Consider the following 72,089-nt stretch of genomic DNA (forward strand, 5'->3'; position numbering starts at 1 on the left):
TGGGTACCTGCCCCCTGGGGGGTTTGGTTTTATTCCAGCCTTTTCGCCTCGGGGTCCGTGATACTCTGGTCTCTGGAGATGCTCCGCCATTGCTGGGTCCTCGTTCCATCTCGATCCGGTTGATACGGATCTCCTGAACGGATCAGCGCCGGTGGGGCCATCTCTCTCCGACCTAACCTGTCTAGGTTTAAGGTGGGGTTCCATCTGGTTTGCAAGCTCCCCCCTTCCTGATCTGTACAGCGTTGGTCTCTCGAGAGCTTCAGTTACCACTGAATCCGCTCTCTGTCCCGACCCTTGCTGTCCAGATCTCTCGGGGTGCTCAGCCCTAGTCGGACCTCCCTTCCGCCCTGGCCTTTCCCGGCCTCCGGGTGGCCTCTCTGGTTCTTCGGTACGTCCATAAACTATTCATCTCTCGCCCTGTCTCTGGATCTGGTTGAGGTACTGCCGCTGCGCTTGTTTGGCCGCCTGCGGCGAGTCACGGGGGCTCGCTTCGCATTCCTCTTCCCTCTCGTCCAGTTCCCATAGACTTTGGTATGGGTTGTAGGCGGGAATCGTCTCTGCCGGGAGTCTCTCGACCGGTGCCGCCGTTCTAGCCGGATGCTGCCAACCCTCCGGGTCAACCCCAGATTCCCTTTGACTTGATTGATTAAGTTGTCTGTGTTTTTCGTGTCCGGGTGCCCTATTGCAGCCAGCAGGTAGACCTACTGCTGCGGGCCGTAGGCGTTTCCCTGGTCCTGCCTATAGGGCGTCCCCTGATTTGCTTGCCTCCGCGGACAACTTCTCCTCCGGTGGCCTTTCTGGTTGCACCCCCAGCATCTCGCCATTTCCTTTTTCTTGGCCCCGCTTTCTGGAATAGGCTGCGGTCGATGGATGTATAACTTTAACTTGGCCACTTCTTTGGCTAGGTCTGTCACCGAGTTCAACAACAGCTCGAGGGTATTCGGGGTGGTCCTAGCCACCACAGCCGGCTCTTCGAAGGCCCGTTCTCCTTCGCCCTGTCCTGTCTCATCCGGCTAGACTGCCCTGACGTCCGACCTGAAGGGTTGGGCTTGGTGAGACGCTATACTAGGTCGAACCTGTAAGTACTCGTTCCCTGCTCTCACGGCTGCCTCTGATGTAGGGGTAGGCACCGCTAGCAGATGTCTCTGTAAATAAACATTACCCAGCGAACCACAGAACGTGTCCATGGCCATCTCTTCTTTCAGGCGATCGGACATTTCCTCAAACGCGATGTCGGTCAGCTTCTCTATTTGGGTGGCGTGCTCAAATAGTGTGGCGTGCTGGTCCTTTTTCAGGCCCTGCAGTTTGACTCTGGCTTCTTTGGGCGTCAGTCCAAACCTGGCCCGGAGGTTGTTAAATACGGCGTGTATGGTCTGCCCGTGTCCACAGTCCTTAGCCTGCCCTCGCAGTCTCTCTCGGATGTGTAGCAGCACAGACCCTGGCCCCCAGTCATTTGCAACGGCTACATCGTTGAACTGCCTGATGAAGGCCTCTACATCGCTATTCCCGTCATATTCTGGGGCTCTGAATGTTTCTCTGGGTGCAGGGGGTTCTTGTGTTCCCTGGTTGACGAGCAGTCTTTCCAAGACACCTGTCAGTCGCTCTAAACCTCCTAGTCCCTCCGTTCGGAGAGCTTCCGGTCTTTCCGCGCTGCGAGTCCGTCTGGTCATACCTGCGTCGTCTTTAGTCCCTGTTAGTTGTCCTGTTGTGGGTTCGGCACATCCCACTGCTGCCACCAGTGTAAAGGATCTGACTCCGGTAGCTGAGTCAGCTTTACTTCCTAACAAGGGAGTCGCAACCTGGGCTACTGGCCGGCCTTGTTCGAGGCCTGATTGACCTGCCCGTGGCGGTCAAGTCAGTCCAAGACAAGAACCTAGTAGTCAGGCCTGCTCCGAAACCAAACCCCCAGCCTGCCTCTGGATCTCTATCTCAGGCTAGTCTGGATCCGCTAATGGCTGGTCTTAGGACTGGATCTCTTGTGCCATGGCACACCCGATCGAGTCTAGACAAAGCCGTGGATCACCTCCTAGCCTTCTTAGAGTCACCCTGGCAGTTCCGTCTGATGGTTGCAATGAGCCTGCTTGTACAATCGGTGAGCCAACCAGGCAGGCGTCAATAGAATCAGTTCGTACGAGTATATAGCAGTTTATTAACGATATCTTCAGCACAAGTGTTCACAAGTATGAGTGGGTATCAAGCACACCTTGCCTATTTACTGCGCTGGCTTATATAGCCAGCGCCTATAGTCTAGCTCCGCCTACTGATCTGTTTATAGCACAAAGGATATGCAAGATATAACAGGATTAGTACAAGATAAACGTATGGTTATATAACAAAAAGGGCAGTTCAGGAATGTGGTTATATAATAAAAAGGCAGTTCAAGTATGCGATTATATGACATAAAGGAAGTTTGAGAGGTTCGGGTAAGTGCTAGTGCGGATATATATATAAGTGCAGTAAATGATATACATGTATGTCCCGGTCCTCCACAATACTAAATTATATTTACATGAAAAAAAAACATTCTTTTTTATTACCTTTTTATTAAATAATTTTTTATTGTAATCATAGCTGAATAGATTATATTTAGCCATTACTTGCTAATTATTTCACTTTTACATTTTAAACACATACAGTTTTACTTTTCTTCATAATTTATTTTGACAAAAAACTTCTTTTATTGTGTAATATGAAGTTTAAAAGTTGAACGTAGTCCTTTGAAAAAATCTTGAAAATCTTTACAGTTGTTTTCTTATGTCTCTTCATTCAATCGAACTGCTTAAACAATTTAACATTCTAACTTCTTTCAAGATATGAAATTTAAAAGTTGTAGTTGTTTGAAAAAGCTTAAAAACTTTTACAGTTGTTTTCTTTTTCCTCTTCATTCATTTCAACTGCTTAAAAATATTTTCTCACGATATGAAGTTTAAAAGTTAATATGGTAAAGGTTGCATACTTAGTTATACTACCCGGCGTTGCCCAAGTAATAAAAAGTATTTGGACAGAAAATTTATCTTTATTTAACATACCGAATACAACATTTACCATTTTAACTTTTAAACTTCATATCATGAGAAAATATTTATAAGCAGTTCAAATGAATTAAGAAAAAAAACAACTGTAAAGGGTTTCAAGCTTTTTCATACATCTACAACTTTTAAATTTCATATAATGAAAGAAGTGTTTTGTTGAAATGAATAGGAAGAAACATAAAACTGTAAATGTGTTTAAATGTAAATGTGAAATAATTAGCAAATATTGGCTAAATATAAATTGTTTAGCTATGATTACAATATAAAACTATTTAATAAATGAGGTAATTAAAAGGTCTATTTTATTTTTATATAATTATAATTTAGTATAATTAAGTATAATTTATTTTTATTTAACATATAACAAAATTTGCCACTCTAACAATCAAACTACATATCATAAAAAAAGTGTTTTGTGTAATTAAAATAAATTAAGGGAGAAAATAAAAACAACTGTAAAGGTTTTAAACTTTTTCAAACAACTGTAACTTTCAAACTTCATATCACGACGAAAAGGTTTTGTGCAGGACAACTAAACTAAAAACAAATAAAACGACTGTAAAGTTTTCAAACCACTGTAAATTAAATTTCATTAACTTTCAGCGACTTGTAAAAAAGTTGTTCGAAAACCGAGTTTTATTTTCTCATATGAAGTTTAAACGTTAGAACGGTAAATGTTGAATACGGTATGTTATATAAAAATAGATTTTCTGTCCAAAGACTTTTTTATTAATCGGGCAACGCCGGGTAGTACAGCTAGTCATAGCATATTTATATATTCCTTAGATTTGACTGAACACTTGCAGTAAAGGCTTATATAATATGACTTACGTTGCAGGTAGTACTGTGACTTCACACCAACACAACTTAAGTGACTCCAATAAGTTGAGCTGGCTGACTACTTCTGGTAGACCATGAGAGAAAGGGTTTAATGATAGATCTAGCACTTTCAGCCTAGTTAGAGCCTTTAACCTGCAAGGCATATAATCCCATGATACCTTTATACAAAACAGATCAAGGATTTGTCTCCTCTGGTTTGCTGTCTGTGTGATGGACTGTTGAAATGCTGACAACTACACATTCTAATCACTCAGCATGCAATACATTATTACATTATATGAACATTTATTGTGAGAAATGGATAAGTTTTGCTGATTTCATAGTTTTAGTCTCTAGTAAGAGCCTCTAACCTGCAAATTATATAATCCCATGACATATTCATGTTAAATATCCATTTTCCCACTTGTACACTCTAAATTATGTATTAATTATTACAGTGCACCCACGAGTTACGATGCTCATGTTATAAAATAGTTCTAAAATATCCACAGTAGATATTGTATACGGCATATACAATATATACTGTATACAATATATAATGGCAGCTTCAATATATGTTCAACCTGACAGCTGTCTAGTTGGTGTATTTCCTGTCAGCATATACAGTAGACGCTCCTATAACGTAAGCCACCTATAATGTAAAATGCACATATTGTAAATAATATATTTAAAGTTTTTGCTTCGTAAAAATCAGCAAATTGTCAGGTCGGTGCAAGTTCTCAAAGTTGATTTTAATAATGAGAACATTGTAGTTAGACTGCAAAATATAGCTTTATCTGTCAGCTCAGTTAAGAGAAAACTGATGTACATATGGCGCTATCTCCATTATACATGCATTTACAAGTTCCGTGACAGCCTAGTTTGGCATAATAGACTGACATAATACAGAGGCTAAGTAGCTATACAATTATTCAAATTCACTGTGTGTTCTGAGTGTGTGTTTTAAGTGTGTTCACGGTAATCCATTGCAAGGTCTGGCTTATCGTGGAGTTGGCTGCTCATGAAACTTATAGCCCAATACAAAATGTTTCCTCATCACAGAGCAATGGCTCCACCATTTAAAACAGGTGCAACTACTAATTTAAGTGCTGAATTCACTTGTTACCACTATGAGCATCTGACTTAGACAAGCTAACATTAAACCATTGCAAGTAATTATTGCTATTACAAGGGGTCTGTAGCTGACAATAAAGTTCCTGCCAGTTTCTGGCAGCACTACATGTCTAAAATTACACAGTGATTTGGCAGAGCAGTTAACAACTTTAAACATATAATACTCCATGTGCAATGAATGAGTCAGGTAACATACAGAGTTCCTGCAATAACTGCCAGTAATCAGGGCTGGTTGAAATTATTTGTGCCCGATAATTGACCCATGAGGTGACAACTACTGGTGATTGTAACAATCTAAGTATAGCAAAAAATAAACAAATAAAAAAGAGACCAGTTTGGCCATGGATGGAAATCAAACAGAACTTTTTATCAGAGTCCTTGAGAAAGTTGCTATGAATGGTTTTCTGTAGCCAAGCAGACTATTTATAATATATCTGTACAAAAAGAATATGATTATTAGTCAGTTAAAACATCCATGGACAACTCCAAATAACTTTTATTTACATAAATAGGTAGTACAGTGATAACAATCAAAGTACTTTAAACCATCTAATATTTCTGTAGTAGCATCTATATTCTATCTTCTTCTATATACATAAAATTAATGTGAAAGTATGTCTGACCCTCCAGCTATAGGTCTCAAAATTTGGATATTAAAGTTCTGCTTCCTGATGGCTTCGAACTCTCTACGAATGCAACATCAAAGTTCATTTGCATACGCTCTACCACCGAGCAACCAAGACTTAGTGATTAGTGGGACTATCATATACTACATAATCCATGTGCGTGTTAATTATTTTAACCTTAGGTTTATCACCAAATATTTTAAGATTTGGTCGACTCGGAGCTCGAACATAAATTCGGCTCTCGACCAAACTGGAGCATAAGCATTGCAATTAACAAAGCTCCAGAAACGCATGGAAACATTCGCTAACAAATAGAGAAGCATTTTACGATGCAAAAATCCTTTGCAAAAAGGGAAGAACCATCTGGGACGACGTCTCCCCTACCAAAGAAATTTGCTAGGAAGATAACCCCTCCAGTCGAGTTACCCTAAATTTTTTGGAGAAGAATTATCCTTTAAAAATGTGAAGTAAACGTGCCATTGCTGTTTATATTTTCTTTTTCCTAAGATTTTTGATGTAACTGATCAGTTGCATTTTTTGCTGTTTCATTACAAACTTTTGCATTTTAGTATTGTATCTTAACCTTTAATGTTTTTGATGTTTTAAGAGCCAAACGTACAAAACTTTTACTTTTGTTTTCTATTTCCATCATCATAGAACATCTTTTATTAGAATTAAACACGCTCTAAATCCACCCCTTTCTATTTATAGCAAAGGTGTCCATACTTTTTAAAAAGGGTGCCAGAATTGTTGTGTTTGAAATTTAGGGGACCAACCTTGGCGGACATTTTTTACATTTAACAGCAATTAATTTAGATGAATTTTACCGAGACAATCTGTGTTTCATATTTGCTTTTTCAATTTAATTTCAGCTATCTGAGGAATCTGTTTTGGCTTGTTTGAAATATGCATATGAAAATTGCATTGACATTATAATTGAAATTTCATAATCATTTAACTTCACTTTTTTAACACTAAATTTTTTGTAACAGTTGAACAGAAGAAATTGTACTTTTGTGTACAAATTGCATTCGAAACATAAAGAAATATCTCATCATGGCAGTTTAATATTTATAGAATTTTTAAACACAATTACAGAAAAAAAACTGTTAATAAATAAAACAACTGTAAAGTTTTCAAACCACTGTAAATTAAATTTCATAACTTTCAGCGACTTGTAAGAAAGTTGTTCGAAAACTTAGTTCCATTTTCTCATGATATGAAGTTTAAAAGTTAGAATGGTAAATGTTGTATACAGTATGTTATATAAAAATAAAGTTTCTGTTCAAAAACTTTGTTATTACTCGGGCAACGCCGGGTAGTACAGGTAGTCATAGCATATTTATATATTCCATAGATTTGACTGAGAGCTTGCAGTAAAGGCTCATATAATATGACTTACGTTGCAGGTAGTCCTGAGAGTTCACAGAAATACAAGTTAAGTGACTCCAATAAGTTGAGCTGGCTGACTATTTCTGGTAGACCATCAGAGAAAGGGTTATTTGATAGATTCAGTTCTTTCAGCCTAGTAAGAGCCTTTAACCTGCAAAGCATATAATCCCATGATACCTTTATACAAAACAAATCAAGGATTTGTCTCCCCTGGTTTGCTGTCTGTGTGATGGACTGGTGAAATGCTGACAACTACACATTCTAATCACTCAGCATGCAATACATTATATGAACATTTATTGTGAGAAATTGAAAGGTTTTGCTGTTTTGATAGTTTTAGTTTCTAGTAAGAGCCTTTAACCTGCAAATCATATAATCCCATGACATCTTCATGTTAAACCTTGATTTCTAAGTTTATAATATCTGCTCACTAATCTATATATAAATCTCAAAGTTTGTCATCTTGATTTCATTATATGTCATTCCCAGTCTGTGCAGCCATAGCTATTAATAACTTGGAATGAAAATTTCACTTCATGCTGGATTTGAACTGGCGAGGATTGCAACTACTAGTTTGTAAATACGCACATCTAAACACAAAGCTACACAGTTCTTACCATTTAGTTGCTCTTACTTTATACTGTAAACCCATTTCCCACTTGTACACCCTAAATTATGTATTGATTATTACAGTGCCCCACGAGTTACGATGCACATGTTATAAAATAGTTCTACAATATCCACAGTAGATATTGTATGCGGCATATGCAATATATACTGTATACAATATATAATGACAGCTTCAATATAATTATGTTCAATCTGACAGCCGTCTAGTTGGTGTCTTTCCTGCTAGCATATACATGTACAATAGACGCTCTTATAAAGCAAGCCACCTATAATGTAAAGTCCACATATTGTAAACTAGAAATTCCACTGTCATACAGCCCACGACCAAAGAGATGGCCAGAGATATTGGCAAAAAAATAAAAGGTACTAATGGTTGAGAAATGGAATATTAGCAATCAAATGGCTCTGCAGTGCAATAGGATAACTGCAATGGTAGCTGTAATGTACTGGGTGTGGGTGTTATTATATACAACAATAAGCAATAATGAATGGAAAATATGTTTATATTTTCCCCCTGCAACAGGAGAAATGCAATATTGGCCAATATTAGAAGTAAAATGCACTGATATTCTTAGAATAATCAATTTTATTAATATAGTAATAATAGAAAACCAATACACAATTTTGTTTACATTTCAAAACGTCATAGGTAGCAATATCGAGAAGTTGTGGTATTTATATAGGTTTTTAGAAAATTTATTTAAAAAGTGTTTGGTCATGACAAACAACAACAATGAAAGGAAAATATTACACATTTATATTTCTCCCTTGCAATAGGAGAAATGCAATGTTGGCCAATATTATAAGTAAAATGCACTGATATTATTAAAATAACCAATATTGTTAATATAGTAATACAGCAATAATAGAAAACCTATGAGCGTTAATGCGTCTCGAAGATTTCTGCAAACTGCAGCAAAATAAAAGCTGTTATAAAAGTGTTATAAAGCTGTAGGCCCAATTTACTGTAATGTATGTAATTCAACAACAATAAAGAAATATGTTTATTATAACTCTGAAATGCAAAATTAGAAGTAAAATGGCAAGCTACTGTGTACTATACACAGTTTGAAAGTTGGATGCGTTGAATGTAGAAGGGTTTTGATAAGCGATCTTTAACAGAAAGCGGGTAGGAGCATTCACTCGCATAAAAATGTAGCAAAATAAAAAATGTTCTCGTCATGAAGGGGCGTTGTAGTTCGGCCTTAGCTTGTACGTAAGTTGTAAAGAGTTTCGGCTAACGTTTTAAATAATGAAACCTTCGGTGATTGGACAAAAAACATAGGCTGATAAACGGTGTACCACAATTTCGTACCTGTAAATCGGTCTACGCCTCAAACGGTCTACGTTTATTACAAAAACCTTCGAATAAATTCGATTACAAATAAACAGCACCATAGACTGGTAAAATGAACACGGTTTTCTCGTGAAATACGCACTACTAAATAGTTCTACAATCGGTCGCACGGCTTTATTGGCGTTTCAATTTTCGGTCTTAACTTTTATTAAACCGAGCTTTTCAAGCTTTTTGGGGCAATTTTCGTTCAAATAAATCTGTCTATTTGTGTATAATCCGATCAGATGGGTAAGTTTAAAGATAATACCGATGATCTACAAAGAATTGGTAACATATTTAAATAGGTTTAAATGTGTTCTGTATCGTTATGATACTTTAACGACTTTACATTCCGATGCTTAAATTTCTTGATGAAATTTCTAGCCAAGGGTTCGTCTCATTGTTGATGAATAATTTTCGTAAGTTGTGTGCACATGCATTTATCATAAAAACTCCCACACATCGCTCCGCTCGTTTGCTCGTGGGATCATTTATGAAAAGTTTGTGCTTTGTAAAAACAATGATATACAGCCCCCCAGGGCTGTATATCCCCTACAGGGCTGTATATCATTGGTAAAAATCAGCAAATTGTCAGGTGGGCGCAAGTTCTCAAAGTTGATTTTAATAACGAGAACATTGTAGTTAGCCTGCAAAATATAGCTTTATTATCGGCACAGTTAAGAGAAACCCGATGTACATATAGCGCTATTTCCATTATATGTACAAGTTCCGTGACAGTCTAGTTTGGCATGATAGACCGACATAATACAAAGGCTAAGCAGGTGTGTGATTATTCAAATTTACTGTGTGTTCTAAATGTGTGTTTTAAGTGTGTGCTTTTGTGTTTTTTAAGTGTGTTCACGGTAATCCCTTGCAAGGTCTGGCTTATCGTGGAGTTGGCTGCTCATGAAATTTATAGCCCAAGACAAAATATTTCCTCATCACAGAGCAATGGTTCCACCATTTAAAACAGGCGCAACCACTGATTTAGGTGTTGACTTCACTTTTTACTACTATGAACAGCTGACTTGGACAAGCTAACATCTAACCATTACAAGTAGTTATTGTTAATACTAGAGGACTGTAGCTGACAACAAAGTTGCTGCCAGTTTCTGGCAACGCTACATGTATAAAATTACACAGTGATTTGGCAGAGCAGTTAACAACTTTAAGCATATAGTATTCCATGTGCATGAATGAGTCGGGTACCATCTAGAGTACCTGCAATAACTGCCAGTAATCAGGGCTGGTTGAAATTATTTGTGCCCAATAATTGACCCATGAGGTGACAACTTCTGGTGATTGTAGCTTTTCCTATGAATGGTTTTCTGTAGCCAATCAGATTGTTTATAATGTATCTGTACAAAAATAATAGGATTATTAATAGCCAGTTAAAAGCCCCATAGACAACTCCAAATAACGTTCATTTACATAACTAGGTAGTACAGTGATAACAATCAAAGTATTTTAAACCATCTAATATTTCTGTTGTAGCATCTATATTCTATCTTCTTCTATATACATAACATTAATGTGAAAGTATGTCTGACCCTCCAGCTATAGATCTTAAAATCTGGATATTAAAGTTCTGTTTCCTGATGGCTTTGAACTTTCTACGAATGGATCATCAAAGTTCATTTGCCTACGCTCTACCACCAAGCTACCAAGACTTAGTGATTAGTGGCACTATCATATACCACACCATTGAACTTAAAACCCCTGGAATGGCAAGAGGTCATTCGCGAGTACGGAAATCCGGTCGACGCCATTATCAGTTAATGTTCAAGTTAATTTCATTGCGTTCGATGTGAGAAAGAAATCTAATTTCAGATTTAACAGCTATGGAAGGTCACGAATACACCGCTCAATCAAAGGAACAGACTACTGAGATTGCTACTAATAATTTATGTACGAGAGATAAGGGTGTAGGTGCACAGTGCTATTGCTATTCCATGAACTGCAAAAACCGCAAGAATGGACTTTTAAAGGGAAAGGCATGACATTTCACAAGTGAGTCACTTCTACTACTAGTTCTGTTACTATTGCTCAAGTCTACGACTACTAATAGTTGTGCTACTACTAGTTAGTACTGCCACTAGTTAGTTCTACTACACTAGTCACTGGGTGAGTGAGAGTCGATCAGTGTCACTACTGAGTGTACGAGTTTGACTGTATTTTGTTGGTGACTAGATAAATTTATAAGCTAGTGAGTGAAATGTTCTTCCTTCAGAACGAAGGTTTTTTATTATTTAAATTTTGAATTTTTTTATATTAATATTTTGGAACTACAAACCATTAGGTTATTTCTAAATATTTATATTTGAAGGAAGTGTTTGTCGTGCTTATAATATTATTTATTGTTGTACCTGGATCTAGCTAGCAGTAAGGAGATAAGAGTAATAATACTATTGTTATTACTACTGTTGCTAACTAACTACTACAGTTTCATTTTAATTTTTAGATTTCCAAACAAAGCAACTGAGAACTCTCGTTATTTACAATGGTATCGCAACCGCAGAAGGGTGAATAAGCCTGATCCTTGAGCACTTATCTGCAACGAACATTTCAATGATTCATGTTTTAACAGCAGGTTAAAACGTTCGACTGAAGCCATTTAAAGGTAATATTTTTCAATGTTGAATGATACTTTTCAATGATTAAATTTAAAACCATATTGTCAAGCACAGTGCTGCAAGGTTGCTCAACTTAAAGTAGCTATTATCTAAAAAAAATTTAGAAACCTCAAACAGCACCCAAAACAGTGACAGCTGCCACAGCAAGTGCCTATGAATATGTTTGCAGCTTAGCAGTTGTGTGATCTGTTCTCTGTGATTCTTCATCTTCGTTTCTGGGATTTAATGTCCAACGCATAAATTATGCTGTCCTTTTTATCAAATGTTAACTGTGTAAATGTTTTTTTCATTTCTTAGTTGTTGTAATAAAACTACATAATACTCCGGCAAATCATAAATTCCAAATTGATAGCAATAACTTGCAATTTAGAACACAAAACATCTTTTTGGAACAAAAAAAATTAAAAAAAATCGATTTGAATAAAAAAAAAATCAAATAAAACAATAGAAATCGATTTTTTTGATTTAAAAAAAATTTTTTAATCATTGATTTTTAACAACCCTGCCTACAACACAACAGGGTAAGACATGGTGAATCTTTTCATATCAAATAACGGTAATGTGAATTTTGTTGCAAGTCAACCATTAAGCTTTATGCCTAAGATGGGTGTGAATGACTTCCAGTGAAAATTGCTACATTTTCATTTTACATAGCGATATGGTAGCATTTTGAGCTGTTTTATTTTCATTTATTTTATTACTTGTATGGTTGTTTATTAAGGGTACTATGTTTATGTGAATAAGACATTCATTTTTTGTTGATTTTATGTAATTGTTATAATAGATGCTTTTGTTTAGGGGGTTGGAATAATAATCCTACTGTTACTCAGTTTAAGGCTACCTTCGCAGACTTATCATCAACTGTGGTGCAGAATCAGATGCTAGTAAGACAGGTAATGTTACTGCTCAAAACGAGATTCTCATCATACAGGCTACTCCAGAAGTTGATCAGTTTGTGGAACTCAATGATTTCAGATGTCAAATTTCTGTTATAGGTAACAGTATAGTCTATATAGCTGGCTACATTGTGCAAAAGCTAACTAAAGTGCTGTCGTGACATTGGCCGTCAGTTGCTGGTTACCACTAAGTCAAATATCCAGTACTGACATCTCTATACTCTACTCAAGCTACAAAACAATGGAGGATTGGTGCGTCCATCAGACGATGTCATCAGGATCCTGCTAGTTGCAGATCAATACTTTCGTATTCATACAAAGCCAGATCCACTCCATTGTGTGGTGTATTTTATCAGTAGTGTAAGGTCTAGTGATGTGTTATGCTTTGGGAAACACCTTACGGATACGGCAGATGGCATATCCAACCACTGCGTCATTGATGAAAAACTTTATTCAGTCGTTTTATGATCTCCGACAGCATCATTATGCTAAAATCCTGCACTCAAACTGCAAGGTTCATCTTTGTGGCATACAATACTAAAGTAGTACTTTTTAAAGGCCAGTAACAATATAATCACTATAACATTCATCTGCAGCTGTTGTTGTGCTGTTATTCCTAATCTAATTTAGTTCTAAGAAACTGATGCACATTTGCTCAATATCCACTTCTATACAAATCTCCTTTTACACAGTTTCTGTAACGTGTATGTATAAGTTTAATCATCTGATTACACTAATTCCTGCATTTCCTTGTTTGCATTATTTTGATTATTCTCTATTACAACGGTTTTTAATTTCCGTTCAGTTGTTGCAGTAGTTCATTCCATCTTTTACAGATACTGTATTATACATATCATACATTCATAAGCTATTATCACTTAAATCTTGAAAACAGTTTCTGTTTTGGCAGCATACCTATGTGTTGTTTTTATCAAAATACTTCATGTGCTAAGTTTTTCCATATGCATTTATGCATATGTAATATAAATTTTAATATAATGGAACAGTTGTTATTTGCCTGAATATATCATTTGCTGGGTTTATGCATTTGTAATACAACAGTTTGTATGAGTAACATATGTGGTCCACGAAAATCTATTATACATCTACTTATCATTTGATATATCCTACTCCATATGTTATAAATAGGTTTTCTTCTATCAGGCACACTAAACGTTGTGTAGGAGTAGCTTTCATGAACACCCAGCTGGAAAATAACTATTCAACATGTACATTTCTGTCATTTTTCACCGTTTGTTTACAAACGGAACTAGCATTCGATTAGCTCTCCAATATGGCGCATACGTTTACGCATTATTATAAACGTAAAAGTCACGTGATTGCCATTCCAGGGGTTTTAAGTTCAATGTACCACACAATCCGTGCCCGTGCTAATTATTTTAACCTTAGGCTTTTCACCAAATATTTTAAGATTTGGTCAACTCGGAGCTCGAACATAAATTCGGCTCTTGACCAAACTGGAGCATAAGCATTGCAATTAACAAAGCTCCGGAAACGCATGGAAACATTCGCTAACAAATAGAGAAGCATTTTATGATGCAAAAATCCTTTACAAAAAGGGAGGAACCATCTGGGACGACGTCTCCCCTACCGAAGAAGTTTGCTAGGAAGATAAGCCCTCCAGTCGAGTTACCCTAAATTTTTTGGAGAAGGATTATCCTTTAAAAATGTGAAGTAAACATGCTATTGCTGTTTATATTTTCTTTTTCCTAAGATTTTTGATGTAACTGATCAGTTGCATTTTTTGCTGTTTCATTATAAACTTTTGCATTTTAGTATTGTATTTTAACCTTTAATGTTTTTGATGTTTTAAGAGCCAAACGTACAAAACTTTTACTTTTGTTTTCTATTTCCATCATCATAAATAGAACACCTTTTATTAAAATTAAACACGCTCTAAATCTACCCATTTCTATTTATAGCAGGGGTGTCTAAACCTTTTTCTAAGGGGGCCAGAAATGTTGTGTTTGAAATTTAGGGGACCAACCTTGGCGGACATTTTTTAAATTTAACAGCAATTAATTTAGATAAATTTTACCAAGACAATCTGTGTTTCATATTTGCTTTTTCATTTTAATTTCAGCTATCCGCGGCAACTATTTTGGTTCGTTTGAAAAATGCATAACAAAATGGCATTGAAATTATAATAGAAATTTAATGATCACTTAACTTCACTTATTTAACACTAAAGTTTTTGTAACAGTTCAACAGAAGTAATTGTACTTTTGCGTACAAATTACATTTGAAACATAAAAAATATCTCAACATGGCAGTTTAATATTTATAGAACTTTTAAACACAAATACAAAAGAATGAACAAGTACTAGGCATATCAACAAGTGCAGGGCTCAGTTAAAATTGGACAGCAATTATAACATTGATTAGATTTTAAATGTTTAACACGCAGGTAACAGCACTTCTGCCCAATTTATTAACCTTTTGAACCCTGGTCATTTTTGTCAGTGTGTGTCAGTAAACCTAAGCAAACTGTCCAACAATCTGAAGTTTTTAAACTTTTATCAATTATAACTAAACATGCTCATAATAGGGGTTCCTCCCATGTTTTGTGACGATTCTGACGACCCGACGACAGGGATATTTAAAAATTGACAGACGAGACGACCACTTGTCAATGAGGTGAGGAGGTGACGATGATTGTGTAAGTAGCATTACTAAAGGTACGGCTACACGTAACGAATTATTCGTTAGTTCTGAGTTCTGGCCGAAATCACGAAAAACGCAGAATTAATTATTCGGTCGAAATTCACAGAATTATTTGAGCTGTGCATGCCCACCGAGTTCGTCGACGAAACGCTTTTAACAGATTAAACAAATTATTAGTGAGCACGATTCTAGCAGCTTAAGCAATTAGTATAGTCCAAGACATGTATCGCGACACACAATAAAAGTACGAAAGCAATTCAACATAGAACACACGATGTAACTGTTTAAGTTGCGCTATTGTTGGTTAGCGAGCACGACTCTAGCAAATTTTAAGATATATGTAGTCCGAGAACATAATGCCACACGCTAGAAAAATATTACAGAAATTCACCATAGTAAATACTATGCAACCGACTTGATTGCGCTAAAGATGGCAACATTTTCTACAAAACTTTTGCTGCTAAAAAGGAAATATATAATTAAAAAATAAACAATTTATAGCTATAGCGTCCAAACAATAAATACATACAATAACGCAATCTAAGCAGTTGTATCGTGTGTACTATGTTGATTTGCACTTATACTTTTATTGTGTGTCATTATACGTCTCTTGGACTATACTAATTGCAAAAGCTGCTGGAATCGTGCTCGCTAGCACGATTCCAGCAGCGCAGAATAATTCTGTGTGTTTCAATCATTTCGTGATTTTGGTTAGAACCAACAAAAAATTTGTTACGTGTAGCCGTACCTTTACTAACTTATTATTTGTCCATAAATCAACACGTTCAACCGAAACTTTACTAGTTTGTGTTTGAAGCATCTGGCCCAGCATTTATAGACTGCCATATAATTAAAGTAAACAGCAATGAAATGCCACGACATTTACAGCAAATCCGTTTTCAAGTCTGTGACTGACAGTGATTATGAAAGACAATCTCGGTCTATTTTCAGTACAAGAAATGTAGCCCTAAAACCTAAGACGGCTGTCACTCTTCGCGGAGTAATCAGCAACGCTCCCAAACATCACTAATAAGTTTGTGAAGGTCACTGGTTGAGCCATGCTTTTGGTTAGCAGAAGTTCAAACTGAGCAAGTTTCAGGTTTTTAACACAACCCAGTGCCACAAGAATGGATATTTGTATTAAAATAACGAATGAGAAGAAAGAGGTTGTTTTGGTTACCAACTTTAAAAAGCTGACAGTGATTTTAAAAGTGACGACAGTGATTTTAAAAGTGACTATTCTGACAAAAACTTTGTGTGGTGAGACCCCCATAATACCATGATATTTGGTAAAACATTAGTAAAAATGTCGAACAACCCACAGCACATTCCATCAAATAGAAAAAAACAGTGCGTCACCATTGTTCAGGCTGACACTATAAAAGTTCGTAGGGTTTTAAAAAAACTCGTGAAAACATTTACAGTAGCATCATATCCATTGAGCACATGTTCATCATCATTTTATGACTCAAAATATACTGGAAAATTATTTAGTTAGTAATTAGTATAATAAATTTTTTATTTGCATCACACATTTATGACCTACCAACAAATGAGTCATATCAATTTTTTCAAGATACCGCTCTAATAAAATTTGTTAATAAATCGAAGAAAGTAAAGATATTTGAAAACTGTTACAAATGGATAAGGCACTTCTGGTCAAACATCCTGCGCAATAATTAATCCGATTGGTTTACGCTGTTACTTAGAAACTGCTTTTGGAAACAAAGCTATGTGAATGCCAGAATTCCAGCCGTTAGGAATCTTGACACACCCTACGCAATGCTGGAAAATCGGCCGCTAGGGTTCAAAGGTTTAATTCTACAGGCGGGCGAGACGTTATGGATTTTATGACAGAGGATGCGAGTCGCATGAAAACTGCCCGCGGGCCGGATTTTGGACATGTCTGATTTATAGTATACAGTATGATGTGTGTGTGCTCATTGTTGGTTGCTCGTAAGTACAGATCGGAAAAAGGAAAGAGAACATGCAGCGAGAAGAAATGGAACTTTATTTAATTTGTAACCGGAAGAAGGAGACAAGAAACTTTCAGTGCAATAATAACACGAATAGAAAATATTGCTGCGTTACTTCTACACAAATATAATATTGTAAACATAATATATTTTTGGATTGTTATTCAACACCCCCCCCTCCCCTCAATCCAACATATATTATTGTGGCCATTATGTCGGTTAGGGTAGCGTTGGTGTATCGAGCATCTGTATTTTGTGTCGGAATACTGGTTTGGTCATAGAATCCGCTGGATTACACTGAATCGCGATATATTTGTAGGTGATATTCGTCTGTTCCTTTACGAAATGATAGCGTACATCTATGTGTTTTGTTCTTGAGTGTATTGCACCGTCCTTTGTGAGTGCGATGGCTTCTTGATTGTCAGTGTCGAGTGTTGTCTGTGCCGATTTTCCGATACCTAGTGATGCACATAAACCTCGTAGAAATAGTTTTTTTTTAGTTGCTTCAGCTAGTGCCAAGTATTCTGCTTAACAAGAAGATAGTGCTACAGTGTGCTGTTTTCTTGTCTTCTAGCTGATAGGTGCATTCCGGTGTCGAATACATATCCGGCTGTTGATCGTCTGTCGTTGATGTTTCCAGCCCAGTCCGAGTCCGTATGTCCTGTTAGCGTTCCAGGTGTCTTGGTGAAATGAAGGTTGTGTGTGAGAGTTCCTTTGATGTATCTGAAAAGCCGTTTAACAGCTGTGGTGTGTGCTGGTCCAGGGCGTTCCAGAAATTGTGACAGTTTAGATACTACCCAACTTATATCGGGACGTGTTGCAGTCATCAAGTATATCAGGCTTCCTATGGTTGTCTGTAGGGGAATTTCGTGTCAAGGAAAGCGTTATGTTCCCCGTCGGTCGGGTTGGTAAGTTGAAGTCCCATTGCAGCTGGTGTATCTGCTGGCTTACAGTCTCCCATGTTGAATCTTTATAGGATAGATCTCGCATATCTTTCTTGGCTCATCTGATAAGTACCATCTGAGTGTCTAGTGAAGTCAATTCCCAAAAACAATTATAATGGTCCTCGGTCGTCCATTTTGAATCGTGAGTTTAGCTTCTCCTTTACCTGTGCTAATGTGTCCTGATTGTCACTTGCAATAATTATGTCATCTACCCAAAATAGAATAATGAGTCGCTTGTCTGGTTTTGTGTAGGTTTAGATACAAGGGTCAAGTTTGTTTGGTGTGAGTCCTAGTGTTTCCAAATAGTCAGTCAGTCTGTTGTGCCAGTTTTTACTGCTCTGTTTAAGTCCATATAGTGACTTGTGAAGTCGGCATACCAGTTTTTTACTGTCTTGTTGTGTCTGTTCATATCCTGGGGGTTGTTGGATGTAGATCTCTTTGTCGATGTCTGCGTTCAGGTAGGCTCCTTTGACATCCATTTGGTGCAGGAATAGTCCATTGTTGCTAGCTTCCTGTAGAAGTGTTCTGATTGAGGTGAAGTGGTTAGTTGGTGAGAAGGTGTCTTCGTAGTCTAGTCCGTGTATTTGAGAATACCCCTTTGCTACATATCGCGCTTTGTATTGGTTGTTGTTCTGGTCCTTAGATTGTTTGAGTGTGTATACCCATTTTCCTCCTATTGCCGTCCTGTCATCTGGTAAGGTGGTGAGTTCCCATGTGTTGTTGTCGAGAAGTGTTGATATTTCTTTGTTCATAGCAGTACGCCATTCATCAGAGTCCTCCGAGTTTATTGCTTCATTGTATGTAGTGGGTATCTGCTGCGTTGTGGTGTAGGCGTATTCCACAGTTGCTGTCTTAGTGTGGTAATCAGCTAGGTATCTGGGTGGTCGAGTTACTCGCTTGGGTCTGCCTTGTGATATAGGTTGTGGCAGAGATGGTGTAGTGAGTGGAAATGATTCAGTTGAACCGTGAGTTGACTCAGTTGAGTCAGTCTGTGGCTCAGTTGAACCGTGTGTGGCCTCAGTTGAGTCAGTCTGTGGCTCAGTTGAACCGTGTGTGGTTTCAGTTGGGTCAGTATGTGGCTCAGTTGAACCGTGTGTGACCTCAGTTGATTCAGTCTGTGTCTCAGTACTGTTGGAAGGCTCAGTATTTTCGTAGTCATAGTCAGGGTTGGTTGCAGTGTTGTGTACAATAATGTTTCTTGTGGTGACAACGCTGTGGTTTAGATCGTTCATTACGTAGAATCCTTTATTACGCAGGTTTACACCTAGGTAGGCGCCTAGTTGGCCTCGAATGTTCAGTTTAGATTTGTGACCTTCGATGTAGAATGTGCATTGTGATCCGAAACTATGTACATTTCTCATGTCTGGTTGTTTGTCAGTGAACAGTTGATAAGCTGTGCTGTTGGTTGTGCGCTGGTATGCTCTGTTTCTAAGGTATTGAGAGTGTCAAACAGCGTAAGTCCAATAGTTCTTTGGTAATCCTGCGTCAGTGTTGAGACATCTGGCCATTTCCATGAGCGTTCTCCATAAACGTTCAACTTTATCGTTTTGGTAAGGTGTGTATGAAGTGGATGTAGTGTGTTTTATTCCTCTTGCTAGTAGAATGTCCTGAAACTTTTGCTAAGGTACTCTGTGCCATTGTCAGTGTGAATCTCCTTTACTTGTCCTATCGGTGCAATGTCAGCCAAAAATGTTTGTAGTGTTAGAGCAGTGTCGTCTTTGTTCCTCATGAAGTATGTAAATATCATGCTGGAATGTTCGTCGATGTAATTAATGACATAGCGGTGTCCTTCGCGTGATTGTGGTTGTATGGGTCCGCATATATCAGAGTGAATCCTCTCTAGTGGCGTCGTGGCTAGTATTGTCCATGTGTCTTGTGATTTTGGTTGTCTAGTTATCTTCTTTTGTGTGCAGGTCGTGCATGTGGGTGGTGCAGAGTCCTTCTGTGTAATTGTCATTCCAGTCATTACAGTCTCGATTTTACGTATGTCCTCGTAGTTCATGTGTCCTAGTCAGATATGCCAGTTTTGTAGTGTCTTGGTCATGTAAGCGCTCGTCTTCGTAGCATGTCCAGTTGGAGGTTTGGTAATGGTGGAGGTGGTAGTTGTTGTGGGTTGATGTAGGTAGTATAGCTGTCCTTCTTTGATGATGTTGAAGTGTACGTCGTGTAAAATGAGTTTGGAGCGTTTAGGTGTGAATGTGATCTTGGCGCCGGGGCAGTTGCTGCCCGTACAGAGAAGAGATTAGTAGGAAATGTCGGAGCAAGTAGGGTGTCTTTGAGTTTGATCTGTCGTTCAGTACCGTGGTTGTCAGTGACTGTGAACACAGCCACTCCTCGTGCAGTAGCCAGTTGGTTGCTCCTTCGTCCATCGGCTAGTTCGAGGTAGTGTTTGTCTGGTACAAAGTTGGTGTCAAATGTGATGAATTTGTCAGGATCGTTGACGATGTGTGAGGTTGCGCCACAGTCGACCAGTAGTTTGTCTGTCATGTGACTGGTCTTGTCAGTAGCAGTGCAGGTCTTAGAAATGAATGTGAAGTCAGGTTGATTGGATTGTGCAGTAGCCGTTTTGTGTTCAGTAGTAGGTTTGGAGTCGTCCCGCTTCTTTCTGAAGCAAACTTTAGCAATGTGCCTTTTTTGGTGGCAGTAGTTGCTGTTCAGTTTGGTTTTAGAGTAGCAGTCTTTTGTTGTGTGAGTAGTGTTGCCACAGGCCAAACACATTTTGTTGTTGTTGTTGTTTGATGTAGGTCTGCTTGATGGATGATGAGGTTGATGTCTTCTAGTATGAAATGTTGTTGTCTTCATGGCGGTAGTAGCAGTAGGTCGTAGATTGTCTGTATTGGCAAAGTTGTGTAGTGCTGCTTTAAAGTCCGATAGAGATTTGTGTTGGTTCAGTTGAGTGTGTACGACTACGAAGGGTTTGAATGAGTCTGGTAGTCCTTTTAAAATCATAGCTATTAATAAGTTGTCAGAGACTGTCTTGCCTGCTGTTTTGAGTCCAGTCGATGCTCTTTCGGCCCTAATAATTTAGTCAGTAATGTGTTCAGTCTCAGTCATTCTTAGTGTAGTCAGTTTTTCATATAGAGTTAGTACACGTGGTGTTTCAGTGCTTACGTAGTGTCGTCGGAGTGTGGCCAGAGCAGCTCTGCCATTATTCTTATTGTCATTCATTATTAGTTCCAGCGATTTTTCATCTAGTACCTGTGTAAGTTCAGCGAATGCTCTTAGGTTCCTGCTGGCAAAGTCCGTGTCGTCTTCTTCATTCTCTTCTTTTGGTTTGATGGCCTTAACCAGCTTTTCGTCTATGGTGTATAGGTAGTTGATGAATCTTGTCTCCCATGCGTTGTATAAGTCACTATTATTGTCGAAATCTGCCCTCATTGGCCCATAACCTGTTGTGTGTGTGCTCATTGTTGGTTGCTCGTAAGTACAGATCAAAAAAAGGAAAGGGAACACGCAGTGAGAAGAAATGGAACTTTATTAAATTTGTAACCGGAAGGAGACAGGAAACTTTCAGTGTAATAATAACACGAATAGAAAATATTGCCGCATTACTTCTACGCAAATATAATATTGTAAACATAATATATTTTTAGATTGTTATTCAACACAGTACAGCTTATGGTGTAAAATGTTGAAGAAATACTCTACCGAAGTTGATTTCATGCCTTGGAACGGATTACATAATTTACATAGTTTTATTTTAATGGGATAAAAAGTTTCAGATTTACAACAACTCGGTTTTTGAACAGCCTTCTTACACGTCACTAAAAGTGATAAAATTTTAAATTTACAGTGGTTTGAAACTTTTAATTTAGTTGTCCTGCACAAAACCTTTTCCTCATGACATGAAGTTTGAAAGTTACAGTTGTTTGAAAAAGTTTAAAAACCTTTACAGTTGTTTTTATTTTCTTTCTTAATTTATTTCAATTACACAAAACCCCTTTTGTCATGGTATGTAGTTTGAATGTAAGAGTGGCAAATTTTGTTATATCATACGTAAAAACAAATTATACTTTATTATACTAAATTAATTATACTAACTACACAGGCTATTAGCTATGAACCGGGAACATACGCCCCTGGTACCGCCGAGTCTCACCGGTAATTGCCGGCGGGACGCAATTGTTAAATGCGGAACGCAAACTGTAAAGCCGGGTTCCCATGTACGTCGCAAAGCACCGGCGACACACCGCAAGCTATTAGCGATGGAATGGGAACGTATGCGCCGAGGACCGCCGGTAGTTGCCGGCGGCATCGCAATAGTTTAGCGCTGTTCAAATTTCGCAAACGGCCGCAGGCAAAACCTTCCCAAAATGCACTGTACGAGTAAAGGTCACCATTATAGGAACGGCATGGCGAGCAAACATTTTATTTGATTACGCAATTATGTTTACGATATTATTAACGATGTAGCTTTATGTGAACATATCCCGCCGAGCCTAGTGTCGCAAGCGTTTTGCTGCACATGTTACCGCCGGAGTCTCGCAATCGATATGGGAACCAGGCTTTAGAGCTGTTCAAATTTCGCAAAAGGCCGCATGTGAAATCTTCCCGAAATGCACTGTACGGGTAAAGGTAGCCTGTCTTGACAAACTGTTGTTTTTGCGGAGTTGTTTCCCCGTCGAGCGGGCGAGCAACACAACAGCTTTTCACAAGACGTACTGCACCTGATGCATCAGCTGCACTTATAGGGAGTTGTTCTCTTCCGTCTATGCGGCTTGGTTGCGATGTTATGTCGGTCGCTCCATTGGTAATCATGACGAATTTCACGCAAAAATTTATGTAGAAAACAAGATTTTAATGTTTAACCAGCGACCAGTCTCTGCGGTAATCTTTAGTAGAACTTGAGAACTTAGGCAACAACAGCGACTAAACATGTCGTTATTTGTGCGCTCAGTCAGTTTTATTCCTATTTTTGTATCAGTCAGTTTTGTTGGTTCTTATAGATTTTATTTTCATTTTATTTTATTATTAAATTTTACTAACGTTTACAACAGAGACTGGTCTTTGGTTAGACGTTGTAATCTTATTTTTTATACATAAATTTTTGCGTAAAATCCGCTATGATTACCAATGGAGCGACCGCCATAACGTGGCAGCCAAGTCGCATAGACGGAAGAGAACAACTCCCTTTAAGTGCAGCTGATGCATCAAGTGCAGTATGTCTTGCGACAAGCTGTTGTGTTGCTCGCCCGCTCGACGGGGGGAGGGACAACTCCGCAAAAAAACAACAGTTTGTCAAGACAAGCTACGGTAAAGGTCATCATTATAGGAATGGCATGGCGAGCCAACACTTAATTTGATTATGCAATTAAGTTTACGATATTATTAACGATGTGGCTTTTATATGAATAGACTAGCTGTGACACCCGGCGTTGCCCGTGTAATAGAAGAGTCTTTGGACAGAAAATTGATTTGTATTTAACATATAACAACATTTGCCATTCTAACTTTCAAACTACATATCATGAGAGAAGTTTGTCGTGTAGTTGAAATAAATTAAGAGAGAAATAAAAACAACTGTAAAGGTTTTAAAACTGTCAAACAACTTTACATTTTAAGCTAGTGGCCTGGCATATTGCCAATGGAAACTCCACTAAGCTAGTTAATAAGGTTAGGCTTCCAATGACAGTAAGAATTCCATGAATTTCCATGAAATTCCATGAATTTGAGTCTTTATTGTTGTCAAGCTCAGCTGTTCTAATAATAGCTATAGCTGGATTTCCAACAGACAGACGGAATTTCAACACACGGACTTTGAGAAATATATATATATATAGATGCCGTGAGCCTAGCGTCGCAAGCGTTTTACTGCGCAAGTTACCGCCGGTGTCTCGCAACCGATATGGGAACCCGGCTTTAGAAAGTTGTTCAAAAACCGAGTTTCATTTTCTCATGATATGAAGTTTAAAAGTTAGAATGGTAAATGTTGTATACAGTATGTTATATGAAAATAAAGTTTCTGTTCAAATACTTTTTATTACTCGGGCAACGCTGTGTAGTACAACTAGTCATAGCATATTTATATATTCCATAGATTTGACTGACAACTTGCAGTAAAGGCTCATATAATAAGACTTACGTTGCAGGAAGTCTTTTGAGTCGACAGTTAGACAAGTTAAGTGACTCCAATAAGTTGAGCTGGCTGACTACTTCTGGTAGACCATCAGGGAAAAAGTTATTTGATAGATCTAGCACTTTTAGCCTAGTAAGAGCCTTTAACCTGCAAAGCATATAATCCCATGATACCTTTATACAAGACAAATCATGGATTTGTCTCCTCTAGTTTGCTGTGTGATGGACTGTTGGAATGCTGACAACTACACATTCTAATCACTCAGCATGCAATACATTATATGAACATTTATTGTGAGAAATTGATAAGTTTTGCTGATTTCATAGTTTTAGTTTCTAGTAAGAGCCTCTAACCTGCAAATCATATAATCCCATGACATATTCATGTTAAATATCCATTTTCCCACTTGTACACTCTAAATTATGTATTAATTATTACAGTGCACCCACGAGTTACGATGCTCATGTTATAAAATAGTTCTACAATATCCACAGTAGATATTGTATGTGGCATATACAATATATACTGTATACAATATATAATGACAGCTTCAATATATGTTCAACTGACAGCTGTCTAGTTGGTGTATTTTCTGTTAGCATATACAGTAGACGCTCCTATAGCGTAAGCCACCTATAATGTAAAATCCACATACTGTAAATAATTTATGTAAAGCTTTTGCTTCGTAAAAATCAGCAAATTGTCAGGTCAAAGCAAGTTCTCAAAGTCGATTTTAATAACGAGAACATTGTAGTTAGCCTGCAAAATATAGCTTTATCTGTTGGCTCAGTTAAAGCACATAAATTACATAATTTCTTAGTTATATAGTTCAATACATCAGAGTCTTGGCTTTCGAATGAATCTATATTCAAAACACAAAGAATAATAGAACTATGAAAAACAGGGTGTCACAAAGTATGTCCTGCAATAAAAATACACTTGGTTGCGGTTCCCACAATGTGATGTCACAATTATTATTTAGCCTTAGCTGGTCGATCCCTTTTGCTGCCATTGAGGCTGCGCTTTTCTGTGACAATCGGTGCTGTTAAACCCAGAGAGCGCTAATTATAAACTAGGATTCTAGATAATCAGCAATGCCCGGGGATCGTGCTAACGCCGACCAATACAAACACATGTTCTGGGTTAATTAATTATGTGTCAATAAATATACTGCCGTTGATAAAGGAAATGAAATCACATCGATTAAATTGTGACCTGCAGTTGTGTGGCCCTAGGACTATATGTCAATCCCACTTTTGCGAGATCACGCAATGCTTGAAATTAATTAGTCTCAGTCGTGCGCAGCCTGTCTTGACAAACTGTTGTTTTTGCGGAGTTTTCCTTTGTCGAGCGGGTGAGCAACACAGCAGCTTGTCACAAGACGTACTGCACCTGATGCATCAGCTGCACTTATAGGAAGTTGTTCTCTTCCGTCTATGCGGCTTAGGTGCAATGTTATATCGGCTGCTTCATTGGTAATCATAACTGATTTCGCGCAAAAGTTTATGTAGAAAAAAATATAAGATAACAACGTGTAAATGTAAATTTAGGTGCTGGCTTCACTTTTTACCACTATGAGCAGCTGATTTATACAAGCTAACATCTAACCAATGCAAGTAGCTATTGCTAGTACTAGGAGTCTGTAGCTGATAATAAAGTTGCTGCCAGTTTCTGGCAGCGCTACATGTATAAAAATAACAGTGATTTGGCAGGGCAGTTAACAACTTTAAACATATAATATTCCATGTGCAATAAATGAGTCAGGTACCATACAGAGTACCTACAATAGCTGCCAGTAATCAGGGCTGGTTGAAATGATTTGTGCCCAATAATTGACCCATGAGGTGACAACTTCTGGTTATTGTAACACTCCAAGTATAGCAGATAATTAACAAATAAAAAAGAAACCAGTTTGGTAATGGATAGAAATCAAACAGAACTTTTTATTAGATTTCTTGAAAAAGTTGCTATGAATGGTTTTCTGTAGCCAAGCAGATTGTTTATAATATATCTGTACAGAAAGAATAGGATTATTATTAGTCAGTTAAAACATCCATGGACAACTCCAAATAACGTTCATTTACATAACTAGGTAGTCCAGTGATAACAATCAAAGTACTTTAAACCATCTAATATTTCTGTTGTATCATCTATATTCTATGTTCTTCTTCCATATACATAAAATAAATATGAAAGTTTGTCTGACCCTCCAGCTATAGATCTTAAAATCTGGATATTAAAGTTCTGTTTCCTGATGGCTTTGAATTCTCTACGAATGCATCACCAAAGTTCATTTGCATACGTTCTACCACTTAGCCACCAGGACTTAGTCATTAGTGGCACTATCATATACCGCATAATCCATGCGCGTGCTAATTATTTTAGCCGTAGGTTTTTCATCAAATGTTTTGAAATTTGGTCGTCTCGGAGCTCGAATATAAATTTGGCTCTCGACCAAACCGGAGCATGCGCATTGCAATTAACAAAGCTCCGGAAATGCATAGAAACATTCGCTAACAAATGGAGAAGCATTTTATGATGCATAAATTCTTTACAAAAAGAGAGGAACCATCTGGGACGATGTCTCCTCTACCGAAGAAATTTGCTAAGAAGATAACCCCTCCAGTCGAGTTACCCTAAATTTTTTGGAGGATTATCCTTTAAAAATGTGAAGTAAACGTGCCATTGTTGTTTATATATTTTTTTTCCTAGGATTTTTGATGTAACTGATCAGTTGCATATTTTGCTGCTTCATTATAAATTTTTGCATTTTAGTATTTATCTTAACCTTTAATGTTTTTGATGTTTTAAGAGCCAAACGTACAAAATTTTTACTTTTGTTTTCTATTTCCATCATCATAAATAGAACACACATTTTATTAAAGTTAAACACACTCTATACTTACCCCTTTCTATTTATAGCAGGGGTGTCCAAACTTTTTACAAAATGGGCCAAATTTGCTGTGTTAAAAACTTAGGGAACCAACCTTGGCGGACATGTTTTACTTTTAACAGCGATTAATTTAGATAAATTTTACCAAGAAAATCTGTGTTTCATATATGCTTTTTCATTTTAATTTCAGCTATCTGAGGCATCTATTTTGGTTTGTTTGAAACAAGCATATCAAAATTGCATTGACCTTATAATTGAAATTTAATAATCACTAAACTTCACTTCCTTAACACTAAATTTTTTGTAACAGTTGAACAGAAGTAATTGTACTTTTGCATACAAATTACATTTGAAACATAAAAAAATATCTCATCATGTCAGTTTAATATTTATAGAATTTTTAAACACAATTACAGAAAAATGAACAAGTACTAGGCATATCAACAAGTGCAGGGCTCATTTAAAATCAGACAGTAACTATAAAACTGATTGGATTTTAAATGTTTAACACGCAGGTAACAGCACTTCTGCCCAATTTATTAACCTTTTGAACCCTGGTCGTTTTTGTCAGTGCATGTCAGTAAACCTAAGCAATCTGTCAACAATCCGAAGTTTTTAAACTTTTATTAATTATAACTAAACATGCTCATAATACAATGATATTTGATAAAACATTAGTAAAAAGGTCGAGCAACCCACAGAAAATGCCATCAAACAGAAAAAAAGCAGTGCGTCATCATTATTCGGGCTAAAACTATAAAAGTTCGTAAGATTTTAAAAAACTCGTAAAAACATTTACAGTAGCATCATATTCATTGAGCACATGTTCATCATCATTTCATGGCTCAAATTATATTAGAAAATTATAGTCAGTATCATAAAAAATTTTATTTGCAACACACATTTATGACCTACCAACAAATAGGTCGTATCAAGTTTTTCACGATACCGCTCTAATAAAATTTGTTACTAAATCGAAGGAATAAAGATATTTGAAAACTGTTACAAATAGATGAAGCACTTCTGGTCAAACATCCTGTGCAAGAATTAATTCGATCGGCTTACGCTGTTACTTAGAAACTGCTTTTGTAAACAAAGCCATGTGAATGCCAGAATTCCGGCCATTAGGGATTTTGACACACCCTACGCAATGCTGGAAAATCGGCCGCTAGGGTTCAAAGGGTTAATTCTACAGGCAGGTGAGACGTTATTGATTTTATGACCGAGGATGCGGGCTGCATGAAAACTGCCCGCGGGCCGGATTTTGGACGTGTCTGATTTATAGTATCCAGTATACAGTACAGCTTATGGTGTAAAATGTTGAAAAGATACTTTACCGAAGTTGTTTTCTTGTCTTGGAACGAATTACATAATTTACATAGTTTTATTTTAATGGGATAAACTGTTTCGGATTTACAACAACTCGGTTTTCGAACAACCTTTGTACACGTCGCGAAAAGTTATGAACTTTTAAATTTACATTGGTTTAAAAACATTTACAGTTGTTTTATTTATTTTTAATTTAATCGTCCTGCACAAAACCTTTTCCACATGATATGAAGTTTGAAAGTTACAGTTGTTTGAAAAAGTTTAAAAACCGTAACAGTTGTTTTATTTTCTCTCTTAATTTATTTCAATTACACAAAACCCTTTTCTCATGGTATGTAGTTTGAAGGCTAGAGTGGCAAATTTTGTTATATGTTAAGTAAAACCAAATTATACTTGATTATACTAAATTATAATTACATGAAAATAAAACACACTTTTTTATTACCTTATTTATTAAATAATTTTTCATTGTAATCATAGCTAAACAGATTGTATTTAGCCATTACTTGCTAATGATTTCACATTCTCATTTTAAACATATATATATATATATATATATATATATATATATATATATATATATATATATATATATATATATATATATATGTATATATATATACATGTATATATATATATGTATATATATATACATGTATATATATATACATGTATATATATATATATATATATACATATATATATATATATATATATATATATATATATATATATATATATATATATATATACATGTATATATATACAGTTTTATCTTTCTTCCTAATTTATTTAAACAAAAAACTTTTATCATAATATGAAATTTAAAAATTGTACGCAGTTCTTTGAAAAGCTTGAAAATCTTTACAGGGTTTTCTTTTGTCTCTTCATTCATTCGAACTGCTTAAACATTTTAACATTCTAACTTCTTTCATGATTTGAAATTTAAAAGTTGTAGTTGTTTGAAAAAGCTTGAAAACCTTTACAGTTGCTTTTTCTCTTAATTCAGTTGAACTGCTTATAAATATTTTCTCAGGATATGAAGTTTAAAAGTTAAAATGGTAAATGTTGTATACGGTACGTTATATAAAAATCAATTTTCTGTCCAAAGACTTTTTTATTACTCGGGCAACGCCGGGTAGTATAGCTAGTCATAGCATATCTATAAATTCCATAGATTTGACTGAACACTTGCAGTAAAGGCTCATCCCACGAACAAACGAGTGGAAACGAAGTATGAGAGTTTTTATGATAAATGCATGTGCACACAACTTACGAAAACTATTCATCAACAATGAGACAAACCCTTGTCTCGAAATTTCATCAACAAATTTAACCATCGTTTTGTAGATTAGTTAAAGTATTATAACGATGCAAAACACATATAAGCCTATTTAAATATGTTACCAAGTCTTTGTAAATTATCGAAATTCTCTTGAAATTTCCCATCTGATCGGATTATACACAAATAGATAGATGTATTAGGACGAAAATCGTCACAAAACGCTTAAAAAGCTTGGTTTAATAAAAGTTAAGACCGGAAATTGAAACGCCGGGCGACAGAGAATAGAACGATTAAGTCGTGCGCATTTCGCGAAAAGATAACATGCACATTTCACCAGTCTACGTCATTGTCGACGGTTTCTGTAATTAACGTAGGAGTACTGAAATCGTTTCAGTTTTGCCGATTTCAAACTGACATTTTAGACACTTGAGTACTTTAGTATTCTAACTGATGTCCAACGCAGTGTAAGTAAAGGAAATGACGATATTTTTTCTAACGATTCTTATGAGATTATTACGATATTTAATTATAAGTTTGGATGACTACAGAACAATGACTACGCAGTACACATTTTCTAAAAATTTATGTAAATATCACAACTTCTTGATATCGTTAACTATAAGGTTTTTAAATGTAAACAAAATTGTGCATTGGTTTTCTATTATTACTATATTAATAATATTGATTATTCTAATAATATCAGTGCATTTTACTTCTAATATTGGCCAATATTGCATTTCTCCTATTGCAGGGGAGAGATATAAACATATAATCTTTTCCTTTCATTATTGCTGTTTGTTGTATATAATAACACCCACACCCAGTACATTACAGCTACCATTGCAGTTATCCTATTGCACTGCAGTGCCATTTGACTGCTAATATTGCATTTCTCAACCATCAGTACCCTTTCTCTTTTTCCAATATCACTTTGGTCGTGGGCTGTATGACAGTGGAATTTCTAGTATATATAATATGACTTACGTTGCAGGTAGTCTTGTGAATTTACACCGAGACAAGTTAAGTGACTCCAATAAGCTGAGCTGGCTGACTATTTCTGGTAGACCATCAGAGAAAGGGTTATTTGATAGACGTAGCCTTTTCAGCCTAGTAAGAGCCTTTAACCTGCCAAGCATATAATCCCATGATACCTTTATACAAGACAAATCAAGGATTTGTCTCCCCTGATTTTCTGTCTGTGTGATGGACTGTTGAAATGCTGACAACTACACATTCTAATCACTCAGCATGCAATACATCATATGAACATTTATTGTGAGAAATTGAAAAGTTTTGCTGATTTCATAGTTTTAGTTTCTAGTAAGAGCCTTTAACCTACAAATCATATAATCCCATGACATCTTCATGTTAAACCTTTATTTCTAAGTTTATAATATCTGCTCACTAATCTATAAATAAATCTCAAAGTTTGTCAACTGGATTTCATTATATGTCATTCCTTGTCTGTGCAGCCACAGCTATTAATATCATGGAATGAAAATTTCACTTCATGCTGGTTTGGAACTCCCGAAGATTGCAACCACTAGTTTGTAAATACGCACGTCTAACCACAAAGCTACACAGTTCTTACCATTTGGTTGCTCTTACATTATACTGTATACCCTTTTCCCACTTGTACACCCTTGTACACCACTTGTACAAACTACATTTGAAACATAAAAAATATCTCAACATGGCAGTTTAATAGTTATAGAATTTTTAAACACAATTACAGAAAAACGAACAAGTACTAGGCATATCAACAAGTGCAGGGCTCATTTAAAATCGGACAGTAACTATAAAATTGATTAGATTTTAAATGTTTAACACGCAGGTAACAGCACTTCTGCCCAATTTATTAACCTTTTGAACCCTGGTCGTTTTTGACAGTGCGTGTCAGTAAACCTAAGCAATCTGTCCAACAATCCAAAGTTTTTAAACTTTTATTAATTATAACTAAACATGCTCATAATACAATGATATTTGATAAAACATTAGTAAAAAGGTCAAGCAACCCACAGCAAATTTCATCCAACAAAAAAGAACAGTGCGTCACCATTATTCGGGCTAAAACTATAAAAGTTCGTAGGATTTTAAAAAACTTGTAAAAACATCTACAATACATCATATCCATTGAGCACATGTTCATCATCATTTCATGAGTCAAAATTTATTGGAAAATTATAGTTAGTATCACAACATTTTATATTTGCATCACACATTTATGACCTACCAACAAATAGGTCGTATCAAGTTTTTCACGATACCGCTCTAATAAAATTTGTTACTAAATCGAAGGAATAAAGATATTTGAAAACTGTTACAAATAGATGAAGCACTTCTGGTCAAACATCCTGCGCAAGAATTAATTCGATCGGCTTACGCTGTTACTTAGAAACTGCTTTTGTAAACAAAGCCATGTGAATGCCAGAATTCCGGCCATTAGGGATTTTGACACACCCTACGCAATGCTGGAAAATCGGCCGCTAGGGTTCAAAGGGTTAATTCTACAGGCAGGTGAGACGTTATTGATTTTATGACCGAAGATGCGGGCTGCATGAAAACTGCCCGCGGGCCGGATTTTGGACGTGTCTGATTTATAGTATCCAGTTTACAGTACAGCTTATGGTGTAAAATGTTGAAGAGATACTTTACCGAAGTTGTTTTCTTGTCTTGGAATGAATTACATAATTTACATAGTTTTATTTTAATGGGATAAACTGTTTCGGATTTACAACAACTCGGTTTTCGAACAACCTTTGTACACGTCGCGGAAAGTTATGAAATTTTAAATTTACATTGGTTTAAAAACCTTTACAGTTGTTTTATTTATTTTTAATTTAATCGTCCTGCACAAAACCTTTTCCTCGTGATATGAAGTTTGAAAGTTACAGTTGTTGGAAAAAGTTTAAAAACCGTTACAGTTGTTTTATTTTCTCTCTTAATTTATTTCAATTACACAAAACCCTTTTCTCATGGTATGTAGTTTGAAGGTTAGAGTGGCAAATTTGTTATATGTTAAGTAAAAACAAATTATACTTGATTATACTAAATTATAATTACATGAAAATAAAACATACGCTTTTATTACCTTATTTATTAAATAATTTTTCATCGTAATCATAGCTAAACAGATTGTGTTTAGCTATTATTTGCTAATAATTTCACATTCTCATTTTAAACACACACACACACACATATATATATATATATATATATATATAGATATATATATATATATATATATATATATACAGCATATGTATATATATATATATATATACATATGCTGTATATATATATATATAGTTTATGTGTATATATATATATACATAAACTGTATATATATATATATATATATATATACATACAGTTTTATTTTTCTTCCTAATTTATTTCAACAAAAAACTTCTTTCATAATATGAAATTTAAAAGTTGTAGTTGTTTGAAAAAGCTTGAAAACTTTTACAGTTGTTTTTTTTCCTCTTCATTCATTTCAACTGCTTAAAAATATTTTCTCATGGTATGAAGTTTAAAAGTTAGGATGGTAAATATTGTATACGGTTTGTTATATAAAAATAGATTTTCTGTCCAAAGACTTTGTTATTACTCGAGCAACGCTGGGTAGTATAGCTAGTCATAGCATATTTATATATTCCATAGACTTGACAGAACACTTGCAGTAAAGGCTCATATAATATGACTTACGTTGCAGGTAGTCCTGTGAGTTTACAGCCATACAAGTTAAGTGACTCCAATAAGTTGAGCCGGCTGACTACTTCTGGTAGACCATCAGTGAAAGAGTTATTTGATAGATGTAACCCTTTCAGCCTAGTAAGAGCCTTTAACCTGCAAAGCATATAATCCCATGATACCTTCATGTTAAACCTTTATTTCTAAGTTTATAATATCTACTCACTAATCTATATATAAATCTCAAGGTTTGTCATCTTGATTTCATTATATGTCATTCCCTGTCTGTGCAGCCATAGCTATTAATAACTTGGAATGAAAATTTCACTTCATGCTGGATTTGAACTGGCGAGGATTACAACTACTAGTTTGTAAATACGCACATCTAAACACAAAGCTACACAGTTCTTACCATTTAGTTGCTCTTACTTTGTACTGTATACCCATTTCCCACTTTTACACCCTAAATTATGAATTAATTATTACAGTGCACCCGCGAGTTATGATGCACATGTTATAAAATAGTTCTACAATATCCACAGTAGATATTGTATGCGGCAGATACAATATATACTGTATACAATATATAATGACAGCTTCAATATAATTATGTTCAATCTGACAGCCGTCTAGTTGGTGTATTTACTGTTAGCATATACAGTAGTCGCTTCTATAAAGCAAGCCACCTATAATGTAAAGTCCACATATTGTAAATCATTTATGAAAAGTTTGTGCTTCGTAAAAATCAGCAAATTGTCAGGTCGGTGCAAGTTCTCAAAGTCGATTTTAATAACGAGAACATTGTAGTTAGCCCGCAAAATATAGCTTTATCTGTCGGCTCAGTTAAGAGAAAACTGATGCACGTATAGCGCTATCTCCATTATATGTACAAGTCCCGTGACAGTCTAGTTGGGCATGATAGACCGACATAATACAGAGGATAAGTAGCTAAGCAATTATTCAAATTTACTGTGTGTTCTAAGTGTGTGTTTCAAGTGTGTGTTTCAAGTGTGTGTTTTAAGTGTGTTAACGGTAATCCATTGCAAGGCCTGGCGTATTGTGGAGTTGGCTGCTCATGAAATTTATAGCCCAAGACAAAATATTTCCTCATCACAGAGCAATGGTTACACCGTTTTAAACAGGCGCAACCACTGATTTAGGTACTGACTTCACTTGTTACCACTATGAACAGCTGACTTGGACAAGCTAACATCTAACCAATGCAAGTAGTTATTGCTATTACAAAGAATCTGTAGCTGACAACAAAGTTGCTGCCAGTTTCTGGCAGCGCTACATGTATAAAAGTACACAGTGATTTGGCAGGGCGGTTAACAACTTTAAACATATAATATTCCATGTGTAATGAATGAGTCAGGTACCATCCAGAGTGCCTGCAATAACTGCCAGTAATAAGGGCTGGTTGAAATGATTTGTGCCCAATAATTGACCCATGAGGTGACAACTTCTGGTGATTGTAGCTTTCCCAAGTATAGCAAATAATAAACTAATAACAAAAAACCAGTTTGGTAATGGATGGAAATCAAACAGAACTTTTATCAGATTTCTTGAGAAAGTTGCTATGAATGGTTTTCTGTAGCCAATCAGATTGTTTATAATATATCTGTACAGAAAGAATAGGATTATTATTAGTCAGTTAAAACATCCATGGACAACTCCAAATAACGTTCATTTACATAGCTAGGTAGTACAGTGATAACAATCAAAGTACTTTAAAGCATCTAATATTTCTGTAGTGGCATCTATATTCTATCTTCTTCTATATACATGAAATTAATATGAAAGTATGTCTGACCCTCCAGCTATAGGTCTCAAAATCTGGGTATTAAAGTTCTGTTTCCTGATGGCTTTGAACTTTCTACGAATGCAACATCTAAGTTCATTTGCATACGCTCTACCATCGAGCCACGAAGACTTAGTGACTAGTGGCACTATCATATACCCCATAATCCATGCGCGTGCTAATTATTTTAATCTTAGGCTTTTCACCAAATATTTTGAGATTTGGTCAACTCGGAGCTCGAACAAAAATTCGGCTCTCGACCTAACTGTAGCATAACATTAACATTGCAATTAACAAAGCTCCGGAAACACATGGAAACATTCGCTAACAAACGGAGAAGCGTTTTATGATGCATAAATTCTTTAGAAAAAGGGAAGATCCATCTGCGCCGACGTCTCCTCTACCGAAAAAATTTGCTAAGAAAATAACCCCTCCAGTCGAGTTACCCTAAATTTTTTTGGAGGAGGATTCTCCTTCAAAAATATGAAGTAAACATGCTATTGCTGTTTATATTTTCGTTTTCCTAAGATTTTTGATGTAACTGATCAGTTGCATTTTTTGCTGTTTCATTATAAACTTTTGCATGTTAGTATTGTATCTTAACCTTTAATGTTTTTGATGTTTTAAGAGCCAAACGTACAAAATTTTCACTTTTGTTTTCTATTTCCATCATCATAAATAGAACACTATTTATTAAAATTAAACACGCTCTAAATCTACCCATTTCTATTTATAGCAGGGGTGTCTAAAGTTTAGACTCTAAACCTTTCACTAAGGGGGCCAGAATTGTTGTGTTTGAAATTTAGAGGACCAACCTTGGCGGGCATCTTTTAAATTTAACAGCAATTAATTTAGATAAATTTTACCAAGACAATCTGTGTTTCATATTTGCTTTTTCATTTTAATTTCAGCTATCCGCGGCATCTATTTTGGTCCGTTTGAAACATGCATAACAAAATGGCTTTGAAATTATAATAGAAATTTAATGATCACTTAATTTCACTTATTTAACACTAAAGTTTTTGTAACAGTTGAACAGAAGAAATTGTACTTTTGCGTACAAATTGCATTTGAAACATAAAAAATATCTCAACATGGCAGTTTAATATTTATAGAACTTTTAAACACAAATACAAAAGAATGAACAAGTACTAGGCATATCAACAAGTGCAGGGCTCAGTTAAAATTGGACAGCAATTATAACATTGATTAGATTTTAAATGTTTAACACGCAGGTAACAGCACTTCTGCCCAATTTATTAACCTTTTGAACCCTGGTCATTTTTGTCAGTGCGTGTCAGTAAACCTAAGCAAACTGTCCAACAATCTGAAGTTTTTAAACTTTTATCAATTATAACTAAACATGCTCATAATAGGGGTTCCTCCCATGTTTTGTGACGATTCTGACGACCCGACGACAGGGATATTTAAAAATTGACAGACGAGACGACCACTTGTCAATGAGGTGAGGAGGTGACGATGATTGTGTAAGTAGCATTACTAAAGGTACGGCTACACGTAACAAATTATTCGTTAGTTCTGAGTTCTGGCCGAAATCCCGAAAAACGCAGAATTATTCAGTCGAAATTCACAGAATTATTTGAGCTGTGCATGCCCACCGAGTTCGTCGACGAAACGCTTTTAACAGATTAAACAAACTATTAGTGAGCACGATTCTAGCAGCTTAAACAATTAGTATAGTCCAAGACATGTATCGCGACACACAATAAAAGTACGAAAGCAATTCAACATAGAACACACGATGTAACTGTTTAAGTTGCGCTATTGTTGGTTAGCGAGCACGACTCTAGCAAATTTTAAGATATATGTAGTCCGAGAACATAATGCCACACGCTAGAAAAATATTACAGAAATTCACCATAGTAAATACTATGCAACTGACTTGATTGCGCTAAAGATGGCAACATTTTCTACAAAACTTTTGCTGCTAAAAAGGAAATATATAATTAAAAAATAAACAATTTATAGCTATAGCGTCCAAACAATAAATACATACAATAACGCAATCTAAGCAGTTGTATCGTGTGTACTATGTTGATTTGCACTTATACTTTTATTGTGTGTCATTATACGTCTCTTGGACTATACTAATTACAAAAGCTGCTGGAATCGTGCTCGCTAGCACGATTCTAGCAGCGCAGAATAATTCTGTGTGTTTCAATCATTTCGTGATTTTGGTTTGAACCAACAAAAAATTTGTTACGTGTAGCCGTACCTTTACTAACTTATTATTTGTCCATAAATCAACACGTTCAACCGAAACTTTACTAGTTTGTGTTTGAAGCATCTGGCCCAGCATTTATAGACTGCCATATAATTAAAGTAAACAGCAATGAAATGCCACGACATTTACAGCAAATCCGTTCTCAAGTCTGTGACTGACAGTGATTATGAAAGACAATCTCGGTCTATTTTCAGTACAAGAAATGTAGCCCTAAAACCTAAGACGGCTGTCACTATTCGCGGAGTAATCAGCAACGCTCCCAAACATCACTAATAAGTTTGTGAAGGTCACTGGTTGAGCCATGCTTTTGGTTAGCAGAAGTTCAAACTGAGCAAGTTTCAGGTTTTTAACGCAACCCAGTGCCACAAGAATGGATATTTGTATTAAAATAACGAATGAGAAGAAAGAGGTTGTTTTGGTTACCAACTTTAAAAAGGTGACAGTGATTTTAAAAGTGACGACAGTGATTTTAAAAGTGACTATTCTGACAAAAACTTTGTGTGGTGAGACCCTTATAATACCATGATATTTGGTAAAACATTAGTAAAAATGTCGAGCAACCCACAGCACATTCCATCAAATAGAAAAAAACAGTGCGTCACCATTGTTCAGGCTGACACTATAAAAGTTCGTAGGGTTTTAAAAAAACTCGTGAAAACATTTACAGTAGCATCATATCCATTGAGCACATGTTCATCATTATTTTATGACTCAAAATATACTGGTAAATTATTTAGTTAGTAATTAGTATAATAAATTTTTTATTTGCATCACACATTTATGACCTACCAACAAATGAGTCATATTAATTTTTTCAAGATACCGCTCTAATAAAATTTGTTAATAAATCGAAGAAAGTAAAGATATTTGAAAACTGTTACAAATGGATAAGGCACTTCTGGTCAAACATCCTGCGCAAGAATTAATCCGATTGGTTTACGCTGTTACTTAGAAACTGCTTTTGTAAACAAAGCTATGTGAATGCCAGAATTCCAGCCGTTAGGAATCTTGACACACCCTACGCAATGCTAGAAAATCGGCCGCTAGGGTTCAAAGGTTTAATTCTACAGGCGGGCGAGACGTTATTGATTTTATGACAGGGGATGCGAGTCGCATGAAAACTGCCCGCGGGTCGGATTTTGGACATGTCTGATTTATAGTATACAGTATGATGTGTGTGTGCTCATTGTTGGTTGCTTGTAAGTACAGATCGGAAAAAAGGAAAGGGAACATGCAGTGAGAAGAAATGGAACTTTATTAAATTTGTAACCGGAAGAAGGAGACAAGAAACTTTCAGTGCAATAATAACACGAATAGAAAATATTGCTGCGTTACTTCTACACAAATATAATATTGTAAACATAATATATTTTTGGATTGTTATTCAACACCCCCCCCCCCTCCCCTCAATCCAACATATATTATCGTGGCCATTATGTAGGTGAGGGTAGCGTTGGTGTATCGAGCATCTGCATTTTGTGTCGGAATACTGGTTTGGTCATAGAATCCGCTGGATTACACTGAATCGCGATATATTTGTAGGTGATATTCGTCTGTTCCTTTACGAAATGATAGCGTACATCTATGTGTTTTGTTCTTGAGTGTATTGCACCATCCTTTGTGAGTGCGATGGCTTCTTGATTGTCAGTGTCGAGTGTTGTCTGTGCCGATTTTCCGATAATCAGTGATGCACATAAACCTCGTAGAAATAGTGTTTTTTTAGTTGCTTCAGCTAGTGCCAAGTATTCTGCTTAACAAGAGGATAGTGCTACAGTGTGCTGTTTTCTTGTCTTCCAGCTGATAGGTGCATTCCGGTGTCGAATACATATCCGGCTGTTGATCGTCTGTCGTTGATGTCTCCAGCCCAGTCCGAGTCCGTATGTCCTGTTAGCGTTCCAGGTGTCTTGGTGAAATGAAGGTTGTGTGTGAGAGTTCCTTTGATGTATCTGAAAACCCGTTTAACAGCTGTGGTGTGTGCTGGTCCAGGGCGTTCCAGAAATTGTGACAGTTTAGATACTACCCAACTTATATCGGGACGTGTTGCAGTCATCAAGTATATCAGGCTTCCTATGGTTGTCTGTAGGGGAATTTTGTGTCTAGGAAAACGTTATGTTCCCCGTCGGTCGGGTTGGTAAGTTGAAGTCCCATTGCAGCTGGTGTATCTGCTGGCTTACAGTCTCCCATGTTGAATCTTTATAGGATAGATCTCGCATATCCTTCTTGGCTCATCTGATAAGTACCATCTGAGTGTCTAGTGAAGTCAATTCTCAAAAACAATTATAATGGTCCTCGGTCGTCCATTTTGAATCGTGAGTTTAGCTTCTCCTTTACCTGTGCTATTGTGTCCTGATTGTCACTTGCAATAATTATGTCATCTACCCAAAATAGAATAATGAGTCGCTTGTCTGGTTTTGTGTAGGTTTAGATACATGGGTCAAGTTTGTTTGGTGTGAGTCCTAGTGTTTCCAAATAGTCAGTCAGTCTGTTGTGCCAGTTTTTACTGCTCTGTTTAAGTCCATATAGTGACTTGTGAAGTCGGCATACCAGTTTTTTACTGTCTTGTTGTGTATGTTCATATCCTGGGGGTTGTTGGATGTAGATCTCTTTGTCGATGTCTGCGTTCAGGTAGGCTCCTTTGACATCCATTTGGTGCAGGAATAGTCCATTGTTGCTAGCTTCCTGTAGAAGTGTTCTGATTGAGGTGAAGTGGTTAGTTGGTGAGAAGGTGTCTTCGTAGTCTAGTCCGTGTATTTGAGAATACCCCTTTGCTACATATCGCTCTTTGTATTGGTTGTTGTTCTGGTCTTTAGATTGTTTGAGTGTGTATACCCATTTTCCTCCTATTGCCGTTCTGTCATCTGGTAAGGTGGTGAGTTCCCATGTGTTGTTGTCGAGAAGTGTTGATATTTCTTTGTTCATAGCAGTATGCCATTCATCAGAGTCCTCCGAGTTTATTGCTTCATTGTATGTAGTGGGTATCTGCTGCGTTGTGGTGTAGGCGTATTCCACAGTTGCTGTCTTAGTGTGGTAATCAGCTAGGTAGCTGGGTGGTCGAGTTACTCGCTTGGGTCTGCCTTGTGATATAGGTTGTGGCAGAGATGGTGTAGTGAGTGGAAATGATTCAGTTGAACCGTGAGTTGACTCAGTTGAGTCAGCCTGTGGCTCAGTTGAACCGTGTATGGCCTCAGTTGCGTCAGTCTGTGGCTCAGTTGAACCGTGTGTGGCCTCAGTTGAGTCAGTGTGTGGCTCAGTTGAACCGTGTGTGGTCTCAGTTGGGTCAGTATGTGACTCAGTTGAACCGTGTGTGACCTCAGTTGATTCAGTCTGTGTCTCAGTACTGTTGGAAGGCTCAGTATTTTCGTAGTCATGCTCAGGGTTGGTTGCAGTGTTGTGTACAATAATGTTTCTTGTGGTGACAACGCTGTGGTTTAGATTGTTCATTACGTAGAATCCTTTATTACGCAGGTTTACACCTAGGTAGGTGCGTAGTTGGCCTCGAATGTTCAGTTTAGATTCGTGACCTTCGATGTAGAATGTGCCTTGTGATCCGAAACTATGTACATTTCTCATGTCTGGTTGTTTGTCAGTGAACAGTTGATAAGCTGTGCTGTTGGTTGTGCGCTGGTATGCCCTGTTTCTAAGGTATTGAGAGTGTCAAACAGCGTAAGTCCAATAGTTCTTTGGTAATCCTGCGTCAGTGTTGAGACATCTGGCCATTTCCATGAACGTTCTCCATAAACGTTCAACTTTATCGTTTTGGTAAGGTGTGTATGAAGTGGATGTAGTGTGTTTTATTCCTCTTGCTAGTAGAATGTCCTGAAACTTTTGCTAAGGTACTCTGTGCCATTGTCAGTGTGAATCTCCTTTACTTGTCCTATCGGTGCAATGTCAGCCAAAAACGTTTGTAGTGTTAGAGCAGTGTCGTCTTTGTTCCTCATGAAGTATGTAAATATCATGCTGGAATGTTCGTCGATGTAATTAATGACATAGCGGTGTCCTTCGCGTGATTGTGGTTGTATGGGTCCGCATATATCAGAGTGAATCCTCTCTAGTGGCATCGTGGCTAGTATTGTCCATGTGTCTTGTGATTTTGGTTGTCTAGTTATCTTATTTTGTGTCCAGGTCGTGCATGTGGGTGGTGTAGAGTCCTTCTGTGTAATTGTCATTCCAGTCTCGATTTTACGTATGTCCTCGTAGTTCATGTGTCCTAGTCAGATATGCCAGTTTTGTAGTGTCTTGGTCATGTAAGCGCTCGTCTTCGTAGCATGTCCAGTTGGAGGTTTGGTAGTGGTGGAGATGGTAGTTGTTGTGGGTTGATGTAGGTAGTATAGCTGTCCTTCTTTGATGATGTTGAAGTGTACGTCGTGTAAAATGAGTTTGGAGCGTTTAGGTGTGAATGTGATCTTGGCGCCGGGGCAGTTGCTGCCCGTACAGAGAAGAGATTAGTAGGAAATGTCGGAGCAAGTAGGGTGTCTTTGAGTTTGATCTGTCGTTCAGTACCGTGGTTGTCAGTGACTGTGAACACAGCCACTTCTCGTGCAGTAGCCAGTTGGTTGCTCCTTCGTCCATTGGCTAGTTCGAGGTAGTGTTTGTCTGGTACAAAGTTGGTGTCAAATGTGATGAATTTGTCAGGATCGTTGACGATGTGTGAGGTTGCGCCACAGTCGACCAGTAGTTTGTCTGTCATGTGACTGGTCTTGTCAGTAGCAGTGCAGGTCTTAGAAATGAATGTGAAGTCAGGTTGATTGGATTGTGCAGTAGAATTTTTGTGTTCAGTAGTAGGTTTGGAGTCGTCCCGCTTCTTTCTGAAGCAAACTTTAGCAATGTGCCTCTTTTGGTGGCAGTAGTTGCAGTTCAGTTTGGTTTTAGAGTAGCAGTCTTTTGTTGTGTGAGTAGTGTTGCCACAGGCCAAACACATTTTGTTGTTGTTGTTTGATGTAGGTCTGCTTGATGGATGATGAGGTTGATGTCTTCTAGTATGAAATGTTGTTGTCTTCATGGCGGTAGTAGCAGTAGGTCGTAGATTGTCTGTATTGGCAAAGTTGTGTAGTGCTGCTTTAAAGTCCGATAGAGATTTGTGTTGGTTCAGTTGAGTGTGTACGACTACGAAGGGTTTGAATGAGTCTGGTAGTCCTTTTAAAATCATAGCTAATAATAAGTTGTCAGAGACTGTCTTGCCTGCTGTTTTGAGTCCAGTCGATGCTCTTTCGGCCCTAATAATTTAGTCAGTAATGTGTTCAGTCTCAGTCATTCTTAGTGTAGTCAGTTCTTCATATAGAGTTAGTACACGTGGTGTTTAAGTGCTTACGTAGTGTCGTCGGAGTGTGGCCAGGGCAGCTCTGCCATTATTCTTATTGTCATTCATTATTAGTTCCAGCGATTTTTCATCTAGTACCTGAGTAAGTTCGGCGAATGCTCTTAGTTCCTGCTGGCAAAGTCCGTGTCGTCTTCTTCATTCTCTTCTTTTGGTTTGATGGCCTTAACCGGCTTTTCGTCTATGGTGTATAGGTAGTTGATGAATCTTGTCTCCCATACGTTGTATAAGTCACTATTATCGTCGAAATCTGCCCTCATGGGCCTATAACCTGTTGTGTGTGTGCTCATTGTTGGTTGCTTGTAAGTACAGATCAAAAAAAGGAAAGGGAACACGCAGCGAGAAGAAATGGAACTTTATTAAATTTGTAACCGGAAGGAGACAGGAAACTTTCAGTGTAATAATAACACGAATAGAAAGTGTTGCCGCATTACTTCTACGCAAATATAATATTGTAAACATAATATATTTTTGGATTGTTATTCAACACAGTACAGCTTATGGTGTAAAATGTTGAAGAAATACTCTACCGAAGTTGATTTCATGCCTTGGAACGGATTACATAATTTACATAGTTTTATTTTAATGGGATAAAAAGTTTCGGATTTACAACAACTCGGTTTTTAAACAACCTTCTCACACGTCACTAAAAGTGATAAAATTTTTAATTTACAGTGGTTTGAAATTTTTAATTTAGTTGTGCTGCACAAAACCTTTTCCTCATGACATGAAGTTTGAAAGTTACAGATGTTTGAAAAGATTTAAAAACCTTTACAGTTGTTTTTATTTTCTTTCTTAATTTATTTCAATTACACAAAACCCTTTTGTCATGGTATGTAGTTTGAATGTAAGAGTGGCAAATTTTGTTATATTTTACGTAAAAACAAATTATACTTTATTATACCAAATTATAATCACATGAAATTAAAACCTGCTTTTTTATTACCTTATTTATTAAATAATTTTTCATTGTAATCATAACTAAACAGATTATATTTAGCCATTACTTGCTAATGAACTCACATTTTCAATTTAAACACATATACAGTTTTATTTTTTTCCTAATTTATTTCAACAAAAAACTTCTTTCATAATATGAAGTTTAAAAATTGTGCGTAATTCTTTGAAAAGCTTGAAAATCTTTACAGTGGTTTTTTTTGTCTCTTCATTCATTCAAACTGCTTAAACAAATTAAAATTCCAACTTTTTTCATGATATGAAGTTTAAAAGTTGTAGTTGTTTGAAAAATCTTGAAAATCTTTACAGTTGTTTTCTTTTTCCTCTTCATTCATTTGAACTGCTTACAAATATTTTCTCATGATATGAAGTTTAAAAGTTAGAATGGTAAATGTTGTATACCTAGGTATACTACCCGGCGTTGCCCGAGTAATAAAAAAGTCTTTGGATAAAAAATTTATTTTTATACAACATACCGTATACAACATTTACCATTCTAACTTTTAAACTTCATATCATGAGAAAATATTTATAAGCAGTTCAAATGAATAAGAGAAGAAAAAACCACTGTCAAGGTTTTCAAGTTTTTTCAAAAAACTACAACTTTTAAAATTTATATCATGAACGAAGTGTTTTGTTGAAATAAATTAGGAAGAAAAATAAAACTGTAAATGTGTTTAAATGCAAATGTGATACAATTAGCAAGTAATGGCTAAATATAAATTGTTTAGCTATGATTAAAATGAAAGATTATTTAATAAATGAGGTAATAAAAAGGTCTATTTTGTTTTTATATAATTATAATTTAGTATAATCAAGTATAATTTATTTTTATTTAACTCATTTTATATTCATTTTTTTCATTTCATAATCATTTTTTATTCATTCAAACTGCATATCATGAAAAAAGTGTTTTGTGTAATTGAAATAAATTAGGAGAGAAAATAAAAACAACTGCAAAGGTTTTAAACTTTTTCAAACAACTGTAACTGTCTAACTTCATATCACGAGGAAAAGGTTTTGTGCATGACAACTAAACTAAAAATAAATAAAACAACTGTAAAGTTTCCAAACCACTGTAAATTAAATTTCATAACTTTCAGCGACTTGTAAAGCCTGGTTCCCATAAACGTCGCAAAGTACCGGAGACAGCACCGCAGGCTATTAGCTATGAACCGAGAACATACGCGCCGGGTACCGCCGAGTCTTGCCGGTAATTGCCGGCGGGACGCAATTGTTAAATGCGGAACGCAAACTGTAAAACCGGGTTCCCATATACGTCGCAAAGCACCGGCGATACACCGCAGGCTATTAGCGATGAAATGGGAACGTATGCGCTGAGGACCGCCGGTAGTTGCCGGCGGCATCGCAATAGTTTAGCGCTGTTCAAATTTCGCAAACGGCCGCAGGCAAAACCTTCCCGAATTGCACTGCACGGGTAAAGGTCACCATTATAGGAACGGCATGGCGAGCAAACATTTTATTTGATTACGCAATCATGTTTACGATATTATTAACGATGTGGCTTTATGTGAACATATCTCGCCAAGCCTAGTGTCGCAAGCGTTTTGCTGCACATGTTACCGCCGAAGTCTCTCAATCGATATGGGAACCAGGCTTTAGAGCTGTTCAAATTTCGCAAAAGGCCGCATGTGAAATCTTCCCGAAATGCACTGTACGGGTAAAGGTAGCCTGTCTTGACAAACTGTTGTTTTTGCTGAGTTGTTTCCCCGTCGAGCGAGCGAGCAACACAACAGCTTGTCACAAGACGTACTGCACCTGATGCATCAGCTGCACATATAGGGAGTTGTTATTTTTCGTCTATGCGGCTTGGTTGCGATGTTATGTCTGTCGCTCCATTGGTAATCATGACGAATTTCGCGCAAAAATTTATGTAGAAAAAAAGATTATAATGTTTAACCAGCGACCAGTCTCTGCGGTAAACTACGGTAAACTTTATTACAGATGAATAGACTAGCTGTGCCACCCGGCAACGCCGGGTGGCACAGCTAGTCTATTCATCTGTAATAATATAATATAATTAATATAATTATTATAGTTAATATAATATAATAAAGCGTTGCCGTGTAATAGAAGAGTCTTTGGACAAAAAATTGATTTGTGTTTAACATATAACAACATTTGCCATTCTAACTTTCAAACTACATATCATGAGAGAAGTGTGTCGTGTAGTTGAAATAAATTAAGAGAGAAATAAAAACAACTGTAAAGGTTTTAAAACTGTTAAACAACTTTACATTTTAAGCTAGTGGCCTGGCATATTGCCAATGGAAACTCCACTAAGCTAGTTAATAAGGTTAGGCTTCCAATGACAGAAAGAATTCCATGAATTTCCATGAAATACAATGAATTTGAGTCTGTATTGTTGTCAAGCTCAGCTGTTCTAATAACAGCTATAGCCGGATTTCCAACAGACAGATGGAATTCTAACACGTGGACTTTGAGAAATATAATTATATATAGATGCCGTGAGCCTAGCGTTGCAAGCGTTTTGCTGTGCAAGTTACCGCCGGTGTCCCGCAATCGATATGGGAACCCGGCTTTAGAAAGTTGTTCAAAAACCGAGTTTCATTTTTTCATGATATGAAGTTTAACAGTTAGAATGGTAAATGTTGTGTTGTATATGGTATGTTATATATAAATAAATCTTCTGTCCAAATACTTTTTATTACTCGGGCAACGCTGGGTAGTACAACTAGTCATAGCATATTTATATATTCCATAGATTTGACTGAACACTTGCAGTAAAGGCTCATATAATATGACTTACGTTGCAGGTAGTCCTGTGAGTTCACAGTGAGACAAGTTAAGTGACTTCAATAAGTTGAGCTGGCTAAATACTTCTGGTAGACCATCAGGGAAAAAGTTATTTGATAGATCTAGCACTTTCAGCTTAGTAAGAGTGTTCAACCTGTAAAGCATATAATCCCATGATACCTTTACACAAGACAAATCAAGAATTTGTCTCCTCTGGTTTGCTGTCTGTGTGATGGACTGTTGAAATGCTGACAACTACACATTCTAATCACTCAGCATGCAATATATTATATAAGCATTTATTGTGAGAAATTGATAAGTTTTGCTGATTTCATAGTTTTAATCTCTAGTAAGAGCCTTTAACCTGCCAATCATATAATCCCATGATAGCTTTATGTTAAACCTTTATTTCTAAGTTTATAATATCTGCTCACTAATCTATATATAAATCTCAAAGTTTGTCATCTGGATTTCATTATATGTCATTCCCTGTCTGTCCAGCCCATAGAGTTATCTCCCCCTAGAGTGATAACTACACGAGCGTTTCCGGTGCCAACAAGGAGCGTTTAGGCCACGCCTCTTTTTTGTGCTAGTCAGTCGTGGTGATTGACTAGATCAACAACATCAGCCATGAGAAGGGTTAAACAAGGATCATGAATTTCCAGTTGAGATAGTAATTAATGCTCATATTAAAGAAATGATGATTATAGTTTATTACTCTAATATGTGCTTATTATTTAAAGCAATTCAATACCTACCAGGGATTGCTAAACATATTATGGAAATGTTTACTTTTTCATTTCCATAAACATAAATATTTCCATAATTTTAGGAGAAATAGATATGGAAATTTTATTTTACAAGTATGGAAATGGTATGAAAATGGAAATAATATGGAAATGAATTATGGAAATGCTATGGAAATGGAAATAATATGGAAATGAAGGAGGGTAATGTTATGGAAATAATATGGAAATGAATTATGGAAATGGAATTAATATGGAAATGAATTATGGAAATGGAAATAATATGGAAATGGAAATAGTATGGAAATGAATTATAGAAATGGAATTAATATGGAAATGAATTACGGAACTTTTATGGAAATGGAAATAATATGGAAATGAATAATGGAAATGGAAATAATATGGATATGGAAATACTATGGAAATGAAGTAGGGAAATGGAATTAATATGGAAATGAATTATGAAAATGGAAATTGTGACATACACGTAATCCCTGATACCTACATGACTTGCCAAAGCACTGAATAGATAGTGAGTGAAAGTGAAGGTAATGCAAGCAGTTACTCATAGATAAGATAGATAGTCATACTGGGGTTGTATTACACTAGTGTGATGGGAAGCTAATCAACTGCCATCAACTATGAGCTGTACTACCCAGTGTTGCCCGAGTAATAAAAAAGTATTTGGACAGAAAATTTATTTTTATATAACATTTACTATTCTAACTTTTAAACTTCATATCATGAGAAAATATTTTTAAGCAGTTTAAATGAATTAAGAGGAAAAAGAAAACAACTCTAAAGGTTTGCAAGCTTTTTCAAACAACTACAACTTTTAAATTTCAGATCATGAAAGAAGTGTTTTGTTGAAATAAATTAGGAAAAAAAATAAAACTGTAAATGTGTTTAAATGTAAAATAATTAGCAAGTAATGGGTAAATATAATCTGTTTAGCTATGATTACAATGAAAAATTATTTAATAAATTAGGTAATAAAAAAGTCAATTTTATTTTTATAAAATTATAGTTAGTAGAATTAAGTATAATTTATTTTTATTTAACATATAACAAAATTTACCACTTTAACTTTCAAACTACATATTATGAAAAGTGTTTTGTGTAAGTGAAATAAATGAAGAGAAGAGAGAAAATAAAAACAACTATAAATGTTTTCAAGCTTTTTTAAACGACTACAACTTTTAAACTTCATATCATGAAAGAAGTTTTTTGTTAAAATGAATTAAGAAGAAAAATGAAACTGCAAATGTGTTTAAATGTAAAATAATTAGCAAGTAGTGCTAAATATAATCTGTTTAGCTATGATTACAATAAAAAATTATTGTAATCATAGCTAATTTTTCTTGCTTTATTTAATAAATAAAGTAATAAAAAGTCTATTTTATTTTTAAATAATTATAATTTAGTATAATTAAGTATAATTTATTTTTATCTAACATATAACAACATTTGCCACTCTAACTTTCAAACTTTTTGCTTGCTTACATTAAGCAAAGATGTCCACTAACTAGTGGACATCTTTGCTTCAAGCTAGTCTATGTATTTGATTGATATGTATTGAAATCTAATATTACATGCAAGGGCTGTTTGTGAACTGAGGTGTCAATGAATCACTCTATCACCATACAATGTCAATACTTTCAGTTGATGGCAGTCGATTAGCTTCCCATCACACCAATGTAATACAACCCCAGTATGACTATCTATCTTATCTATGAATAACCAATGATATACAGCCCCTCATGTGTGGGGGCTGTATATCATTGGAGTAACTGATTGCATTAACTCACTTACTTAACACCATCTATTCAGTGCCTTTGCAATGCATGTAGGTATTGAATTGCTTTAAATAATAAGCATATATTAGAGCAATAAACTATAATCATCATTTCTTTAATATGAGCAATAATTACTGTCTTAATTGGAAATTCATGATCATTCTCATGGCTAACGCTATTGTTCTGTCGATCACTACGATTGACTAGCACAAAAAAGGGGCGTGGCCTAAACGCTCCTTGTTGTCACCGGAAACGCTCGTGTTGTTGAATGCACAGTTATCACTCTAGGGGGAGATAACTCTATGGTCCAGCCATAGCAATTAATATCTTGGAATGAAAATTTCACTTTGTGCTGGACTAGAACTCCCAAAGATTGCAACCCTAGTTTGCAAATACGCACATCTAACCACAAAGTTACGCAGTTCTTACCATTTGGTTGCTCTTACGTTATGCTGTATACCCTTTTCCCACTTGTACACTCTAAATTATGAATTAATTATTACAGTGCACCCGCGAGTTACGATGCCCATGTTATAAAATAGTTCTACAATACCCACAGTAGATATTGTATACGGCACATACAATATATACTGTATACAATATATACCCCCTACAGTACATACTGCACATAGTCCATTAGAGTGTTACATTGCCTTGCAGATCATAACCACTAGATAAACTAAAGCTACTGTACACTGACATTTTTATCCACACGCTCATATGCAATAATTGTTACTATTAATTCAACAAATTCATATTTTTTCATTTGGGTTTTCCAGTTTTAATAATTTCATCATTACCAAATCATGTTTTGCTACAATTAAAATGAAAACGATGTTTTCATCGTCGCATTGTTGTTTACATTCTCGCTGTTTATTTCACATTTACATTCATGTGTTGTTTTAAATTATTTCAGTTGCTCAGAAACCTTTTTCCAACTAATTTAAGTTATTTTAATTCTGATTATAACACATTAATTTATATAGAGTTCCTGGTTGTTACCTTGCACTCCACAATCATTAAATATGAACAAAATCTGTTTCTCTTATTATTTACGGCTTTAAAATTATTTCTTTCAGTAAAAAATTAAATCTCTAATCGGTTTTATTTAAAACATCTTTGTATGAATGTTACCTATTTTGTATTCTATGTTTATTGTAATATAGATATAGTATATAGTAACACGGGCCAATTCCTTTCTTCAACAGACAAATATTCAGTTCGTCACACCTGTGTTTCCTGGGAGTTCATTACAGTGCTCGCTTTCGGCATTAGCTTACACATATTTCCTTGCAACCTAACAAATTAGTAATCCGTGATTGATTTCACATTTTATAACAAACATGGTTACAATACTACTTTACTGTACTAACATGTAAGATTATAAGTATCAACTATTCCTCACTCTTTTATATTCAAAAGATAATTATTGCATTTGTAAAGGTTTTTTTATTTTTGAAGTTTATAAAATATTTTTAAAGTCTGTTTAATTATTATTATTTCAAAGTTGCGTTATTTGAACATAAATTGAATATAGTGTTTTAATAGCTGGTGGCTTATTTGTTATGTAAATTATTCGGATCTGCACAAAAGGCCTTTGTCATGAACCGTTTTACAGAATTTTTATTTTTATTAACAAATTGTTCACATAATAAATTTCGTGTACAAGAACCAAATGTTTGAGATACTCCTAATTGCATACAATTTTAGTGGTTGATATGCCTACTGAGGAATCCACCACCCTAAAAATGGTTAATGAGTCATTTGTCTACCTCTTGGGTGGTCTGGGAACGACTCATATTCACAATTATTAAAATCTATAAATAAACAGCTTCATATAAAAGTTAAAATAATAAATGTTACATAACTATGTTAATTTTATTTAACATAGCTTAAATAAAGTTAACTATTTGTGCAAAAATCTTTTTATTACTCGAGCAACTCCTGGTATTCACCTAGTAGTTATACAGAATATTAAACATGTTGTGATTATATATTTCTATATACTATATGAAGATTACAGATCAATTTACTGATTAAATTTGGTAATACTACAAGCGTACAAATCCTGTTATGACAATTACCATCTGATATGGTTACACCATAAATATAATAGTAGGAAATACTCATGAATGTTCAAGAATAGAGAAAGCATCATATTATTATGTTTTCTTATTTATCTTGAGGTGTTGACTGATGTTCTAAAAAAGAATCATGGAGATTGACCAACCAGAAGCTGAGATATAGCCAGCCAAACACAAGTCTACCAAAATACATAAGTGTTTTGGTAACCCTCATATTAGCATCAATATATGACGTATGAAATCGACTTGTGTGCCATTGGTCCATTAAGCCAACTAACGCGCTCTCCTATAACAATCACCGCGTTTTAATTGGTTTAATCCATGGAAGTTTAGAACAGTCAAATTGGGCCTAACAATCATTGCTCTGAGAATTTCAAACCAGTCCCTCTGACGTGTAGATTAGTTTTAGCATGAAATAATTACACGCATCTATTATTTCGATATATTTCGCTATTTTGCTAGTTCAGCTCAGTTTTGTTGTTCTCCCACTTAGCTTCCTTATTCAGACTCATCTTTAGCGCGGTTTAGATTTTTTTTATCTATAGCTAATAAATGGAATCAATTAAATCAATCATCAACCTCGGTTATCATTAGAAATTTTCTACAACTTATATCCTACAAGTTACATCATTTATTCTTTACACAGTTATATTATTATTTTGTATAATATGCATTATGATTATTACATTATTCATAAAAAATAATCATAGATATGATAATAGATAAGTAGAAGAATCAAATCAAAAGTTATTGTTTTCTTTTCTTACAGCAAGAGCAGCACGGTCAAGTTATTCTTTTTAAAATTATGGCTGTAGTGAACTTACAGTTTGTTAATAGTGACGATAATCATGAAAATCAACTGAATGCTGCAATAGGTACACAGTAGAAAGAAGATGAATGAACAAAAATTCCCATTCCCATTTCTTATTCTAAAACAAACTGCTAATCACGGATATCGTATAATATAGACTATACATGCGCCGTTCGCTGAACAGAGGATCTTCGGAGCATATCCAGGAAAATCGAGTTAGAATTTGAGGCACAATAGTCAAAATCTGCTCTTCTGTTTTGAAAAATCATGGCAAGGGGTTGTGGGCAACTGCCTTTGCCACACAATGTTTGCTTGGTTTTCCTGAGAAACCAGAGCTAGTATGTAAGTTCTTTACTATCGCGAGAAGCGTTTCACATCTCGTAGCCTAAAACAATCAGTATATGTAATGGCGGTAAGGGTGCGCAACTCCGGCACATGTCCAATAAGTCAATTTCATATGTCACAATTTTCAGGATTTTCCAAGGGTTTTCCTCTGATTCGTTATTAGGTAGACCTGTGTTTGGCTGGCTATATCTCAGCTTATGGTGGGTCAATCTCCTTGATTAGTTTTTTAGAACATCGGTCAACACCTCAAGATAAATAATAAAGCATAATAATATTATGCTTTCTCTATTCTTTATAGATGTGGTTGCGTCAAAAAGGTCGATTTAACCCTTTCACTGTCGTAGACGCATAAATGTGTTTTCGTGGGATGACTGCCGTAGACGCATTATTGCGACTTTCCCAGCCATTGCGTAGTTACCTCATTTTATTATTCGTTGACAGCATAACCCATGGTCTTTAAGACTTTTATGAAAATGACAGTGTTGTCTGAAGATTTGTCTATAAAATTAGCCTAAAGTAACGAATCAATTTCAAACTTTTGTTAGAGAATTTCTAATTTAATAACAAACATTTTTTGTGTGAGTTCATTAATTACCGCGCGCGAGTCAGAAAACAGGTAATTAGTAATGTTGATGACATTATAGCCATTTCAGATTCAGATTTTCGTGATTATACAGATAATTAAAGCAGCAGCACTGTCTCTGAGAGTGATGAAAGTAATAATTTTGTAAGAGTAAGAAACATAGAAGATCGTTTTAGCTTCGCATCGATCATAGCATCACACAGCTTTATCATCGCACAAAGTATAGATCCGTTGAATTTTTGCATAGCAATGATGGCTAAAATGTTAGCAAATTAAAATATGTAACAAAATTGTTCTGCATAGAGATTGAAATAGGAAAAAATACTGTTTACATTTCATGAAACAATATCGGCAATTTTCGGTAAAATGGCTGGCACTTGGCAGATACCCAAATTTGTACATGCTCGGCAGTGAAAGGGTTAATAAAATTATTACCAATAAAAGGCCAAAGCATCAGCTACAATTTGATGTCATCTTTGTCTTTGTAGACCAATCCTGTCCAGAGATATATGAGTTTGAATGAGGTCATCTTTTAAAACGCTCACGTTCCAGCGGGTGCTTCATTCGTGACGTAACTAGTGATACATCTAAAAAGATTCCACGGCCGATAAATATAAGGTCGTTTCATTAGCCAATCATCAGCACAAAATTTTTATATAGGTTGTAATACATGTTATCACTCGTAAAACGCATTGTCTGTGATCTCAAATCTAGGGATTTTACTCTATTATTAAATCGCATGGACATCGATATTTACAAAATTAATTAAGATTGTAACTTTAATGAATTACTCGATCGAGACATTTTATTGACGAACAACAGAATTGTAAAAATTGCTGTAAAGTTACTGCAAAGGTGACTCCGAGTTTTCTGCGCATCAGGCGGTTAAAGTCCTACGGAGGATGATAGAAGAATGGAGGTAAATTTATCTTTCACATTGAGTCTCCTATAGATATACTGTTGAGTTTACATTCAGATTATATTTCCCTGTTTGAGGTTATAATGTAATTTTCTGCGCGTGCGAGATACGTATGTACAGTGAGTTTTTGACGGCTCCGTTTTAATCCATAGCATCTAGCAATACAATGGCTTAGATTGATGAATATACTAAAGGCAATATTTTTAGTACTCATTAATATGTGTACTAATTAATAAAATTATAACTTTTTGCTATCACTAATCATTGATTTATAATTTTTTATTGTTTCATGAAGCTACATTTGCTTCAAATTTTCTGTGGCAGCTTTATCTAGTAAATTAGACTTAGGATTTGACTTTAGATGTTCACTTCTCACTTATAGAAAGTGAAGAAAATCGATTGATCAATGCAAACCTTTAACTTCCAGAACCAAAGCTTCGAATCATTGGTTTGGTGTACTGATGCTTTTATTAAACATTTATTTGTTTTTAAAATTACACTCGCAATCTATCTAACTCCCAATTTGAAAGCTTTTAGTAGATACGCGTTAGAATGACATATCTATTAATGACATATATTTATTGCATTTGTTTTACTGATTACAGGATGTTTATGTGGTCCCACCAGCAGAAGCAGCTTTGTCAGTGTGGAAACTACCATAAATGGGAAAGAGAGACTTGAATATGTGCTGCATAAACCATGTTTTGTTTGAATTTGCTGCAGTAGATGAATTCGTTTTATTGTATCAGCTGAAACTATGTGAGTGGCCACAACTAGATGGATATTTTTAATAAAAGCCTTATGCCGAGATGAATTTTTTTTGCTTGTAAAAATTATATAATAAAATAATATTGTTGAAAATAATGCGAAACATGATTGGCAATGCAAAACATGATTTGCAAAACATTGAATATATCATAGCTCCGTTAACACCTGTGCTGAAATATTTTCTGATAGATGGATTTATGAAGTGCAATCAGAGCTGCATGGTCAGGCACTTTTGCATAGCTCGACCATTTGTTTAGTACTTGAATAGACTAATCAAATGTGACCAATGAATTTTTTTCTACGCATTGATACCAATAATGACACGTTGACAGTCGACTATACAATGTACATGACTTTTAGGGATGTAGTTGGTTTCGCCACATATTCTTTTCAAAGACGCAGTTTGCATATTTTACTACGGTAGTAAGAAACTAGTTTTCGGTGTGGGCAATGATATACAGCCCCACTCCCAAGATAGGCGACGGATATAATGTAGGAGTGGCTTTTGTGAGGCTGCATATCGTTAGTGTGGGCAGCGACGGAACTGTGCCGATACAAAAGACCTTATTCTACATAGTTTGCTTGACAGAATTACCGTAGACCGGTAGAATTGGTAGTCCGAACTAAGATGTTTACACAGCATTTAGAAGAAGCTAATATGACAAGTTTTTATTTTACTTGTTTGAGGCCTTTGAGACATTGGTAATAATGTATCTGTAGCTGAATTTAAAATTTTATTCTAGCCAACACGAGCAAGTATAAGATAAGATTTATGCAAATTAGGCCGTGTAGGACTAAACTTTTATCGCAATAGCCGATGTCATTACGAGAGTTAGAGAAAGGTTGTATCGCGCGTTACATCACTTGGAGCAAGTCTGGACCTGAGCGTTTTTACCGCGATCGAATATTTTCGATTTTAATCTTCAAATATCTTGACAATGAGATTGCCTAACACAACATATCAACTGAGAGACAAAAAGAATACTTACTTTTAAAATCAACTCAAATTTGACACAACCACATTTTTAAACTAAAATGACTCTGATACAATCATAGGAAACTGATGAAAAAATTATTAGAGTGAGCAGTGACATTACATAGGAGTTATACAGGTTGCATGATACAAATTAACTAACCACTCACAAAACATTGTCTACAGATGGAAAATAGCAGTGATGTGTTACACATGCTAATTAGCAGTGATGTGTTACACAGGCTAGATAGCAATGATGTGTTACACAGGCTAGACAGCAGTGATGTGTTACACAGGCTAAATAGCAGTGATGTGTTACACAGGCTAGAGAGCAGTTATGCGTTACATAGGCTAGATAGCCGTGATTTGTTACACAGGCTAGATAGCAGTGATGTGTTACACAGGCTGAATAGCAGTGATGTGTTACACAGGCTAAATAGCAGTGATGTGTTACACAGACTAGATAGCAGTGGTGTGTTACACATGCTAGATAGCAGTGATGCATTCCACATGCTATATAGCCATGATGTGTTACACAGGCTAGATAGCAGTGAGGTGTTACACATGCTAGATAGCAGTGATGTGTTACACAAGCTAGATAGCAGTAATGGGTTACACTGGCAAGATAGCAGTGATGTATTACACAAGATGGATAGCAATGATGGGTTACATAAGCTAGATAGCAGTAATGTGTTATACGTGGTAGATAGCAGTGATTTGTTACACATGCTAGATAGCAAAGATGTGTTTCACATGCTGGATAGCTGTGATGTGTTACACAGGCTAGATAGCAGTGTTATGTTACTCAGGCTAAACAGCCTTGATGTGTTACACATGCTAGATAGCAGCGATGTGTTACACATGCTAGATCACAATGACGTGTTGCACATGCTAGATAGCAGTGATGTGTTACACAGGCTAGATAGATGTGATGTGTTACACATGCTAGATAGCAGTGAGGTGTTACACATTCTAGGTAGCAGTGATGTGTTACACATGCTAGATAGCAGCGATGTGTTACACATGCTAGATAGCAGTGATGTGTTACACATGCTAGATCACAATGACGCGTTGCACATGCTAGATAGCAGTGATGTGTTACACAGGCTAGATAGATGTGATGTGTAAGACATGCTAGATAGCAGTGAGGTGTTACACATTCTAGGTAGCAGCGATGTGTTACACATGCTAGATAGCAGTGATATGTTACACATGCTAGATAGTAGTAATGTGTTACACAGGTTAGATATCAGGTATGTGTTACACAGGCTAGATAGCAGTGATGTGTTACACATGCAAGATAGCAGTGATGTGACACACATGCTAGATAGCAATGATGTGTTGCACATGCTAGATAGAGGTGATGTGTTACACAGGCTAGATAGCAGTGTTGTGTTACACATGCTAGATTCTCAGAATAGGCAGCAGCGCTCATCAGGCTAACAACTATAGACCTTTTAAGCATCATCAACCCTCAAAGTATGCATAAATTTTATGCAATCAATTGTAAGCATCAAAATCTACATAAATATAGTCAAACATGGATAACTCGCCCTCGGATATCTCGACCACATGGTTAACTCGAACGGTTTCTTTAGTCCGTTCCCATGTAATGATAAATTGCTTTAGATAACTCGACCTCAACTCTGTTAACTCGAACAGTTTTTTGCCGAACGGCTACCGAAACGGTTGTTATCGCTTTAGAAAATCACTTTATTCCAAGCCATAGAGGTAAACCTCAACTTTTCGTAATTCATAGGCGTCGTTATTACCACCATCGGCAAAATATTTTTGTCAGCGACTTTTCCAAAGGTTTGGTGAATTTTGATTTTTACAAAACATCCGCTTAGCGATGGCCTTTCGGAAGCAAGGAAATGTGAGGTAACCTTCGCATAAACTTCAAGAAAAATCGGCAAAATTGATCTTGGTTAATACGCTCAAAAGAGAAAAATGTCTTTTTTTCTGAGCGTTCCATCCTTTTTTCACCATTGTCTGCCATTTTTAATCTAAAAAAACCTCCTGGCAATAACATCACCTCAAACGACAAACCAATCTCAAGTGATAGAAAAATCTCTAAGCTTTTTGATTAAAAAGTTATACACTTTACATTAGAAGCGTTTAATTTGAAACAAGCCAATTATGCTTTTGATTTTCATTATAGTTTGTATATGTACATGTATCTACTAATAAATAAATACATGGACTTGTGACAGTGCTCTGATAACTTGAACGCTCTGATAACTAGAACACTTTTGCTCGGTCCCGTGAAGTTCGAGTTATCCATGTTTGACTGTATATTGTTTAAGGTTAATGGTAGGCAAAACTTTTTCTTTATTCAACGAACGATATAAAACTCATGACACTACAGGTTTCTGTAAGGGACATTGACATAACAAGAGCTATTACTTCTTTATTGCAATAGCTTGTGTTCTGTCAATGTGTCCATGGCAGAAATCTTCCACAGCTGATTCTGTGTCTATTTCAACATCTTTATATTTGTATAATATTATAAGATTATTATAATATTATAACAATTATAATAACCCAAACCCCATGGTGCTCATCATCAATATTTTGATCCGCTTCAATGCAGAAAAGGATCACTCACTCAGTGCATTAGTGACAGGCGAAACTAATACCAACTTAGTGAGCCTATCCACCTAGTCGCTAGTTGCGATAGACTAGCGATGAAACGGAGCGATGAACTAATTTACGCTAATTTACTAGCAACTATAGCGTTAGTTGCTAATTGTTGAAATTCCAAGTGAATGCGCTTAAACTGCAATTCTTAATACTTAGCCGCCGAAAATCATTGAAAAGCTGGGGCGGCTCAGCCATCCAGCCGCTCCAGGGAATACGGGCCTGTCAGCGCTTCATATCACCGGGCATATGGATAGCAATAATGTAAAATGATTTTGCGGGCCAGATAAGATTACAAGGCGGGTCGGATGTGAGTTTGACACCTGTGAGTCTAAGGTATGTCCTGCACATTTCAATGTTACATTTTACTGCGAATCATAACCAATAAATGTTATTATACAGTGGGAATTACCCTCTCCTGTACATATATATATTTACTCCACAATATTATTATCATAGCGACTACTACATACTCTATGAAGACAATGGTCCTTGTTGGATACCAACATTTATACTAACCAATTATGCTCAACGGAATAATATTAACCAATCAGAAATATTATACCTAACTACATCCTTTCTTTCACACACGCGCACAGAGGAATGGCCCCACAATAATATACTACATTTATTATATCCTGGATTAAATGGTTTAATCACACTACTTCACATCATCATGGCTGAAGGTGAGCAAACATCAATAATAAATACACTGTTATATTTCCTAATGACTTGAAGTTTATAATGTGATTATTTCAACAGTTTCAAATACTGAGTCTTTCCATTGCCTGAATAACAGTAGCAGTTTATCTGTAACTTGAGATCAGACTGATGAGTAAAGAATGTGATTTTATTTACATAGCAATTTGTTAGCTTTATAGCTATAAAAAGCATAGGTATGAAAAAGCTTTAGTAAAGGATAAAGATATAGCATTTAGCTTTTCAATGATGGAATAATTGATTTCTTTGCTTTCAAGTATCTCAACAGCTTCTGACCAAGCAAAAGGCATGTATTAGGTCTGAACTCAAATTACAATTAAACTACTATTTTACTATTTATTATTCAAACACTGGAATAACTCAGTATTTCAAACCTTTGAAATAACCACATTATAAATTTCAAGTTATTGAGAAACAGAAGTTTATTGGCGACAAGGATGGGATTCTAAGTCATTATATTAAAGCCATTCAAATAGCTCAGGAGATAAAAGAAGCAACCAAGAGTTGCCAAGGAAACCGTTTATGGAAAGCAGCCAAGACTGATCAACGTTTTCACCCAGAAATGGGATGGGATCACATTATGTAATCATCAGTCTAATCTCAAGTTACAAATAAACTATTACTGATATTCAAACACTGAAAGGACTCAGAATTTCAAACCTTTGAAACAACCACATTATAAACTTCAAATTATTGAGAAACATCTCACACACACACACATGCACGCACACACACCACACCACACACACACGCACACACACACACACACACGCGCGCGCACGCACGCGCGCACGCACGCACGCACACACACACGCACACGTGCACACACACACGCACACGCACACACGCACACACGCACACGCACGCGCACGCACACGCACACGCACACGCACACACACACACATCACACACACGCACGCACGCACACACACACACGCACGCACACGCACGCACGCACACACACCACACACACACGCACACACACACGCACGCGCGCACGCACGCATGCACACACACACGCACGCGCACGCGCACGCACGCACACACACACACACGCGCGCACGCACGCACACACACTAAATATACTAAAGTTACTGTAGGTAACTATAGCTACTAAGGTTAACATACTATTTTGTTACTAGTGTTTATTATCTACAGCAGTTGTATAAAAGTTTGTTGATTTTTATCAGGGGATGTTTGCATTATAGAATTACTATGGTTTCTGTACCTCTACATATGATTTTTCAATCATACAATGCAAACTTTGGAACAGATTAAAATCATCTTCTGATGATGCACTGTATAAACATGTTTCCACCAATTACAGGTACATGTACGAACACAGTGATTTTGCTGTCAATCTCTGTAGTTGCAGCCATCTATCTAGGGGTTATATTCTCTCAAGTGGAGAGAACTTTTCATTCACTACTTAAACAGGGAATCGCAATCATTTATTGCTAATCATTTTTGTGCAGTGCTGACAATAAAAATGCTGCCCACTGAGACGAGTTGTTTGTGTCAAAGTATAACAAATCAAAAAGCTACAACAAGACAGTTAACAGTTTTAAACATAAAATATTCCACGTGTAATGTATGAGTCACCACCTGAAGCTATGACTAGACCACCCAGAAAACTCATCAAAGAGCAGGTGGCAACCATATACATATTATGACCAAGTTATAGATAGAGATGCCCCGATTCTAATTTCACCAGCCGATTCAGATACCGATCCGATACACCGATTCTTATTGAAAAATAATCCGATTCATATACCGATTCAGATTTTGTGTGTTGCATAGATATTTGTCAATTTTAATATGCAAACATAATGCAAAGGAAATATAAATATTGATGTATTTGTTTTTATTCATGGAAAAAAGATATACACGTATATATAGTTACATACTGACATTATGACATACCGCGCATCTAGTAACAAAACAGTCCATGTATCTTGTAATCTGCTATTAATAATGGTAATTACTGTTAGTGGAACAGCTTTCTCTGTGATAATGAAGTCTCTCTTCTACTGCTGAATGAACTGCTGCATCTGTACAAGGTTAGAGCCAATAAATTTTTCTTTTAATTACCGTTAGTGATTTAATTATCTCAGCGAAACGTGTTTATCTTCCATCGCTATCGATGTAGCCAGTCGTACTGAAGAAGGACTCACTTGCCACAGATGATGGAGGACAGGCTAAATACCGATAGGCTACTGAGGTTATTTTTTGCGATACATCATATCATCAGGATCAAGAGAGTTAGATAACTTTATGCATCGACTGCTCAAATTACTTTCCTAATACTAGTACATAGAAATATTACGTCACATTCTTGTTTCCCATCATTGTGCTTTTGTTCGTGATTGGCTGCAATAAATCATATTGCTGTAATTGGGAAATACCGCACTCGGTGATTACGTCCTGACTAAAGCAAAAAGATTCCTCAGCTGTGTTGATGTTTATTAGGCTATAGACATGAAATAGATTGTCTGACAGGCCCGGAATTCTTTAGGTAAAAGTAAGAAACTTGCAGCTGATGATCTTGATTAGTGTAGCAGGCTAAAATACTGTTTTCTGCTAAATAGCTGATCTGTAAAAAGTATCTGAAGTTTCTAATTTTTTAAGAAAAGATTGGCCGATACCGATTTAGATACTTAACACCCATATCGGCACCGATACCGATTCCGATATTAAAATCGGGGCAATCTAGTTATAGAGCAATCTAACAACTGGAGAGCATAGCCACCAGATACTATGACATACTATATAACCCACAACTACGAGAAAGCTACCAGATGCTATGTTAAACTATATAATCAATAACTAGCAGGGATCTACCAGATACTACAGTAGGTTAGACTATATAATCCGCAATTACCAAAGGGCTACCAGATTCTATGTTAGACTATATAATTCACAATTACCAGAGAGCTACCAGATACTATGTCAGACTATATAATCCACAACTACCAGAGAGCTACCAGATACTATGTTAGACTATATAATCCACAATTACCAGAGAGCTACCAGATACTATGTCAGACTATATAATCCACAACTACCAGAGAGCTACCAGATACTATGTTAGACTATATAATCCACAACTACCAGAGAGCTACCAGACGCTCTGTTAGACTATATAATCCACAACTACCGAAGAGCTACCAGATGCTATGTTAGACTATATACTCTACAACTACCAAAGAGCTACCGGATTATGTTAGACTATATATAATCCACACCTACTAGAGAGCTACCAGATGCTATGTCTTATATTTCAGGGACCAATAACTCTGAACCGGTGGTAGAAACTTTATGTAATCTTTCAGTATGGAATCATGTATTTTTATCTCTACATCTTTTTCATACCTCCACAAGATACGACAAATTGATAATATCACTGTTAGATGGACCTCCTGAAAATGATCCATACTGAAGAGCACACCAATCATGAACTGCTAATGTGTTTGTAATGTTAATGGTATAGAGATGTAATAACAAATTAAATAACTTTGAAGTGAATTGCGAATAATAGAATCTTAACCCCCAAGTCTTGCACTTGAAAGTTAGGTAGCTAGCTGAGGAAGATGGCTCAGCTCAAAGTTAGACAACCTAAGTGACTCTAGTGATCTCAGCTGGCTAATTGAAGAGGGTAGACCTTGGGAGAAGTTATTGTCTGATAAGTCCAATGACTTGAGCTCAGTCAGTGTTTTCAACCTACATAGCATAGGGTGAGCATTTTATCAAACAGGGGAGAATACACAGCTGTATTTAGCAATAAAATTTATTTTTAATTTGTTTTAATACTAAAACAAGTATCTACCTTAATAATAAAAAGTATTTCAATTATTATCTCTGAATTTATTAAAATAAAATATATTCAAGCTGAACAAACTATACTACGTTGTCCTGTAAGTACAAACATACAAGTGCTGGACAAACAGTAATGATATGAGTGTTTGGAAAACTTAGTTACTTTTAATACAAAATAACTTTTTACACATGAATCCAATTTTAAATCATTTTGCCTCACTCACTGTAACCTTCGAGGGTCAATGAGACCTTGTCAGGAGTAGAAAAATCCTACTTGACAAGTGGATCTGCCTGACTGCTATTCGTAGAGACACACTTGCTCTAGTAAGCTTTAAGACTCATCTACCAAATGAAATGAATGAATTCTCTGGTATCATCTACTTACTGTAGACCCGAATTGACTCAGCACATTCTACCAGTAAGAATTGAATCGTCTCTATTTTCAACAAGCAAAATGACTCGAGTCAAAATAGTCTAAATGTTTTATAAATAGTTAACACACTCATTTCAGATCAGAATGTACAAACAATAAATAATTTTAAATACAAAGAGGTAAACTTTAGGAATGGATACAGTTTATATTAAAAATTCAAAAACTATGAAATGAACTTTCACAAAATCTTGTAACTAAAAGTCTAACACACATATTGTGAAGACAAAAATCTCCCAATAATGAATTCCACTACAATTGTTTATGATAGTCTAAACAATGTTGTAATAATTAATAATAAAAATCTGAACCATATGTCCTATCAACGTCAACAGTCAAGAACTTCTCATAAAAACTATTAATGAACACCATATTTGATAAGAATATGATGAATATAAGAATCCAGACTGATAGAACAATGGCAAATGGTACAATTAACTTGATTCTTGACCTATGTAGGCATATTTTAGTTTGTGATGAATTCCAAGAAAATTGGAGTCGTAAGGAGTTGTTGAACTGAAAATGAGAGTGTTAACACATTTATAAACTTGTTAATAATGAGACAGAGCCATGGTTAAAAGTGTTATTAATTTATTCTGTATAGTCAGCCCACTAGACAAGCATCAGATAAATAAGTTGTATAATAAATATGAATATCTGTAAATACCTGAGGGGAAACGATTTCTTTGAAAGGCTACGCAGGGTGAGGTGAGTCAGTTTTGGAGCAACTTGACTAAGGTCAGGAAAAGGCACACGTCTCACAATCATATGGGTTATATAATTCTCCCCCAGCTCTTCTAGGATGTCTTTATTAGTCAGTCTGTGTGGGAGTTGCTCTGAATTCTCAGGAGGAATATCATCCCCAGTGTGTCGATACCAGATACCTACAGAGAATATCACTATTCACAGAGACATCAAATCTATTTAATAAAAGACATTATATACACATGTAACCTTTGGAGCCTATAATTGTTACATCATCTCTTTACAGATTACAATAAGACTTCAACAGCTGGTTACTCAAGAAAGAGCATGTAAATATTAAATATTTTAATCATTTCACTTTTTATTGTCAACTATTTCAATAGTAAAAATACTCAGCTTTGCAAGGAAAAAGGGATAAAATCAATTATTTAAATTCAGTTGACAAAAAATGGAAAATTTTCCAACATTCCGAAAATAAGTATTGAAAATTTCAGCAATAGACCAAAACTGGATTTTGAATTAAAAATTGTATATAGCATTACTAAAAGCCCTTTATTTTTCTTTTCAATGTTTTTAAATTGAATCGTTAAAGACTTTAGCAAAAAAATGGTATAATGCTGTAAGCCAACTAGTAATGCAAAAAAACTTGTGATGCAAGAAAATTCAGAAAATTTAAAAGTGGCTCACACCGACTAAAATTTTCATAGTTGATCATTTTTTAATGGAAAAATGTTCATGAAATTGTATTTTTATATGATGCAGTTGACATAACAAGGATCAAACTGACTCCCATGATTACACAACTAGTTAATAAAACCAGCGAGAGCACAACTAAGTAGAGAGCAGAATATCTAGGAGCTTCTCACGAGGTAGTCTTTTTGTGAAGATGAAAAAATATAATTCCATATTGCCGCAAACCAATGGTGGCCAGTAATGGAAGCCTGATCTAATTCTTCTCAAACCCAGTTCACACTAAATGATGTTTGAATCCAGTTAGAATTACTTTGTTGATGTTGTTGTAATACCTGTATTGGAATGCAACCTTTAATTAAACGCCACCTCAATTTAAGCGCTACTATGGGAAAATTGTTGAAAAATAGAGTGCCATCATTTAATTGAATACTACTTCTATTTAAATGCCACGTCTATTTCACTGCCACTATTTGACATTCTTGACCTTTATGAACCCATAACAGCAAGTGATCAGTAGAAAAGTGTCCATAACAATGTGCTAATAATGGCTCGAATATGTTGATAACAATTATTTCGTTTGTCGTTTCTGTTCCAATCCAAGTCGGTTTTCCAACTCATAGTCTTATATTTTAACATTAAAATCTTTGATTGCAGCACCATAGAAACAATTAGTAAATTTATCAGGCTAATATTTATTAGCTTAACACGGTCTAGATACTTTGACGTATACAAAAAAGGTTGTAACAACTACGATGCTTTGAACGACTTGCGCCAAGCACGAACTGCAACATCCGGCTAAAAGTTAATCTTTATTTTCGCAAAAAGTTTTTAAGATAGAACTGGTAAAAAGTTCTGCCTGCTAAAAAGTGTTTGAACGCTAATATTGAAAAGTTCAGCAGTGCAGAAGCATTCAGGTCAGCAGACGCTGTGGAAAATAATAAACAGCTAGAAGATAATGAAATGATTCCATATGAAAGCAACAATCAGAACGCAACTGGCCGAGCAAATGATGTAAATAATTTTGAAAGAAAAATATTGATTTTTAGTTCTGAATGTCTTATATATATGGTTGCCTATGTTACTTGTTCTTGAATATATACTTGTAGTATTTGATAGATTACTATTACAAAAACTATAAATTTGCAGATTTATAGCATACTAATTGATAGCATCATTGTGATAATCTGAACTCGGCTTACAATAAATCAACTCCTCTTCTATTGCACATAAAAGCCATTTATGGCTGCAATGATGAGTGCTATTTGTTACTATACAACCTTGTTAAACATAGTAATAAAATGAAAATATGCCTTCAAATTTAAAATGAAATAAAAAAACTTTACCGCTCCAACAAATTGAAACGCAGGCTATAAGATCATCATAGACTAATTGCAAACAATATACATCAATGGGTAAATACATGTAGTCTTTGTGCATATTATTTAGAATTCAAAAGTTGGAGGTAAATTGGAAAACTTTTTGCATCCAAAAAACTTAATGTCGCATTGCCAAAAAAAGTTCAAAATAAGGGCGACATTACATTCACCCACAACAGGGTTAAGTATATATTCAATGAATTCTGTTTCTGCATGTTTTATAATTATGGCTTGCTTATGTCACTCGTTCTTGAATATATATTTGCAGCAATTGATAGATTACTATTATAAAACAACAAAATTGAGGATTTATGCCATATTGATCGATGGAGGTAAAGGGTTGAAGAATAAAGCACCAAATAAAGGTGTTCGAATAAAGGTTTTACGGTAACTATGCAATCATAAAGTTATATTCACAGACACACATGGAAAATTTTCTCATGACTACTTAGTCTCAGTACTGAACTAGACTTTACCTATAACAATAGTCTTTACCTAAAACAATAGACTCTACCTAAAACAATAGACTCTATCTATAACAATAGACTCTACCTATAACTATAGGCTACCTAAAACAATAGACTCTACATATAACAATAGACTCTACATATAACAATAGACTCTACCTATAACAATAGACTCTACCTATAACAATAAACTCTACCTAAAACAATATACTCTACCTATAACAATATACTCTACATATAACAATAGGCTACCTAAAACAATAGAATCTACATATAACAATAAACTCTACCTGCAACAATAAACTCTACCTATAACAATAGTCTCTACCTAAAACAATAGACTCTACCTAAAACAATAGACTCTAAATATAACAACAGACTCTACCCAATAACAGTAGACTCTACTTATAATAATAGGCTACCTATAACACTAGACTCTATGTATAACAATAGACTCTACCTATAACAATAGACTCTACCTGCAACAATAAACTCTACCTATAACAATAGTCTCTACCTAAAACAATAGACTCTACCTAAAACAGTAGACTCTATCTATAACAATAAACTCTACCTATAACAATAGTCTCTACCTATAACAATAGACTCTACCTATAACAATAGACTCTACCTGAAACAATAAACTCTACCTATAACAATAGTCTCTACCTATAACAATAGGCTCTACCTATAACAATTGGCTATAAATATAACAATAGACTCTACCTATAACAATAGGCTCTACCTATAACACTAAAATCTGACTATAACAAGAGACTCTACCAATAACAATAGACTTTACCTATAATAATAGGCTCTAACAATAACAATAGACTCAAACTATAATAATATACTGATATATATATATATATATATATATTATAATGATAGACTCTACCTATAACGTTAGTGTCTACCCATAACGGTAGACTCCACCTATAACAATAGACTCTACTTATAACAATGAAATTCCTATAACAATAGACTCTACCTACAACAATAGACTCTACATGTAACAATAGACGCTACCTATAACAATAGACTCTACATATAACAATAGACTCTACATATAACAACAGACTCTACCTATAACATTAGGCTCTACCTATAACAATAGACTCTACCTATAGTAAAAGACCCAGTAGGAAGTTGTGTGTGTGTAAATGACTCATGTTATCAGAATTGATGCCGTTTTTATCTGAACACATTAACTGATCTAAACTGCTGACGCGCATTTTGAACTTAAATGCATTTGCTCTGCTTGCTTATTATGGGGGTATATCGAGGGATAATAATTTCTATTTGCGTAGACACTTGATATACGTTTGCTTCTTAATTGAACAGATAAACACAGGTAAACATTTCAAATGAAATAACTAGAACGTCCCCTGTCATACAGCCCATGCTCAAAGTAATATTGGAAAAAGGAAAGGGTACTGCTGGTTGTTGAAAAAGTAGTTACAAAAGGTCAGAATTCTACAAAAGTAGAATTCTTTAGTTAGAGTTTGTAGGCTTTGCCTACAACATCGATGCTAGGCAGTAGGCAATAGGTAGTAAGTTGTAGGCAGTAGGCAACAACAATGTTTTTGTAGGCGAAGCCTTACAACAAAGTTGTTGTAGGCTTCGCCTACAATAATAGACTTCTAAAGAATTCTCTGAATCAGATGAGTTGTTGTTATTATTTTGAGTAGCGTATTGTTGAACATTAGCATTTTATGTTGATTGTTGCTGTGAGTACTTTCTATTTCTCCTCCTCCGTAATAATTGAGAGACACGTGGACGGCCAATGCGACGACGCGGTGTTCTGGGAGGTTGTATGTTCACGGTAGTTGTCAAGTTGTTTTGAAATGAAATTCAAAAGATCACTTATGCAAAATAAAAGGTTGTATAAAAATCAGACCCAATCTACTACTATCTCAAACTTATGTTTTACAACAATACAGTAAATATTAATTCAAGCTGTAGACCTAACCTACTGTACGTAATTTAACTAACAACAACAATAAAGAAATATGTTTATTATATCTCTGAAATGCAATATTAAAAGTAAAACGGCAAGCTGCCGTGTAAATATAGTTTGAAAGTTGGTTGTGTTGTGAATTTAGAATGGTTTTCACAGCGATATGTAACAGAAAGCAAGCATTAGCATTCATGTGTCTGGAAGTTTTATGCAAACTGGAGTGAAGTAAAGAAATTTTCTTGTCATAAAAGGGCATTGTAGTTCCGCCCTAGCTTGTAGATAAGATATAAAGAAATCTGGTTAATTTTCTAAATAATTTAAAAAACCTTCGGTAATTGGACAAAAATGTAGGCTGATAAACTGTGTACCGCCTTTTCGTACCTTTAAATCGGTCTACGCCTCAAACAGTTTACGTTAATTACAGAAACCTTCGGCAATTAAACAATGCCATAGACTGGTGAAATTTCCACGTTTTGCTCGTAAAATGCCGGCGACTTAATATTTCTACTCTCTGTCACACGGCTTTATTGGCGTTTCCTATGCTGGTCTTAATTTTAATTACATTAAGCTTGTAAACTTTTTATTTCGATTCAAGGCCGAATTAATCTGTTTATTTATGTATAATCCGATCAGATGGGTTAGTTTCAGGGTTTTGCGGTAACCTTTCAAAGACTTGGTAACATATTTAAAAAGGTTTATGTGTGTTTTTTATCGTTATTATATTTAAACGACTCTACACAAAAATGCTTAAATTTGTTGATGAGATTTCAGTACAAGGGTTTGCGACGGCCGTTAATGGATAATTTTCGAGAGTTGTGTGCACATGTGCATTTATCATAAATCTCCCAACCAACCGCTTTGCTCGTGTTTGGTCATGGGAATACTTCAAGTAGTTATTGTTCTCATGTGGCATACTCCCGGGTGTGCTGCACTGCTACACACTAGTAAAGAATACATCAACTTGCCTGATCAGTCTATATATCTCCTAAAGCTATGTGTGAGCTACCTGATAATCTATCAATGAATTCTAACGAGTAGCTATGCCAACCAATGAGGTAGTTGGTAATCACCAATAATAACATCAATATGGCTATTGATTTCAGAGAAACTAGGAGGCCCCAGACTGTCGGTTATACTTGGACGCTGCTCTGTGAGACAGTGCGTTTTTCAATGAAATAATAATTTCAATCTAAACAATATTAACAAACTTTATAAATCTTAAGGATACAGAGGTAGCTAGCAAATAATCAAGTTCTTAACATTCATATAAATATTTGCATACAATATTCAAGTAGTTAATATTCAACATCAGTTAAAGATCTTACAACACGGATGTGTCAAACTGGCTACTTATATTTACCGCTGTTTACTTTGAGAATTATTACAAAAATATTCCAATGAATAAATTAATCTCTACTGAAACCGTGTTTATTATTTATTGCTTATTTTCTAAATTGCCAAAGCTGCTTGATAATATGTGCTCTGTGTATAAAAACTGCCTATTGTTGGTATAATAATACACTATAATCCATTAATTTGTCTCACATCCAAAAAACATTAACTAATTCTGGAAATAATTATGCAGAGTAAGTGTGGTATATAAGCTAGATATGAAAATAATTTGATGAACGGTAGAAAGAGACTTCTCCTCTCAATTTACTTTAAACAAGAAAGTGTGTGGGATGCAGAGTTGGTGATGGAGGAGACAGACATTGCAGAGCTAGCAGTGGTAATAGAGATGTAGACTTGGTGATGGAGGGGATGGATGATGCAGAGGTAGTAGTCGTAATAGAGATGTAGACTCAGTGATGGAGGAGATGGATGATGCAGAGGTAGTAGTGGTAATAGAGATGTAAACTTGGTGATGGAGGAGATGGATGATGCAGAGGTAGTAGTGGTAATAGAGATGTAGACTTGGTGATGAAGGAGATGGATGATGTAGAGGAAGTAGTGGTAATAGAGATGTAGACTCAGTGATGGAGGAGATGGATGATGCAGAGGTAGTAGTGGTAATAGAGATGTAAACTTGGTGATGGAGGAGATGGATGATGCAGAGGTAGTAGTGGTAATAGAGATGTAGACTTGGTGATGAAGGAGATGGATGATGTAGAGGAAGTAGTGGTAATAGAGATGTAGACTCAGTGACGGAGTAGATGGATGATGCAGAGGTAGTAGTGGTAATAGAGATGTAGACTTGGTGATGGAGGGGATGGATGATGCAGAGAAATAGTGGTAATAGAGATGTAGTCTTGGTGATGGAGGAGATGGATGAATCAGAAGAAGTAGTGGCAATAGAGATGTAGACTTGGTGATGGAAGAGATGGATGATGCAGAGGTAGTAGTGGTAATAGAGATGTAGACTTGGTGAGGGAGGAGATGGATGATGCAGAGGTAGTAGTGGTAATAGAGATGTAGACTTGGTGAGGGAGGAGATGGATGATGCAGAGGTAGTAGTGGTAATAGAGATGTAGACTTGGTGATGGAGGAGATGGATGATGTAGAGGTAGTAGTGGTAATAGAGAAGTAGACTTGGTGAGGGAGGAGATGGATGATGCAGACGTAGTAATGGTAATAGAGATGTAGACTTGGTGAGGGAGGAGATGGATGATGCAGAGGTAGTAGTGGTAATAGAGATGTAAACTTGTTGATGGAGGGGATGGATGATGCAGAGGAAGTAGTGGTAATAGAGAAGTAGACTTGGTGAGGGAGGAGATGGATGATGTAGAGGTAGTAGTGGTAATAGAGAAGTAGACTTGGTGAGGGAGGAGATGGATGATGCAGAGGTAGTAGGGGTAATAGAGATGTAGACTGGTGATGGAGGAGATGGATGATGCAGAGGTAGTAGTGGTAATAGAGATGTAGACTTTGTGATGGAGGAGATGGATGATGTAGAGGTAGTAGTGGTAATAGAGAAGTAGACTTGGTGAGGGAGGAGATGGATGATGCAGAGGTAGTAGGGGTAATAGAGATGTAGACTGGTGATGGAGGAGATGGATGATGCAGAGGTAGTAGTGGTAATAGAGATGTAGACTTGGTGATGGAGGAGATGGATGATGTAGAGGTAGTAGTGGTAATAGAGAAGTAGACTTGGTGATGGAGGAGATGGATGATGCAGAGGTAGTAGTGGTAACAGAGATGTAGACTGGTGATGGAGGAGATGGATGATACAGAGGTAGTAGTGGTAATAGAGATGTAAACTTGGTGATGAAGGAGATGGATGATGCAGAGGTAGTAGTGGTAATAGATATGTAGACTGGTGATGGAGGAGATGGATGATGCAGAGGTAGTAGTGGTAATAGAGATGTAAACTGGTGATGGAGGAGATGGATGATGTAGAGGTAGTAGTGGTAATAGAGAAGTAGACTTGGTGAGGGAGGAGATGGATGATGCAGAAGTAGTAGTGGTAATAGAGATGTAAACTTGGTGATGAAGGAGATGGATGATGCAGAGGTAGTAGTGGTAATAGAGATGTAGACTGGTGATGGAGGAGATGGATGATGTAGAGGTAGTAATGGTAATAGAGAAGTAGACTTGGTGAGGGAGGAGATGGATGATGCAGAGGTAGTAGTGGTAATAGAGATGTAAACTTGGTGATGAAGGAGATGGATGATGCAGAGGTAGTAGTGGTAATAGAGATGTAGACTGGTGATGGAGGAGATGGATGATGTAGAGGTAGTAGTGGTAATAGAGATGTAGACTTGGTGATGAAAGGGATGGATGATGTAGAGGTAGTAGTGGTAATAGAGATGTAGACTTGGTGATGGAGGAGATGGATGAATCAGA

The 72,089-nt window shown here is 35.9% G+C and overlaps 1 protein-coding gene and 1 long non-coding RNA gene across 2 annotated transcripts; one reads left to right on the forward strand and one right to left on the reverse strand.

Annotated features, from left to right (window-relative positions):
• The first annotated feature begins 10,750 nt into the window (after positions 1-10,750).
• On the forward strand, positions 10,751-13,497 carry LOC137406341 (uncharacterized). Its single transcript, XR_010979855.1, has 3 exons — positions 10,751-10,979; positions 11,431-11,589; positions 12,598-13,497. It is a non-coding gene; the product is annotated as an uncharacterized lncRNA (long non-coding RNA).
• Positions 13,498-24,181: 10,684 nt separating this feature from the next.
• On the reverse strand, positions 24,182-35,344 carry LOC137406861 (leucine-rich repeat-containing protein 69-like). Its single transcript, XM_068093468.1, has 4 exons — positions 35,193-35,344; positions 33,395-33,535; positions 30,671-30,811; positions 24,182-24,326 (listed from the first exon to the last, which is right to left on the reverse strand). The coding sequence occupies exons 1-4, from the start codon at positions 35,342-35,344 to the stop codon at positions 24,182-24,184; spliced, it is 579 nt and encodes a 192-aa protein (XP_067949569.1).
• Between the last annotated feature and the right edge of the window lie 36,745 nt (positions 35,345-72,089).

The sequence above is a fragment of the Watersipora subatra genome, chromosome 10 (genome assembly GCF_963576615.1).
Source record: "Watersipora subatra chromosome 10, tzWatSuba1.1, whole genome shotgun sequence".
Lineage (NCBI taxonomy): Eukaryota > Metazoa > Bryozoa > Gymnolaemata > Cheilostomatida > Watersiporidae > Watersipora > Watersipora subatra.

What these genes read in the sequence shown, in the direction of transcription:
- LOC137406861 (XM_068093468.1), bottom strand. Translation starts at nt 35,344, where the DNA reads ATGGGGTATATGATAGTGCCACTAGTCACTAAGTCTTCGTGGCTCGAT. An exon ending in CTCACAGGACTACCTGCAAC is followed by an intron (nt 30,812 to 33,394) that starts GTAAGTCATATT and finishes TATGCTTGGCAG; the next exon opens with GTTAAAGGCTCTTACTAGGC. An exon ending in TTCACAAGACTACCTGCAAC is followed by an intron (nt 24,327 to 30,670) that starts GTAAGTCATATT and finishes TATGCTTTGCAG; the next exon opens with GTTAAAGGCTCTTACTAGGC.